The 72,089-nt window shown below is 37.0% G+C and overlaps 2 protein-coding genes and 1 pseudogene across 3 annotated transcripts; 2 read left to right on the top strand and 1 right to left on the bottom strand.

The window, feature by feature from the left end:
* The first annotated feature begins 30,873 nt into the window (after positions 1 to 30,873).
* LOC103035338 (protein FAM171B-like) lies at positions 30,874 to 51,532 on the top strand (annotated as a pseudogene).
* Positions 51,533 to 52,558: 1,026 nt separating this feature from the next.
* si:dkey-10c21.1 (uncharacterized) lies at positions 52,559 to 57,745 on the top strand. Of its 2 annotated transcripts, XR_002651338.2 has the most exons (6): positions 52,559 to 52,661; positions 54,512 to 54,814; positions 55,425 to 55,466; positions 55,696 to 55,835; positions 56,005 to 56,046; positions 56,243 to 57,745. XR_002651338.2 is itself a non-coding variant. In XM_022680168.2 (5 exons), exons 2-5 carry the CDS (start codon positions 54,517 to 54,519, stop codon positions 56,488 to 56,490), a joined length of 630 nt encoding a protein of 209 aa, XP_022535889.2. In that variant the 5' UTR covers positions 52,559 to 52,661; positions 54,512 to 54,516; the 3' UTR covers positions 56,491 to 57,745. The 2 variants fall into 2 exon arrangements, 1 of the variants encoding a protein (XP_022535889.2); XM_022680168.2 differs by lacking the exon at positions 55,696 to 55,835.
* A 3,205-nt stretch (positions 57,746 to 60,950) lies between these two features.
* On the bottom strand, positions 60,951 to 66,292 carry dap1b (death associated protein 1b). Its single transcript, XM_022680170.2, has 4 exons — positions 66,150 to 66,292; positions 62,968 to 63,055; positions 62,312 to 62,375; positions 60,951 to 61,433 (listed from the first exon to the last, which is right to left on the bottom strand). The coding sequence occupies exons 1-4, from the start codon at positions 66,214 to 66,216 to the stop codon at positions 61,317 to 61,319; spliced, it is 336 nt and encodes a 111-aa protein (XP_022535891.1). The 5' UTR covers positions 66,217 to 66,292; the 3' UTR covers positions 60,951 to 61,316.
* Positions 66,293 to 72,089: the final 5,797 nt, after the last annotated feature.

Below are 72,089 nucleotides of genomic sequence, written 5' to 3'. Positions count from 1 at the left end.
CATACTAGGCAGTGATTTGAGGCCTAGTTCAAACTGTATTTCCATAAATAGCCCTTTACCGTATCACATACCTTTTTTCCATGGTGCCAGCTTTGACCACATCTTTTCCAGTGTTTGAGGTTTGATGGTTCATGGTAGAAATATATTTATGTCAAAATTCTGTTTAATTTGGTATACTGCAAGGAAAAATTACTTATACTTACTTATGCTTCTCTTAAGAATATATGAGTAAAGCATGTATTAAACAAGTCTACACTACCCCATAATCCACCTGCTTGTTATGTCATGGTCACAAGTCCACCAATTACCAATGACAATGCATTTTGCTCCGTTCAGTTTCACTTGAGTTCTGATTAGTATCACCTTCAATAATTTCAGTCATACGCTTTATACAGTATATAACCCTTTTCAGTTTACTACTAAATTTGTAAAGTATTGTCAAGCTCCATTGACATACTCAGTGATACTGGTGTTTATATTATCATTGCATATTTGATCTTTGTGCATTTGTCAGTCCTGTCACTGTCTGTTTTCCTGTCTCGGACTCTAACGCTCCTGAAACAAACTCCATTCCCCATGATGCGCCTGCACACAACTATCCGGACATGCCGGATCACGTGACTCATTGGCCTTCAGGTTCGCCTTCCTACTGATTGCACACACCTGAACTGATTGCACGCACTAGGCCTGTCATGATAACAGTTTTTTGCGATCGATATAATGTCCCAGAAATTATTGCGATAAACGATATTGTTGACATTTTAAGACTAAAAGTGAATTAAATTATTGATGGAGGGCATTTTTCCTAATCCAGGTATGTTTTGAGGTTATTCACTTTGTGTGTCTGTGTCTCTCTGTGCTTCAGTGTAATCACAATATATGTGCATGATCTAAGTGCAAACACAATGGATGATATCACAATTATTAAAATGATTGAGGTCATGTCCATTAAATGAACAATAAGTCATTATTGTGACAGGCCTACTCAGCACTATGTATAGCACTCAGTTTCACTCACTCCTTGCCTGGTATTGAACCTATTTTTCATAGCTCTTCTGCCTGCCGTTTCTTTTGTGTTTTGACCTATTTGTTGCCTAACCTTTTGGCCTTTTGACTGCTCTTTAGCTTAACCTTTCTTGACCTTTTGTTTGTTCGCTTTGTTTGGTCTGTTTGATCTATTTTTTTTTTTTTGATCTATTTTTAAATATTGACCATCCCTTTTTCTTGCCCTATTACTCTGTGTTGGAATTCCTGTGTATGACCTCTTTGCCTGTGAACTCTAGAATGTTGTGTATTAACGCTGCCATTTTGTTTTTGATTCTGCCTGCCCCTGCCCATTCTTATCTGTCTTATCCATCATTTAATAAATTATCAATTTTGTATCCGCGCTGGTCTGTCCCGTGTTTGGGTTTGGCTCCTGTGACAGCTTTGCCCCTTGGTTTTGGTTGGTTGCTTGTTTACCTTATCTGGTTTTGACTTTTGGCTCAAGTTTTGGTTTACACGCTAGTTTAGCCCATTTGGTTTACAGGGGTTGGACAATGAAACTGAAACACCTGTCATTTTAGTGTGGGAGGTTTCATGGCTAAATTGGAGCAGCCTGGTGGCCGATCTTCATTAACTGCACATTACACCAGTAAGAGCAGAGTGTGAATGTTCAATTAGCAGGGTAAGAGCACAATTTTGCTCAAAATATTGCAATGCACACAACATTATGGGTGACATACCAGAGTTCAAAAGAGGACAAATTATTGGTGCACGTCTTGCTGGTGCATCTGTGACCAAGACAGCAAGTCTTTGTGATGCATCATGAGCCACGGTATCCAGGGTAATGTCAGCATACCACCAAGGAGGACCAACCACATCCAACAGGATTAACTGTGGACGCAAGAGGAAGCTGTCTGAAAAGGATGTTCGGGTGCTAACCCGGATTGTATCCAAAAAACATAAAATAACGTCAGAATTAAATGTGTTCAATGGCAGAAATCTCCTGTTTCCACCAGAACTGTCCGTCAGGAAAATAAATTATTGTGATCTAAAACCAGATGTTTCAGTTTCATTGTCCAAACCCTCTATATATAGGGCAGTTTAACTATTCACTTAGTCAACTTGGGTTAAACATGCTCCAACATTTTACATCCACAAGCATCTGTTTTTTTTTCTCAAATGTAACATCATATACAAATATATAAGGGACCGTGGCCTTGTGCAAGCTGTGTGTCCATCCCCAGCTGGGGGAGAGATGAAGGTCCTCCTTTACACACACTTATGCCCAGTGGCTTCATCACGTTGGAATGGGTCATGCTCCATGCTGAGAGGAATTAATCACAGTGATCTCAGTTTTCCATGCCCATGGGCAGAGAGAGGAAGAGAGCGAGCAGAGAGAGAGCGAGGTGTCTGCTGTAACTACAAGTGAGAGAAGGCACCCTGCGGCTAGTTGTCCCGTTAGCCGCTCTTACACATGCTAATGCCCTCACTAAAGCCTTGGCATCACTTCTGAGGAGTCAGAAGGAATAAGCAGGTGGGAGGAAAAAAGTCTCCGTTCCCGACTTTTTATAGTTCTCCCTTTTTAGTGCAGGTCTGCCACTGTGGTGTCCTTCAAACCACGAACGGTTATGACACAGTTGGAGCAGCCCAATGGCTATTTTACAGGTTGGGGAAAAGTGTTCCATTTTAGTCTTCCATTTAGAGCAGAATAAAATGTTTTAGCATTGTCTGATTGGAATTTGTGAGCATTATTAGGCTGGTGAAATGGCAAATGTCATGGGACACAGGACTAGTATTATGTCCCATGATTTTTACCATGTTTCATGGTACACAGCAAATTCTGTTTTTTGGAATAAACTCCCTGAGAGTCAACTAATTTTATGTGTATATTCGTGACCATTGAATACACTCTATGACAGTATGAGTTAAAGTAACTCTTTTCTGGGAGTTGGCCTTTTAACCCTTTTAGCTGTTGTGGGAGTTAAAATGACCAAGACAGCAAGTCTTTGTAATGTATTAAGACCCACGGTATCCAGGGTAATGTCAGCATACCACCAAGAAGGACGAACCACATCCAAAAGGATTAACTGTGGACACAAAAAGAAGCTGTCTGAAAGGGATGTTCGGGGGCTAACCCGGATTGTATGCAAAAAACATAAAACCACGGCTGCCCAAATCACGGCAGAATTTAATGTGCACCTCAACTCTCCTGTTTCCACCAGAACTGTCCGTCGGGACAATAAATTATTGTGGTCTAAATCCAGGTGTTTCAGTTTCATTGCCCAACCCCTGTACATATAGGACAGTTTAACTTCTTTTAACTCTTTTAACTGTTGTGGGAGTTAAAATACTTATCCTATCTAGAGTAAAATACAGCTCTCAGCTGGAGTTAATTTTACCATAAACTCAATACTTGCACAATACTGTATGACCTTGGAAAAAGAATGTTTTATCTATCTGGGACCCACATTCAGGCCTAACTCAAACTCATATAATAATTCACTCTGCCTTGCCATGAGCATGCTGGGCAGTGTTTAACTTGACTCACAAGGTAACACCTCATGATTTACACAAATAGGTTTTGTGTCTTGGTGTAAGCAGGCCAATCCATTTGAACTATTCACTATTACGTTAAAGCTACCATATGATCTGGCTTATCAGTTTAATACAGACACTATAAATTGTATATGATGTCTGTCTAAATATTGTATACTTCTATATTTAATAATAGACATGTGGTTTGGTCCTGAGGCCTGGTCCTGCTCCATTCACTGTCTCCATTAAGGCTTGACTACTTCCACCAGCTCTACCACCACTGTCAGGTTTGCTGACTGCACTGTTGGGGTGATGGGTTTGATCACTGACTATAACACAAAGGCCTACCTGGAGAAGATTAAAACCTGGAGAACTGGTGCCAAGATAACAACCTTGTCCTTAGACCTAGCAAGACAAGAAGCCGATAGTTCTTGACTATCGTGTCAAGAAGCAGGAGAGGAGCTACACCACCACTCCGTCAAGATCAACAGGGCTGCAGTAGAGAGAGCAGACGCTTTAAAGTACCTTGGATTTCACATTTCAGGACTTGCCGTGGTGCTGCCACATCAGCACTGTAGCGAAGAAAACCACCTCAGATCTCTAAGGGACTTCAAACTAGCCTTCAGCATTTTCAGAAACATACCTGCTTCAATAAAATCATCCCAGCTGGGACCCTAATTAAATGTTGCAATGTGGTTGAAATAATGTCAGTTGTAGTTTCAATGTTGAAAAAAACATTGAAACATTTTATGTTAAATTGCTTTGAAAAGTTTAACAAAATGTTCAAAAACAAATAGCTTTTTTATTTAATTTTATTGCATTTTATTATATTTTTATCATACCACCACTTGAAATGTCAAAATGTATGTAAAAAAAAAAAAAAAGAAAGAAAAGTTTTTGGAGTGTTGACGGTTCAACATAAAACCATTGTCTTTACCAAACCCTTCAAAGAACCATGCTTTTTAAGAGTGTGTGATGTAGAACAAAATGGAAATGAATGAATGAATTAATTAATTATTGAATTAATGCCTTTTATGGTCAATAAAGCAGGTACAATAAAAGTTCTAGAAATAATGTAAGCTATAGTTTATTTAATGTTAAAACATATGCCACTAAATTAAGGTTGCAGTATCAAAACTGATTCGTCTTTTACAATCAAAACATAATTCAGAATTGATTTAAGCTTAAAATGACATTGATTCAATCACAAATAAACATTCACACAACAAAAAACAAATAATTTTGAGGCTACGTCTGGCTACGGTTTAAACCTGTTTCTGGCCCAAATGCTTGACTCACATGTGCAAACAACCTGGTAGCCAAATATAATGCAGCAATCAGTCTGTGCTGCTTGTGCCAATACCCCGGTTCCTGGGTATAATATGGGATTTGGCCTGTTGCACTTTTGTCAACTCTCCGGTTTCAGAGTATAAACTACAATTGGCCCAATCCCACATGGTTGATGCTGAGTTTTAAGGAATGCTGCCATACATCAGCCAAGCTTAAGCCAATTTTTCATGCTATATGAGTAGAAATGTTGCCTGGGAAAAAACTATTATGGCTGAAAAAACATAATTAACCATTTCAGACCTGAATTATTGTTTCCAAGTAATGGTAAGAATTTTGTTTTCAGTAATTCACACAAAAAAGAATCAGTATTCGACTATAAAATATAATACAGTATAAATCTAAATGTTATCATATTTAATATTTTATATAATATTGGTAGAGTTTTTTTATGGCCATTGTATTGGAAACATTGCATTGTGTTTAACATTGTTACTTTTATAACTGATATTGACCTTTTTACTTCACAAACCATGATTAAAACATCAAATTAACTTTATAAAATAAAATATTCTAAATTAGATAAAATAAATAAAAACAAGCCATTGCATTTCCTTTTTAGTTAAGGTTACTGTTGGCAAGCTACACAGGAAATCTGGCAGTGTTAAATCAACACTGTTAGTGTTAAATTAACACTGAGAGTGTAAAGTTTAACACTAATAAGTGTTGATTTAACACTAACAGTGTTGATTTAACACCGCCAAATTTCCTGTGTACATTTTCACTGGCTGGTAAACTTTTTAATTGGCTTGAAAATGTCTAAGGGGTCTCAATCACATTACAAAAAAGAAGAACTAAACTAACGAGATGTCTATTGTAATGGATGCAAGGTCTGAAAGGGTTAAAATTTCTTCTAGAGTGGCAAAAAGACACAAAATGCTGCACCGTTTAGATTATATGTCTTAACTTCTGCCTTTTCCAATAGAAAAGGGTGTCCACCACTGCTGGGATCTTCACATAAAACATCACACCCTGGTTTGGAAACAGCACCAAGCTGGACAGACAAGCTCAACAGAGAGTCCAGCTGAGCCCGTCATCTGGACTGAGCTCCCTGACCTGCAGACTCTCAGCAGCATGTGGTGCTGGACAACGGCCAGGAAGACTCTGAAGGACCTCAGTCATCCTAACAATGGGCTTCCTCTCTATTCAGAGAAGTGCTTTCACTCCCTTAAGGCCATCGCAGAGAGAATGCAGAAGAGCCAGGCTATTTCCACAGGCCATTCAGGCCCTTAATCAGGACAACAGCTACGACTGTTTACACAAACATATACAGAACACACATGACAATACACTGGTCACTCTGCATTTATAAATATGTATTATCTCCTCACTAGCTCCAGCTCATTATACCACAGCATTGTGTTGCACACATTCTTTCGCACATATTTGCATGTTAAACCTGTCTTACATCTTGTACTCTTCTTCTGCATTCATTATACCACACTAATTACTACATCTGCTTTCCAGAATACAGTTTAATCTACTTATTATATATTGTATTTCCACATAATTAATCTTCTATCTGATATATATATATAACTTCTTTTGTTTTATCTCATATTTTATGTGATTTAATTTCAGCTTTATTTGTAAGATGAGTAGTAATAATGCTGAAGTAGTACTAGTGCATCTCAAAAATTTGAATATCATTAAAAAGTTACTTTATTTCAGTAATTCATATATTATATAGATGTATTTCACACAGAGTGATCTATTTGAAGTGCTTATTTATTTTATTGTTGCTAAAAAGTCAACAAAAGTCATTTTAATTTTTCCGCCCGTTCTTGGGCTCCCTATCTCCTTTTAAGGTAGTTTTTCCCGGCCATGTCTCAATTCACTGGCCGGGGCAGCAGTAGTGTATTGGACCGCGACCCTGACGACACGGGTTCGAGCTCGCATGAGGAGCGGTGTGTTTTTTCATTTATTTTGTCCTTTCTTCTTGGGTTTACCTGCTTTGAGATCAACTGTTCTGCAATTGGGTTCAACAACCCTCTGGGCTGGAGAGCTACTAGTCTGTAGACCTACATCCCAATTACACTTAATTTTCAAAAACATAATATTTTTTGTGGCCACGTAATGGCTTGGAATATATCTGGCCCACGGCCAAAATTAATTGCCAACAGCTGTTATATAAGACTAATTTGTACTTTTGGCAGTGTGGGCAGTGTGCCAAGTCCTGCTGGAAAATGAAATCTGCATCTCCATAAAATATTTTTTTGGAATGTGTTGCAGGCAGGAATGCCAAGCAGAAAACACAGACGAAACATATTGGATTTATAATGTCTGCAATAAAATAAGAATAAAGTAAATGCAATAAACAGCACTATTTTTTCCCCTTTTCCAGCTTCTCATGTACCAACTTTTTCTGATTTGGGTTATAACTGTACATATAGTTTTTTTTTTTTTTTAAAGCTTTTATGTTTAGATACATAGGAAAAATAAACAATTATCACAGCATGAAATAGAATAGAAATTCTTCAGTAATCTTCAGCTCTAGCTCTCCCCAGAGTTTAAATTAGGATAAAGTTCTAGTCTTAGTGGATCGTGTTTCTGTCTGACTGATCCTTTATTTGCTTCTACTGGGCTTTTCACTGAGATCATTATTGCCCTAGTTAGTAGGCTCTCCACATTTCATAAAGTCTCCATGGTTCCCGTTGTAACTTCAGCTGTCTGACAACTGGAGAGAGGAGAGGTATTGCATCATCGCCGGTGGCCACTTTCACTGCTTGCTGCGAAGACATGAACTCCAGTTTTCTTCTTATTTTGACCTTTGTGACTCAACTATTGACAACATACAGGACACGCTCTGCAGGGTAGCGGTCTAACGGATGTCCACTCTGTACCAGGTGTCGGAGCAGGGCTGAGATCTCATCTCAGGCTTAAGGAAAATTGGAGGTATTTTGTTTGTGCAACATTAATAATAATAATTATAACTGCATGAGTCTGGAACACATTATTTGGCAGCTTGCATTAGGCAACAGTGAGAGAGCTGTCGCAACAAAATATTGGAGCTCCAGCTAAACAAGGGAGTGTAAGGCAAGGTGCTGAGATTTATGTGGGTATTATTATGGAGTTATTCTTAAAAGAATTACAAGCATTTATTTTTTTTAACGTAGTGATATCAGATGATTTGGAGATTTTATATCAGCATGAGCCACACTAATTGTGTTCTCAAAACATCTGCAATTCCAGCAGTAATGCATCGGTATGATACTGTATGGCCTCATAAGCACTGGTACCACTTTACTTGGATGGTCCATTGTTGATGTCTTGTAGATAATCAACTGACATTTAACTAAATGTCAATTAAATGTAACTAAAAAGGGTAAATTGTTCTCAGTTAAATGTAACCTTACCTAAGTCTAACCCTATACAGACGCAGCTTCCTCAAACTCCTCAGACTCAGACTTAATGCATCTGCTTCTTCTTAACAGACTGAGACATTAAGGAAGATTTTATTTATTCCATATATTTTCCATACATTATATACACTATATTACCAAAAGTATCTGCTCGTCTGCATTGCTCTTGGTAATATAAGGCATGGATGGAGCTACTCGGCCATGGAAACCCATTCCATGAAGATCTACACTCTGTTCTTGAGCTAATCTCACAAGGTCACATGACGTTTGGAGGTCTGTAGTGATTGACACTGTAGAAGGTTGGAGACCTCTGTACACCTCTGTATGTTTCTCAGAGCGAGTTGCTGTGTCGTTCCCAGTCACTTTCACTGTGTTGTAAAATCACAGCCAGTTGGCTGAAGCGGTCTTTGAATGGGTGAGTGAATACTTCTGGCAATATAGTGAATGAAAGAATACATAAACGTCTAAAATTCAGAAAATAATTCAAAGTGATGAAAAATAAAAGAAAAGCTTTGCATTTTTTTCTACCGTCACACAGATCATTTGTACTGTAAGATTACTGTCAGTCCAGGAAATGTCGGAGTGAGCCCATGTGTGAAATGAGCAGGTAGTTTTCCAGGGAATTCACATGGGTGGGTCGTTGACATTTGTCATGCATTTGGCAAGAAACCAAGGTCATGCGCTATTTTCAGACAGTACGTTTTGTGTTGTGCCATGGCTCCTGCATGTGTTACACAGGTACTGCCCCACTGCCTAAAGAAAAAATGTGTCTGACAGGAAAAATCACCTGCCGTAACCTACATGTGTACAAGAGTGACTCTGGAAATTGTCTGGACCAGATTCTGAGTACATATATATATAAAAAAAACTTGTATTATTTTCCCTCACTCAATGATGTGAGCTAGTCTGGCTGTTTGATGGTTAATGGTCTCCTATATAACATGTTCTGTTGATATATCTGTTGAGATATTCTCATGAATAAAAAAAACGTATTTTCATCTGTTTTGTGTCTTTTAAAAATGTATTCTTGCCAGTTTGAAAACTTAAGTTGTTTTTGCTTTTCTACAAAAGTCTAAAAGGTCAATATATTTGGAACAAAATCTCTTCACATTAAAACGACATTACCTTGGCAACTCCAAAAAAGATTCGTAACAGTCTTGGCTCATTCTATTGACATCCATCAAAAATGTGCATACACCCAGTCCACTAGTGCAATCATTTTGAGGCAAATGTAAGAGCTAACAGTACTAAAGTTAGTACCGATGTAGTTATCCAGACCAAACGTAAGTATTTAGCCTTTATTTGTACGCTTCGGGAAAATGCTTAAAAATTTCCAAGCCAATAAGCTACAATCTCTTTATCTAGCTATTTGCACAACATACCTAGTGGACAACAGCAACCCTATCCAATAAGTCTAGGGAATGACCAGCATCTAGCATCACTGAATAGCCAACCCACTGAGAGGAAAGCGCCAGATCCCCAGCTGCATTTTTTTTTTCAGCTCTGATACTTGATGTAAACGTCTATTTTTATGTTGTTGTTGTTTTTTTTTTACTTTATATAAAGCTATGGCGTGATAAAGCAAAATACAGCAAAGTAACAAATCAAACTGTTGCACAAGTAGGAATGTTATAATCACACAGCTCTGGAACTGTGCAGTAAGCACTCCTCCACTTGTCTGCATTGTCACGCACTTGGCTTGCAGCGCTGTGTTTTGCATGTAGGCTATATGCATAAAATAAAAAAATTGTTCGTTTAGAAAATGTTTTATATTCTTAAACATTGTTAATTATATTAGAGTAGACGGGAAGACCAGTTATTAATAAACGCTTTTCCTAAATAACAGGTCTGTGCTTCTTCAGTGTTTCAATGTTAATTAACATAATTCTGAACAGATTTTGCTCATTTAAACAGCCTGGAAATGTTTTTAAAAAGCTCAGTTTTAACGCTCTACTTACTAAAAAAATGTGGGGTTTAAAACGGGCTCGGGCTCATAATGACAATTTATGAGGCAGGTCAGGCTCGGGCAGAACATGCACAGACTCGGGCCGTGTTGGGTTGAATTTTTTGGGCCCGATCAAAGCTCTAGCACACTATCTACCCACCCAGAGAGAGAACGGTCTGGACATTGTTGGCAATTACAGAACTGCATTTATAACAAAACATTTTTTTTCTTTTAGAAAACATTTTACAGTGCCTGAAGCTACATTGTTTTCTAAATCAAACTGCTAGTTCAATCTCGGTCTCAGTTGGCTTCATCACACTCCTGCCTCCCATGATCGTTCTGTCACACTCTAGTATATAAACAGAAACGTCTATCCACTGACCTGTCATAGCAGTTTATCCTTAATTCACCTGTTTCCCTTCTGCCACCCCCAATTTTTGTTCCAGCATGTCCAGTTGTTTCTGGCTCCTGTTTCCCTGCTGGTCTGCCCTCCAACACTCCATCTCTGCTCAACCAGAAAGACCTATCCTATTGGGAATCATCTCCTACATCCAGCAGGGCCCGGACCCAAATCAAGTTCCAATCCAGCCTTCTGCAAAATGTCAGGAAATAAATCTGTGCACCCTCATGCGCTTCTGTTGAAGTGCTTTTGACGTTATTTCATCCACAGAAAACCTGCAGCTTCTCTCAGAAATAAAACACATGGTCCTAAAGACAGTGCTCTTCAGTCCAGTCTCACTATTCCTGGCCTGTATGATTATTGCTGTCTAATTACATATGGCAACAATACATTTCCAGGTCTCAGCTGCTGAAGTATTACTGACAGTCCCTGTATTCCACTCTAGTCCTCTGCCATACACTCTAATAACATGATTAATGTAGACCATCCCGAGTGATTCACTCCCTGAAAAGCAGTACAAAAAACTAATTAGCGACCTCTTTGTATATCATGCTCATCAATTCCGCCCGTAATTAATTAACGACATTAATGGAAACAGTCTCCCTCTTCTTAGTCTGCGTAATTCTTTTTTATGTACTGAGGTACTGTCTCACAGAATGGGACTGTCATTAGAGGGGATAAATGTGGCCAAAAGGGAACAGATTTAATGAATTAATACAGCATTGCCCTTCTAGAGGACTCTGTTCCATGCTGTAGGTCCAGAAGCATGCAGACACCTTCTTTCTCCTGACATTAAAAACTATAATACTATTATACTGAGTATTGTTCAACTTTGCTGACTTACAGGTCTCTACTCTTTACAGCAAGGCTTTACACCGAATGCTGTATATGACCATACATTGCTGTAAGGATTTTACTGCATTGAGCCACAAGAACATGAAGGATAGGTTAGTTAGTTTCAGACGTATTAAACTTTTAAGCATCAAGGCCTGTGCATCTGTTTAATAATAAAAAAATAAAAAAATATTTTTCCATTATTTTTAAAAAATCTGGCCCATAAGTTATTTTATTACAAAATCATAATCACAAGACATATGGAACACCATATAAAACTTATTTCCAGTTATTTTTGCAGTATTTAAAAAAAGCACCTGCTACATTTTCTTTCATATGTTTTGGGAAGGTCCAAATAGCAGATATATGGATTTCTACAGTAGATACTGAATTTTATCTAAAATACTTGATCTAAGTATAACATTCTACCCATATTTATGCCTTCTTAATAATGAATAACTCCTCAAAAGCTCAATTATCTTAATTATATTAACGCAAAGGATTGCAGGTTTTACAGCTGCCAAGAAAACTATTTTACAACTTAGAATTTTGCAACCACCTCTTAATAGACACTTTAATTTAACTAGGCAAATGGTCTGCAGGTCTAGGTTCAGCAACAGTATGTGCTGAAAGAATGAGGTCAGCTGACTACCTGAATATACTGAATATAGACCAGGTTATTCTTCCATCAATGGATTTTTTCTTCCCTGATGATACGGACATATTATAAGTATAAAAATGCCAGGATTCATGGGGCTGGAATTGTGAAAGAGTGAAAATTCAGGGAGCATGAGATCATCATTTTCACACATGGATTGAGAGTTTACCACAGAGTCCAGATCTTAACCTCATTGAGAATCTTTGGGATGTGCTGGATGGAGAAGAGAGGCTTTGTGCAGTGGCAGACTCTACCATCATCAATGCTGCTGCAAGATCTTGGTGAAAAAATAATGCAACACTGGATTGAAATAAATCTTGTGACATTGCAGAAGCTTATAGAAACAACTCCACAGTAAGTTTTTGTCACAATTAAAACTAAAGGTGGTCCAACCAAATATTAGAATTTGTGACCTTCTGGTGGCCAGGCAATGTAGATATATGTGTGTGTATGTGTATGCTCTAAGTCTCATCAGTCTTTTTAGCAAGCTGTGTTAGAGAGAGAGATTGAGGGAGCAAGAGAGAAAAATAGAGAGAGAGAGAGAGAGAGAGAGAGAGAGAATATGTAATACTATAGCTACTGACAAACGTCTCATGCTTCATTTATGTTGAAGTACGTTTCGCCCTCAGGCTCACTGGGGATGAAATAAGAAATGGGGCATTTTAGAATTTCAGTTTTCAAAGACGTCCACCGTGTCTGTTTACTTTGTGTTCAAATCCCATCACATCAACATTTGAAAATAAATTGATTCATCACACATCGCTGTGGTGACTCTTTTTACTGCTGTGTGACCAAGTTTGAAAAAGTTCTGCTTCTTGATGCAGAAGCTGCAGACTGTGGCTTTAGTTCAAACCAGTCAGCCACTGACGACTGCAGGTAGGCTTTAACATGCGACTTCACTTGCAAATCTTTCTTTAATGTGGGGAAATATGCTTTAAATGAATTCTGTGTGAACCTGACTTTTGAAATCGCACTTCAATATAGTCGTGACAGTTTCTGTGGAGGTTTTTTTTTTTTATCATTCTTATTCATGGATGACTTGCTGGTTCATTGTTTTACTGAAGACAACATGTGCTTTGGATTTCACTAAACCATAGAAAGTGAGACAGTGATTCCTATTTAATGTTTTTCACTATTTATATATTAATTTGTTTAAATATGACTGCAGTGCTTTGTACTAAAAGCTGATGCTAATTCATATGTTGCTGAAGGTCATACATACAGTTTCTTTATGAAAATGTTTTGACTTCGTTAGAAAAGTAATGAAACAGTGAGTTATTATTAATTATTTATATTTATTGTTTATAACGTCTTGTTTGCACTTGCACTGAAGGACATCATGCAAAAGCCAGAATTACTATGAAACATTTCTTTATAATCTCTTTCTGGAGCCATAAGCAGTGAGTGATGGAAGCATAAATGTCATATTTTACTTTAGGAAAATGTTGTTTCTTTTAAAAGAGTTTTATCATATTCTGTATCAACTCAAACCTCCAAATTTTCTGTGCTGTGCTTGTGAGCCGTTTTTGAGAGTTTTGTTAAAGGAAACAGTTTGGGTTCTCTTTGGTTCTTAGTTCCCAGTTTTGGGCTTGTTTGAGGAAGAGGTTCATTATGACTGGTATGTTTTAACTAATCAGAAATCAATTTAAACTATGACCTGATTGCCATATTTCCAAAATAACTTTTTATTATTAATGTTTTAAAGCAGTTGCAAATAATTAACAGAAAATTCAAATCTTGATAAAACACTAAACTATTTAACTAAACATTATATTAAATAAATACAATTATAAAAAACAATAAATTAATGCCACTATGCTTATTAAATAAGATCTTTGCAATGCCTCATATAACAACGAGAAGAAGACGAGGAGAACTGAACTTTGTAACATTACAAAGTTTTTAAGTATAAACTAAATGTGACAGAAAACAGGCAGCGTTGCTACAAACATTACTTTCGAAGCTTGTTTAAATACTTCTGGGACCCCAGAAACACATGTACATGTGAGACTTAAAAGTGCCAAAGGAACTCATAACCTGACTGACATTACAACAGACAATCACGGACGAGTAACACTGGAACAAGTGAGGCTATAAACGCTATAAAAAGCTATAAACAAGAAACGGGAAACACCTGGGACCGGGTAACAAGGGGGCGGAGCCACAAATAAACAGGTAAGCACACAGAAGACAGGAGCAGAGACACAGGATAAACACAGGGCACGTGAGGAGGGTAAATAAACAAAGGGACACACCAGAGAAATGCAAAAACAGGACGAGACCGTGACACTGGACCTCAGGCGTTCTGGTTTGTTTAACACTGTTTTGTTCACTAAATAATTCCATAAGTTTTTTCTCATAGTTTGGAACTTAGTTTGACTTCTAGTCTTAATCTACAATGCAAAAAAATGTTTAAATATTAAAAAACACCAAATTCTGCAAAAAAAAAATGAATGATCCAACATGTCTTGATATTAATAATGCTTCTAATCTGTGCATCAATGACTGGAAAAACATAGATAAAGATAGATACCATCTGTAATCAGCTAGATATTGTCATGTAAAACACATCTCAATTTCTCACATCCTAAATTTGAATGTCCTTATAATGATACTGTGTAAATCTACTCAGTGGCCTGGTACAATTCTATTGATATGGTGTGTAATGTAGGAAGCCAAGCCAATGTGAATGGCATGTTAAATGCCTTGCAGCAAGAGCTAGACATTTCACTGAAATTGGGCAAGGTTGCCTTATTACATGTGTTTTTTGGGTTGTTAGGCAGCTGTGGGATGTTTTCTAATTCTACTGGCATTTTTCTGGTTTGCAGTATAAATATATGCATTATTTATTTTTAAAAGTTGCTTAGTTTTGTAATATTCGTACTGTCAGGTATGACATAATTTAATGTGTTTTCTTCTGCCAATAAACTGTTTTTAGTGCTAGAAATGGTAACAGGAAATAGAGGCAGAGACAGTTTATGAATGAGGAGACCAGTTACAGATTGAAATATGAATTCCTGTAACACTCAACATGGCGTCTGTTTACAGATATATCATATATCCCGCCCTCAAACAAAAACAGCCAATCAACCTGCAGGATTTTCAACAGTGAGTGAGGGTGGGGGGAGGGTGGAGGGAGGTTGAGAAAACACCCAGCCAGTGTGCAAGTTCAGTATGCAGAAATCAAAGCCGAAAAAAATCATGTTATTGTGCATTTGGGTGTAGGATATGGACAATAACGCTGGATATCCCAATATCACTGGCAGCTTGGTGAACTATTATGATTACACAACCCTTTTATCATAATAGTTGTGGTAACTGTTGTATGAAAATGAATAACTGATTTGAAACAGAATTGTGATTGGAGGTCAGTTGGCCTTCATGCAAATCCTGCAAATTCAATTCGCTTAATCTCAAGTGAATTTTCTTGAAATACATTTCTAAATCAGAACACATTGCCCAGAAGGACTTCACTCTGAAGTTAATAACTTTGGCTTAAAGAGGAAAATGCTAAAGGGACAAGTGTGTGTGTGTGTGTGTGTGTGTGTGTGTGTGTTTTAAGCCTTTACAGGCTATGCGGAAAATGGGAAAATTCCTAAAAACATGAAGCGCAGTGAAATTAACTACTTGCAAATCCTCCAATCTTGTGATCTGTACAGAGCATACTGTAATATACTGCTGCTTTTCATCACCCTCTGAGCCGGGCTTCCTCTCGGTCTCTCCTCTCGGCTTATCTATTCTGCTTTCTGCTCGTTTTGTTGCGCATGGGGTTCCTGAAATGGTTTTCTGGATTAGCCACCGCAAGAAGACAAACAAAGGAGAACAACTTTGCTTCCTTGACAGTGATAAATCTTATATACATTTAACAAAGGAGGAAAAGCAGTAACCCAGTGAGGCTGAATCCTTGACTGAGTGAATCCGTTTCAAACAGTGTTTATGCTACTGTTACTTCCTGTTACTGTATCTGTATACACTATGTACTCAGTGAAGGAGCCTCAACCTGTTCATAAAAAGCATCAGCCGCGTCGGCAAACAAGATCCGTATGTGATTCCATTTACTTGCAGTCCACTGAATTCATCATTCTGGCTCAAATACTCAGAAGTAGTTAGCAGATCCCTGGGAAAGCTACGCCCTGAGACTCACAGGGCTGTGAGAAAGTAGACGTTCAGTACCAAGAAATTGGCCTCTGTCACAGAGCCCTGAGATTTTGATTCACGCCTTATAAGTGCTCTGCACCGAGCTCGGCACAAGTCACCATTTATAAAACCAAAGCACTGCTTTGCACTCCACATTATTGGTTGTAAATTAGGGATTTCATAGTGGAGACAACTCATGCCATTAATTATACCTAGTGGCACCAGCATTTAGGCGCATTAGTTCTTATGCCTCAAATCTTCATATCTTGGAATAAGTAGGAGTTCCTGTGCAAACATTTAAATGTGTAAATGATTTAATATCTAAAAAACTCAGCAAACAGATAAATCAATTTCTCTTTTAAGTAGCTCCTTGGTAAAGTAAACTGTGTAACAGTAGGGTGAATTGCTTAACACAGGTGTCAGAGATGCAGCAGGGAGACGTGGAGGCAGACGCAAATGCAAGTTACTTATTAAACAAAATAAGAGAGAAAACAAAACAGAACATAGAAACTAGACAACACTGAAACAGAAAACAAATACTAGCAACCATGACTGGCGTGAAGACGTAAAAGAACCAACAACCATACACTGAAACAAAGGTGCTATATATACACAGAAGAAAAACAGGAAACACCTGGGGACAGGTAATGAGGGGTGGAGTTACAAACCTCATGGGAGCATTGAAGACAAGGGTGAAGACAAAGAGAATACAGAGGGCCATGTGCAAGAAAGCACATGGCTAGGAAAACAAGGAAAAAACAGAGACAGAACGGGACAGACACAAGACAGGACAAGAACGTGACAACAGAACAATACCAACAGTTGACAGTTGGAGAGAGACTTGAATGGTGTGTGAGGAGCAGAGGGCTAAATCTTTGGCCTCCAGATTGTATTTTAGACCAATTGGAACATGTCAAAAATGACAATTTCCCACATTGAACACACAGCACACATGCATTTGTTGACAAGCTAAGAGACACAGAACCAGCATCTGAAGTGAAAAACGCAAGTCTGTTTAACAGTAGAGCATTATTACAGGATTTACACAATTTTGACAGTTACACAGCATTATACAGTTCTGGTAAGAGGTCTTATGTAACCAAAGTTACAAAGGCTTCGTTCACATTACCAGGCTGAATTCACTCAAATCAGATTTTTTGCTCAATGTGGCTTAAATAAGATTTTTTCCTGGCTGTGTGAACAGGTCAAATCCGATTTTTTCAAACCAGATTTGAGTCACATTTACATGTGGTCCTAAATTGGATATGTATCTGATCCATGGTCATGCAACATGAATGTGAACAGTCAAATAGAAATAGCTTTAATGCATCTTTTTTGCTTTTACGCATGCGCTACGTGCTTCTCTCTCGGACCCACACTGCATCTCTTGGTGCAGCTGTGCAGCTATAGCTGCAGAAACAGCAAAAGCAAGCAGCCTGGCTTTTTTTTCACCTCCTCGACCTGAGCATGAACTTCAGACCAGCTGTTTGCTGTTTCTCCACTCAAGCAAAAGATGCTCCACATATAAGCTGCTAAAAAAACTCATCCATTTCCCTTTATAAAGCTACGAGTCGTGTCTCAAATATGACTTTTTTTTTTGGTGAAGAAGCCGACGTTTATACATGTATCAATGCGCGCAATGACAGATTCGTTCACATTACACACAGATACAGATCACTTACATTTGTAAATGTAAATCGTCAAGATAGCCAAATCCGATTTGAGCAAAAAATTGGATTTGAGCCCTGTGACTTGTAATGTGAACGTAGACATAGTGCAGTAGCAGCATTTCAGCCCATAGAAAATTTTAAAATTTACATTTCATGATAATTTTTCTACATCATGTTTCCTTAAAGTAGTTAAACCGAGCTGTTCTAGACAAAGTGATTGATCTTTTGAGTTTTTTTGACCAAGCGTGTCACAGACATTTTTTATAAGGGTCAGAGAGACCGGTGATATATGTGGTTCACATGAGGTATTTGCCTTTGGTGAAACATTCATTGAAAGGACGGTTCTTTGGGAAGCAAAACAATAGAATGTTTCTCCTCAGGCACCCCTTCAAAGAGTTCTGTGATATCTAAGTAAATTCTTCTTTTTTGTCCATTCATTTTTTTTGCTTCTACATTTTCCAAATTCCCACTGAAGAGGTGAAAACTCATATTATATTCGGCGAGACCACAGTGCTGGCAGAGTGCTGCTTCCTAAAACAGAACTATGCAGTCGCCGGCGGTGGCAGACGGATAAGGAATTCACAGGAAGACAAATAGCAGAGAATGAGCCCTGCTCCCAAAATGCACATGAAAATGGATCAGGCCACACATCCGCCGAGCATAGCAAGGCCTGAAGTCCCGTCACGTCTCAGGGGCCGCCTCATGCGGAGTGATAATGGGAAAGGTGCGCGGGGAGAGCTCGGTTTGTCAGGTGCGAAAGCGGTGGCTTGGCACTTTCATTACGGGCCGACGCTGTGCTTTCCGCGCCGTGCTACGGCTCAGCACTTAGCGCAGATTCTGCCCACAATTTTCATTGCGTCATCAGCAGACTGTGAAATTTAAGAGCAAAGAGGCTGATTTTCACCTGCTTTTATCTGTGCCTTTGGCAGCATACAGCTGTTGTATCATTTCAACCATGACTGAGATCATTTTTATCTGAAGAGATCACATCAGAAAGTGTCCTTGCATTATAATACATCGTCACAAATGCTTTATTCTTGTTTGAGTCCTATTTCTGACAATTTGATCAGGACTATTTGTATCATTATTTATATATTATTTAACTCTGAGCTTTTTTAACCAACTTGACAATTGAAAAAAAAAATCTATAATTTATTTTACACTGTAAAATGTTTTAATTATGTCCTAACAATTCTTACAAACTTAACAATACAAAATTAAAGGGGTCAACTCTGAGCTTAAACAGAATTAACAGAATTATGTTATATACGTCTGTAAATATTCTGTATTTTTTATTTTATATTATTTAGGTATTCTACTATATTTTATTTAGGTATTTCTGATTTTTTGTTCACACTTGTCTCATAAACATACTGACAGATGGTGAGACTAAAAAAAAACTGACATTACAATCATAGCTAGTTTTGTTTTGGTGATGGGGTGTTGCAGTATTTAATGACAATAATATAATATACATTAAATAGACTTAGAATAGAGAGGTAAAGTAAGGCAGAGATCCACAGTGAACACACACCAACTTACTTCTTATCCTGAGTGTAACTGTCAGAATGACATGTTAATTAGGATATTTATGTTTATTTATCATTATAAATTCATTGTTATTTTATTGCATATGGTTGATGAAAAGGTCTAAAAATGAGGGTAAAATGTGTTTGTAAATATATGTCTCTCAAATAATATTTGGTTAAAAAAGAGGACTTTAGTTTAGTGTTGCTTTACTGTGGAGCGTAATGAGTCACGTGAGTTAGAGTGAGTTAGAGAATTGTGGGTCAGAACTAACTAAGCAGCAGAGGGAGAACAACCACAATAGCTAACACGAGGTCTAAAGGCGCACACGGTAAATGTTTATCTGTTTAATGTTGTTTGTTAATGTTAATCTCATGTTCTGAGTTGTACTCAGTGTTGTTGTGCTAGCTAGCATTTGCTGAACGGTTGCTTTGTTTTATGTAGTTTTCACGGTGTCAGATGAAGGACCAGAGAGAGGGAGAGAGAAAAGGAGAAATAAACCTTCAAAAGACATCAGTATGACTCGTGGCCATTATTCCATTAGACTGGTGTAGCTACACTGAGAAAAATGTATGTATGTAATGCCGAAAAGCCTTAATAGAGCATAAACTTACTTATGATCTTAATTAATCTGAATATTTAACATAAATAAAACATAGCACATATTTTCCTATATTGTGCATCCTTATTTAATTTCTAAGCTATTTATTTATCAGCTAATTAAGTACTAAATTTCCACCATAAACGTTTTTCTAATTGAAGAACTATCTGTTTGCATGCTGATTCCACTGCACGCTTCTACTGCACATGTCACAGATCACAGCCTGATGTTGTTTGTTGCTCTCCGGACTGTAAATCTGATAGCCTATCTGGGTCAGAACAAGATTGATACAAGTCTGAAGCGGCGTGCACAGAACCCGGCCCAGAGCTCAAAACAGTCCCAGCGGCGTTGGGTATTTACAGAGAGAAATGAGCCATTACAGTATCTAATTTTCTGTGAGGGGGATCCATGAGACACACTCCATCATCCTTCCACAGACAGTGTGTCTGGACTCAAACTGACCATTCCTACTGCACATCGGGGAGGGATGGAGAAGCTGGCGGAAGGGGGGGGGGGCGGGGTGGGAGATTCACTGCTCCTCTGGGGCCTGTGCTGCTGGCACAAGGTGAAAAGACCAGCACAACAGTGCCTTGGCAGACGAATGTGTCGGCTGCTGTAGCTCAGGCTGACACTTCCTCATCATCTCCTTTCTGCCTTCAGCAAACTGCTGAACACCAGTAATTAAAATCCCACTGCTGAGTTACGGCACCAGATTTCAGCAAATGTGTCGCTCAGTGTCACTCTGAAATAATACCCCTGCTAAGAATGACAGTTTCCAGCCTTTATCCTTTGTCAAAAATGCAGCATTATGCTAATCAGACATTGCTTTCTGGTCCCAATTAACTTTCATGACATGAGTCCCATATTGCCATTGTCTTTTATGGGTAAAGCACTCCTTTAGTCTTAGAAAGTTGCAGTTATTTTTCATTTCTTAAAGAGGAAAACTTGTACCTGTTTTTACACAAGTTAGAATAAGTCTATGTGCTATACAAAACATGTTTATAACAAAAAATCTCTCTAAGATAAAGAGATCTCACCAGCTTTGGTCTTCCTTCAGTCCATTTTATATTGAGCCATTTAAGGGTTCTGTCACTTTTATGCAAATAAGCTGTTGCTAGCCACACCATGTTTACAGAAAGTGTTTACCACAGGGTTGTGTTAGCTTATGCTAAACACACTAGTTCATACTTAACTGAGATAGAAGCGTAAAATTCTTTATTGGAAAGTACTTACATCTCCTTGTCTGCTGACCTGACTTGCCACGAACCCACTCTGATTTGCCACAGATTCCTCCATCAAACAAAGTCTGCTGATTAATCCCAGATCTCACCAGCTCTGTTCTTGCTTCAGTCCATTTTATATGGAACCGTTTAAAGGCTCTGTCACTTTTATGCAAATAAGCAGGTTGCTAGCCACGCCATGTTTACAAAAAGTGTTTGCCACAGGGTAGTGTTAGCTTATGCTAAACAAGCTAGTTCATAAGTAACTGAGATAGAAGCACAAAACTCATTATCGGAAAGTACTTACATCTCCCTTGTCTGCTGGCCTGACTTGCCACGAACCCACTCTGATTTGCCACAGATTCCTCCATCAAACAAAGTCTGCTGATTAATCCTGCTGTGTACTGTCTGATATTTTTAACCAAAATTTCTAAAATGATAAACATTTTTTCAACTGATCTAGTGGGTGGGGCTCTGGTGGAGGGTGACAGGTGAGGGGTTGTGCCAAGGTGGTTCTCTGCAGGTTTATACTGTGACATAGGACTGCTCCCATGATGCTTTGCGGCGCCATTGCCTTTTATTATTTTAAAAACTAGAGGCTTTTAGCTGTAGTTTTGTTTTGCAGACTTTTTTCGTCTAAGTTTATGTTCTGAGAGACGCATTTGTGTAGCTCTTCCATGTTTTCAGAAGTTTTTAGAATTTTAGAGCACTCACCATAAAGAAGCAAAATAGACAAGATACCTTATATATTCCCCTGTTTCCTATTAGGTAGTGTGTAATCAGTAAAATGATAATTGAGTCCTGATGAAGCCTCTGATATCTGAAGCTTATACTGTCAAAAGAGCAGTCAAAGAATATGGGTCAACACCATGTAAGAGTGTTTAACAAATATTTTTCAACATGCTTTTGGCTAAGTTCTAGGTGCCAGTTATTAGAGTCAGCATTCAATCAATGAAAGATGACACTTAATGACCATTATTACTGGCAGTAGATTATCATTAAGCTATACGTTAGAGATTCATTGGAAGAACGAGGTTTTCATACCGTGACACAGGACTTCTTACATGTTTTGCGGTGCCATTGACTTTTATTAGTTTCAAAACTGGAGACTTTTGTCTGTAGTTTTGTTTTGCAGATTTTTGTTGTCTTAGTTTATGTTCTGAGAGACGCATTTGTGTAGCTCTTGCGTGATTTGAGGAGTTTTTAGAATTTTAGAGCACTCACCATAAAGAAGCAAAATAGACAAGATACGTAACTTATATATCCCCCGTTTCCCATTAGTTAGTGTGTGACCAGGTAAATTATAATTGGGTTCTGGTAAAGAGGTCTAAATAATCTATTGTCAAAATAAAGGTCAAAGAATATGGGTCAGCATCAATGGAAATTCTTAAGCTAAAAATGTACTGTTTGTGAAATTAGCTTTTTTTTTTTTTAGATTATTTTCCAAATACTTTTATACACCTTCGGCAAAGTGGCAGGTGCCAGTAATTAGTAAAAGAAGTCATTAGAAGCTATCTTTCAATCATTGGAAGAGGACACTTAATGACCATTGTAACTGGCAGTATCTAATCATCAAGTGACATACGTTACTGATTCATTTGGAGAGCGAGGCTTTCTTTTTAAACTTGACACTTAAGTTTGTGACAGTGTGAACTAAGACTGAAGACTAAACATTTTTTAGCTTGGTGCTGTAGCCTGTGCGGACTGGTTGTTTTTTTTGTTTGTTTCTTAATGAGTCAACACAAAGTGCAATTACTGACCAACACAGTGTTGTGCTTATACTGTGACACAGGACTGCTCCCATGATGCTTTGCAGTGCCATTAACTTTTATTAGTTTAAAAACTAGAGACTTTTAGATGCAGTTTTTGTTTTGCAGACGTTTGTTGTCTTAGTTTATGTTCTGAGAGACACATTTGTGTAACTACTGCAAGTTTTCAGAAGATTTTAGAATTATAGAGCACTCACCATGAAGATGTCAAATAGACAAGATACCGTGTAGCCCCCATTTCCCATTAGGTAGCATGTTATCAATAAAATGATAATTGGGACCTGGTGAAGGCTCTGATGTCTAAAACTTCTGCTGTCAAAAGAAAGGTCAAAGAATGTGGGTCAAGATGAAGAGAAAATATGAACTTGTACTGTATATGTGTTTAGTTATAAGATAATTTTACAACTGCTGTTATACACCTTTGGCTGAGAGGTAGGTGTCAGTTATCAAAGGCAGTATTCATTCATTGGAAGATATCACTTAATGACCATTGTTGCTGGCAGTAGATAATAGATCAGTAAGCTGAATACTTTAGAGATTCATTTAAAGAATGAGGTTTTCTTTTTGGTTTCTTAATGGGTGAACACCAAGCACAATCACTGACCAACACAGTGTTGTGCTTATACTGTGACACAGGACTGCTCCCATGATGCTTTGCGGTGCCATTGACTTTTATTAGTTTAAAAAGTAGAGACTGTTAGCTGAAGTTTTATTTTGCAGACCTTTTACGTCTTAGTTTATGTTCTGAGAGACGCATTTTTGTAACTTTTGCAAGTTTTCAGGAGTTTTTAAGAATTTTAGAGCACTCACCATGAAGAAGCAAAATAGACAAGATACCTTATATAGCCCCCGTTTCTAATTAGAGAGCATCTTGTTGGTAAAATGATAGTTGTGTCCTGGTAAAGGCCCTGATGTCTGAAACTTCTTCTGTCAAAAAAAAGTAGAGAAATATGGGACAACGTCAAGAGAAATTCTAAGCTTGAACTGCTCATGTTTTTTATTTTAAGATCATTTTGCTAATGCTTTTATGCACCTTTGGCTGAGGGGCAGCTGTCAGTTATTGGAAGATGACATTTAATGACCAACTCAGTGTTGTTCTTATACTGTGACATAGGACTGCTCCCATGATGCTTTGCGGTGCCATTGACTTTTATTAGTTTAAAAAGTAGAGACTGTTAGCTGAAGTTTTGTTTTGCAGACCTTTTTCGTCTTAGTTTATGTTCTAGGAGACGCATTTGTGTAGCTACTGCAAGTTTTCAGGACTTTTTAGAATTTTAGAGCACTCACCATGAAGAAGTCAAATAGACAAGATACCTTATATAGCCCACATTTCCCAATAGCTAGTATATTATCAATTAAATGATAATTGGGTTTTGGTAAAGGCTCTGATGTCTGAAACTTTTACTGTTGAAAAAGAAGTCAAAGAACTTGGGTAAACATCAAGAGAAATTCTGAAGTATTACAAATACTTTTACACACCTTTGACTAAGTGGCAGATGCCAGTTATTAGAGTTACTCAATTGTTGGAAGATAACACTTCTCCCATGATGCTTTGCGGTGCCACTGACTTTTATTAGTTAAAAAAATAGACTTTTAGCTGCAGTTGTGTTTTGCACACTTTTTTCGTTTTAGTTTATGTTCTAAGAGACGCATTTGTGCAGCTCTGGCGAGTTTTCAGGAGTTTTTAGAATTTTAGAGCACTCACCATAAAGAAGCAAAATAGACAAGGTACCTTATATAGCCCCCATTTCCCAGTATCAAGCATATTGTTAGTGAAATGATAAAGTAATGGTAGAGGATGCTTGTGCACCTTTCTGTTTGGGTCAGAGTTCCTGTAGTGCCCGTTTATTTAATGTATTAATTAATTTTGTTCAAGGTTAAGTAAAACAACCAACTCCTAACTCCCTCAACACTGCTTTGGGCAGTTGACTGCTCTGTATCTGATCACTCTTGCTATTAGCTATTTGTCTTACAGGTGTGTTACAGGGAAATAACCAGCCACTGCAGACAAATTAGAGTAATTCTGATATCATCCTAGCAGCAGCAGAATTGAATTTTTAACACCAACACAAGCATAAACAATACAAACTACAAGGGCGTGGGATCATTTACTCTACCAAAACTAGAGAAGCATAAGAAAAGCCATGATAGTAAAACTGCTATAGCTGAAACAGTAGTAAACCGTGTAAAAACAAAAAGATATTATAAGATACAGAGTTTCTGTAGCAACCAGAATCACTGTGCAGTTTTTATCACTCAGGTGTTTCATTCCCTGCGGGGTTGCCAGATTTGCCATTCTCCCATCAAACTGGGGTAATTTGAAAATGCAGTGGCGAGTGGAAATAAAGAATTTGTGGGTTGCATTATATTTAATGTTTAATGCTTTTTAAATGAACCGCGGAAGTAAAGGAACAGTGCTTTCTTCTCCCTTAACATTCACGGCTGAGGTGCCCTTGAGCAAAACAATAAGCCCAAAGTGCTGCAAGGGCACTAAAGTGGCTACCCACCACTCTCGGTGTGTGTGCTGGGATTGCTCAGTAGTATCCCTGGTGGAAAAAAACAGTATGGCCAGCTCAAGCTGGTGAAGCTGGTTAAGCTTCTTATGCTTTTTGACCAGTTTAGTTTTCAAACTGAATATACTGTATGTTTTTGTTTGATGATTTGATGATGATGTCAACCTGAACAAACAGCTAAACTGCCAGCTACACTGGTTGCCTGTCATGACCAAGTTGAATGACCAGCATGATCATACTCGCCACCCTCCAGAGGAAAAAATGATAAAAAATTCCCCTTTATATCTCTGTAGTTTCTTTTAAGCCCTATCTGGACGGGATTAGTTTCTCAGGGGGAAAATCAGTTTCACATCTGTAAAACAAAATAATTGTGATAAAACTCTACAACAGTAGGACCAGTGAGTTTTTTGGCTTTCTCAGTCACATGACATCACGTTCAGTAGCTCCTCCCTTTCCACTCGTTGTTGTGTTTACCTGAATCTCCATTTATTACTCCATTATCTACTTTAAGAACTTGTTTTCTTTGCATTATTTGAGGTCTGAAAGCTCTGCATATTTTTTTTGTTATTTAAGCCATTTCTCATTTTCTGCAAATAAATGCACTAAATGACAATGTTTTTATATTTTTGGAATTTGGGAAATGTGGTCTGTAGTTTATAGAATAAAACATCAATGTTTATTTTACTCAAACATATTTCATCAGTCCGGCTGGACAGGGGACACGAGAGCCTGAGGGTCAAACATTCATCAGTATTTGGTCGGACAGGTGGGCAGTCAGCAACTCGGAGGAAGGCAGGAAGATGCCAAGTTAGTTTTCTTAATTTATGTAAAACAGAAAATAAAAAACATTATCAGAGTGTGGCTAATGACTCCGGCAGATCTGAATAAAACAGCCTAACTAAAGGGAGAGAGCCAGAAGGTAACACAGACACAGAGGCACCCTGAAACACTGGCATCCACCCACTCCACCGTCCACAAACCTGTGTAATCTTGTGCAGTGGGCGAAAAACAGCACCAGCATCTCAATTTACCACAAATCCTTACGTGTATGAACCCCTGGATCTGCAGCTTTTTCTAAAGGGAAAAAACATTCATTACCAAAAGCTAAACTAAACAAGTTTCAGGCAAGTGATTGTAGTAACTGAAGTTTGAAGGCTATATATTCTTAAAAAGGAAAGTGAGGATCAGAAACATGTATACTGAGACATCAAAGATCAACATTTGAGCAATGTAATTTTTACATTAGTCAGCATGACTAAGCTGGGCAACCAGCAAAGCAAAGCTGGTTAACCAACATGACCAAGAGCAAGAGCAAGAACAAACAGATCAAACAATATGACGTGCATGACCCAAATCAAATGCAGCATACACTATGTTGATCAGGAGCAAGATTTTCAACCACTTTAACCATTAAAGACCAGCTTAGACCGTCTGAATCCACCAGCTACCAGCAAATGCTGTTCTTAAGCTGGATCTCTCAGCAGGGGTGTGTGTCTGTGTGTGTGTGTCATTGTCACGGATGGGATAAAAGTGGAGGAAAAATGTCACTGAAAATAAAGTGATAGTGTTTCAAAGCGAGAACTGGGATAGAGGTCTGGTCTGATTTTGATGTGTGGTGAACCAGTCACACACAGATACAGACCCAGGCACACTTCAGTTATCCCCATAGAATGTGGGACTTATAATGTTGTGTTCTGCTTGGATATGAAGCACAAAGTCGCTTGAAGAGCGGGGTAGATATGTATATATTTTATAGAGTTACATGTCATGGAACATTTGGCATGGAACAGGAATTAGCATTGTGTCCCGTGATTTTTGCCGTAAAAGCTAAAGAACCTGTGGACCTGTGGGATGTGTGTGAGGTCTCCTGCATTGAATGTGGATGTGAATTCTATCAGAGTCACTGTATCTTGTTTGTTTGCATGAACAATTTTATCCAAACCCCTTCAATCATGATCATTAGCACCCACTGCACTGGCCACTGTGGGTAGTAATGCCCAATAATTACATATTCCCAGTACACTTGTGTCACTGTGAACTGAGGAACATTAAATTCCTTCACAATTTCAGAAATGGAATGTCCCATCCATGTCGCACCCACTGCCAAGACTCACTCTAACTCCCATAATTCACGTCGCCTTGCTCTGAACACATGATTTGAGGATTACGTGATAAGGGCATGGGTGGTGCCCGCTTAGAGATTAGGAAATGTGGCTTAGGCAATTCCAGTAATTACTGTGAATCTGTGATCATTAAAATAATAATAAGTTTCTAAGTGTTTATTTGGATAAAATCATTAGCCAAATGAGAAAATGGAATTAATGTGGGCATTTAAATGCAAGCTAATGATGCCTGGCTGACTTCTAATGCTGACTGTTGAGGTCTGCTTAACAAGCCAGCCCTTGATAATGATTATTAGAGCATTAAAAATTATGCTAACCCTCTCATAATTTTACACAGTGTACTAATTTGCTGAATCTAGGAAAGTCATTTAACTCAAATAAAATTATCAGTTTAATCCTAAAGGACAAATGTACTAAAATATTAAAGCTGGGGTTGTGGATATTGTATTTAAAGGGCACAGCGTTTGTCTGCCATATTTCACAAAGCAGTTTGGGTTTCGGTCCCACTGAATTTGTCTCTTTACTGATACTGATACATATTTTTGTCACTGTGAAGTTTATGCATTAGCGAGTCTGAGCTATCATTTTCCGTAAGATTGGAGATAATTATCTGTAACACGCCTTTCATCTCTCTCCATTGATTTCTCAACTTTTTCCTTTTTTGGCTCATCTTGCTGATTTCCTGTCCTGCTTAGTGTGTTGTAAATCAGCCCAATTTCCTGCACGGTAATCTAGCATCTACTGCTAGGGGTGTGCTTTGGAGAAAAAGTCTGCAGAACAATTAAAAAATGACACGGATGGATTCAGGCTTATTAATGAGGCCTGTTCATTTCTATGGCATGTACTGTGTCTCCAAAGTGGAAGCTTTACAAGCACAGACCTTCATTAACACAGTCATTTTAAATTTAGCAGGCTTTGAACTTAAAGGTCACTGGTTTGATTCTCTGGACCGGAAGGAAATAGAAGTTGGGCCATTGAAGAAACAGTTAATGTTTTAGATGTAGTCAATGGCAGCAAGCATGTAAAACAGCTACCACAGTCCAGTTTCAAAAAACTGTTTGTAGAAAACACTTGTGACACATCTACTCCTCTAATGTGACTAACTGCAGTTTACTTTAGCATGTTGTAGCATGACAGTGTTATCCAGCACTAGTTTGGCTCACTTTACCTATCCCAAATACTTACTGCTGTGATAAATCAGCTGAATGTGGATTGCAGAGAATGAATGCTAGCAGTCATCTTGTAATAAAAATAAAAAAATGCTCATTCCTACAAGTAGCTGTGATTAATTTTCTAGCTACAGTTAGATAATTGCTTACCTGTTAATATCTAATAACGCATTCTGATCATTTAATGAGTTAGTACAGAAACTGAAAGTGTAGAAAATACCGTAACAAGATTTTTTTTATTTTTATTGTGACCAGTAGCATCTGGCAAGAACTGTCCATACATACAGATAAACAGCTCTCACAGAAATCACATCCACATTTAATTAAGGACGCCCCACATGCATATCCCACAGGTTTAGGGTCCACGGAACATGGCAAAAGTCATGGGACACAATACTAGTCTCTTATCCCACGACAGTTTTTGGCACGCCATTGTATGCTTATCCACACTGTAAGACCAGGTTAAGTCTGTAAGACACAGTACAGTCTCTTCCACTCTAAAAGAACAGCTACAAAAGAACAAATAAAGTAATTCTTTCTGTGGCTTTTAAACTTCTGAAATCCAACATTACTTTTATAGGGTCTGAGAAGATGGATTGCACACATTTCTGCAGGTGCAGCAAAGACAGGAAATACTTCAGGAACGTCACTGGCCTCTGTCCCCTTGAGCTAGAGCACTGTTTGCTTTTTCTGCTGGTTCATCTCTTTATAATGAAACAAAAAACACACCTGTACAGCTGAAATATGTGCTGCTGACGTAGCCACTGTACGGCCCATTTGTAATAAATCACCGAGTTCACCTCAATTTAGACACAGGTTTTGATGCAGATGGAAAATGTTACAATGCTGCTCTCTAGTGGTAGGACATTGTGACATGGGGGAGGCTTTTACAGCATAACAAATATCCTATACCTAAAGTGTTCAGTTAAACCTGCATATAAAGTTAAGATAAGCATGTTTGAGCAGGAAAGCCTCAGTCAGGTCAGTGATGTTGATGAAACTGATTTAACTACTATTCATTGATATTTTAAATTTTATTCCAGTTTGAGGAGTAGCTGAATGCACCTGCCATGACTGCACAATTACTACATATTTTGGTGACAGACACCCTTTCTAAATTATTTATCTACTTTAGCACCCACTCATTGCTGAAACTCATTGATGTCAGTTGTGCACATTCTTTTATTGCCAATTGAATGGGATGCTTTGGAAGTTGAACGTGCAACCTCTAGGCATCTGGAAATACTTTACATTTGATTTTGGAACATTGCTATGAAGATTTGAATGTATTCAGCCAACTGCAGACAATTAGCGGAGTTTGATAAAGATGTTGGATAATCAAATGTCACAAGAGCTCCATCACATCACTCATTTAAAAGAGGCTCTTTTCAGAGCAAATTACAAAGAGTAGCTGTTGCCTGGTATTGGGAATAATGTTCTTAATCTCTACTGCAGTGTAGTGTAGCAACCTCCACATTAAAGGTGCTGTATATGATTATGGACAACAACTGGGCAACTGATCAACAAAACAATGACAACGCTCTCTTCATTAATTCTTCAGAAGCTCTTTTCAACATGCCATGCAGATTGTGGATAGATGGATGGATGGAAGGAAGAGCCATGTTTGATCATTAAAGGCAGATTGAAATTTTATGTGACAGTTTTACATCTGAATGTACATTTTATGCCATTTAAAGACAATTTACTGCTCTAGCTTTAAATATTGCTGGAGACTGACCATCCAGGACTGGAATGTGCAGATCTGGTAGATCTGGTCCATAGGAATGATTAACCTGACCAAGCTAACCGGTGTTTAGAAAAAAAAATACCAGGCTAATTAACTAACATGACCCACAAGACCTGGCCATTTGACCAGTATGATCAAATTAGTATGATTTTTCCTACTAGACCACGCGCGCCGCAAAACCAGCAAGCTGATTGGCTGTTTCTCCTGAAAGGCGGAACTTTAACCTTGAACTGGCTCGGTTATTAGCCTTAACAGATTTTCTATTCACACACACTCAGTGGCCTGTCTCCTCATTAATAATAGAGCTGAGCTGAGCGAAACTATTTGGGGCTACTGGAAAATAATTCGGTGCTAAAACTGGCCTCTGTCTCTGTCTGGATCAATCTGAATTTCGACTTCATTTACGAGTCTAAATGAGAAAAATGTTAGCGTTTAGCTAATGCTACAGCCCAGCTGCACAGATCAGCAGGGGACGCTTTTCGGTGCAACACCAGCGAAACTCCGGCTGTAAGTTCACAGCATATTATACACAGCTGATCTAACTAATGAACTAACTGCCCTTACTAAGGAGGGCTGAGCGTTTTCTAGCAGGAAATCTCTAAAACAGAAGAGTGTTACTCCAGAACCAGCTTTAAACGCTGTAGCAGGTTTTACCAGTGTAGCTGAGACTAGTAGTGATAGAGCAGCGTGTAGAACAGCTGAACACGCCACTATCAGTATGAGCTCTAATTATACTGGTCCAACACTATTCTAATTATACTGATTATGACAGACCAGCTACACTTTTACTTTACTGCGGGTTATTAATCTGGTTTACAGTGCAGGAGTTAGTAATTTAATTAAGATTCTGATTAAGTTTTTTATGCAGTGAATTAAATTAGAGATGTTTGGATGTTTTAGTAATGGTTTTAGTGGAAAGAAAACCCACATTAAGCCTTTTTACATCAAGTGTTTTAGATTTGTTTTTGTGTTTCTAAAGTAACGTCAACTCTGTCTTGCTAGTTTTTCTGCTGCATCACACAGCAGGCCTCAGCGAGGCCAGATAATTAGTTGATTGGTTAGTTGATTATTTGGGTCAGGTGTGCTGTAATCAGTATTAACCAAAGGCCTTAATTAAATACTAAACCCTGCGGGGAATCGCTCCTCCTGAACTGAGAACCACTGAACTCTTAAAGCTCACTTTCTCTTATTATCTACCTTTTAAAGCTCTAACACAGACTTGCCACTGTGCTGTGAGACAGTAAAGCATTAGCTTAAAGCTAGCATTTTTCTAATTATTACCCTTTTCCTGACCTCCTTTAGGCCCTATCTGAAGATTTTTTTTACATTTAACTTCTATTACTGTTGTTCTTCACTATTGTAAGTAGCTTTGGACAACAGCGTCTGAAAAATGTAATGTAATGTAAAAAAAAAAAAAAACCTTAAACAATCTCGAAATTCAGATGATAAAGTGATTTGTTTGGAAGAAAATGTACATGAAATATAAAACTTTCTAAACATACTTATTTACCACAGAATGTGATAGAGGCCCCTTTATTATTTATCAGAATCTCAAATATGGGCAAAATAATGATGATAATTCATTATCATCATCAATATCGACTTCATCTTATAGTTCAATCAGGTGTAGTAGCAAGATTTACCCAGAAGGTGGCATCACACTAACCCATCGCCTAGTCTGAGATCTAGTCTGAGATTCTGCACATGGAGAATATATGAGGAGCTTCAGGGAGGGGCTGCAGTCTTCTTTAGCTTCAGTAGCTCTCTCAGTTATGTCAACTTCTCCCTGTTTTTCCTCGCCATGTTCCTGGTTCCTGTCTTCTTGCTCTTCCTAACTTTGTCCATCAGCAGTGAGGATGGGTTGAGAGGGGTCGAGGGAGACTTCCAGCATCAGCCACAGAGGGAGCGAGTGGTCTACACCAGAGCAGCTGTGCTGGGTATGTTCATGTATTGGGGTTACTGTGTGTGTGTACTCTTGTATACTGCTTTTATGGTTTAAATGGTTTACTTGATGTGAAGCAAGAAAATACACAATACTAACAAACTGTTCTATAGTAGGTGCTGTTGTAGGCTACAGTAGTGCTGTCACACTGGGATTAATGTTTTTTTTTTGTTGTTTGTTTACAAGTACAGCTACTAGGGGTGGGCAATATTATATCGTATACAATATATCGTGACACAGAAATAACGTGATATTAAAAATCCATATTGTGATAATAGAGATGTTCTGTCTTAAAAGTAGTCTATTATTTACTGTGAAACTGTAGGCTTATTTATTGTATAATTGTTTTAGTTTGCAGTTTATATGCATGCACTAAATATTCTGCAATATGTTTTGCTGCATTATTTTATTTTATGCTATATTATTTATTTTGCCACATTATGATTATGCTGTTATACTCTTATACTATATTCCTGAAATGAATTAATTATTTTTCTGTTTTCCTATATCCCCAAGTATATTGTTATCGCAAAAATACCCTGAAATATCGTGATATTATTTTAGAGCCATGTCGCCCACCCCTAAAAGCTACAGGCAAGATCTAGTATACAGAGGCCTATACAGCGAAAATCCCACAAATGCCCATTAGTGCCAACAAATTAGCTGTAAAGTCAAGACTAACTTAAGACCAGCTTCAGCTGCAAGCTGGTTTCAGATGGACTCTCCACAGTATTAATCAGTGAATCTGTGTTTTCTGAAATGATGGTGCTCCATCGGATAATTTTGGTAGGAGTTGGAGATTAGTTTAGCGGGATACACTCTTTTTTTATTACCCTATATTTCATAAGAATGAGTGAATGAGCACATGTTCCAATATGATACAGAGTATCGATAATGTGTATCGCAGTGAGGAAGAAGGTATGATGAGGTATTGCTTATTGATAATCTGATAATGCATGGCTCTACAGTTGGTCGTTCCCTCCACTAGTTTCCTGTTTTGGCCCGCAACAGATTAAAAACCCTGAAGATGGCCTACAAAGCCAAAAAAAAAACATCCCAATTCTCTGTTGTAGGAGCAAAGTGGTGAACTTCCACTTGGTGTCAGAACAACCATCTTCAAAAGCCAACTTTTAGACTCATCTTTTCAAGGAGTTCCTAAACTAATCTTAAAAAATTAAAAACCTAGGGTTCTAAACATTATCTCTACAAACTAGGTATGGATACTTCGAAGTAAACACTGAAGCAATTATGTAAGTTGCTCTGGATGAGGACATCTGCTAAATTACCTAAATGTAAATTAAATGTGCTAAAGGTATGAAACTTTAAGTGTTTCTTAAGTCCGTTTGAGTAATTAACTAAATGATTCACTACATTATTTAAGTAATAAACAAATACATGCTGTATTTATGCCTTTAACTGGTTTAAGCCCATTGCTTGTTTTGATTTTGAAAATAAAGACAGCATGAATAGTATGTTGCATATTATATAACTGCGACAGTAATTCTCTCTGTCTCTAGATTGAATTTGTCACAGTGCTTCCTCAGGCTGAATGTTCCCTCATACAGGAAGCAGCTCAGTGCATTGCTGTGCTCCAGCACTGCATGTGGACCTGTTAAACGGCTCCCTCCTGCTTCGCTCTCCATCTGCTGTTTTTCACTTGGCTGAGCAGCAAAGCTCCCAGAATGCCCCAAAGTCCTTTACAGAAATCCTTTATGACCCAAGTCCTAAAGAATCCCTATCCTCAAGCAAATCCTCGGTTTTGCTCTGGTATAGGTACCAACATACCTGGATCAGGAAACCTGTGTCTGGATAGGTTGAGCAGTGTTCAGCTAAAAGAGTGTAGGCCTGTTACTGATGTGTTCAGCCACATCATTTTCCATTTTCAAGTATCGAAGAGAATTGTCTGTCTTATTTTTATTAGTATTTCTAATGACAGCTTTGTACATTGATGGTAGTTAATTGCATGTATACAGGAGTTCATATAGAACTAATTAGACTGTTTCAATTGTGAAATGTTTTTTCAGATCAAGAGAACTTGCTGTAGATTCTGAAAACAGCTACATAGAATAATCTGTAATTAATACATCTTGGAAAACAGTTAGCATCCAAGCTAACATTCTAAAATCCTTACTTCTGATTTCAGCTGTTAGCTAGCATTGAGCCACTAGCTGCAATGGGGTGTTTCTTTAAAAACTGTTCAATATCTAAAGACTGGAGTGAAATATAGCCATAATTCACATATCATATCAAACCCCAGAATTTACTAATCTAAGCAGCACAGTATTATATTTGAGTTGCCTAGAATCTCCAAAAATTAGCTATGGCTTGTGTGAGCATCTTCTATACCGTATTTTTCCCATTTGATATCCTTTTATTTTCCCAAAAATCATTAGTGCTGTGCAGTATTAGCATTAGATGCTAACTGCACTAAGCACAAGCTCTTTAGCCGTTCAGAGGTGAGTATTATCAGCCTGTAGCCTGCTCCTAACCCCGGCTAGCACTGCTTGAGCCGCATTAGCATAACCCGGTAACCGCGCTAAGCGCTAGTTAGCTCTTTTGCCATTCAGAGGCAAGTACATTGGACTGTAGCTTGCTGCTAACCCCAGCTAGCACTGCTGGATCAGCATTAGCATTACCTTCTAACCACACAGGGACGAACCGCTAGCTAATTTCCCTGGGTTACCGGAACACTCAGGGTTCCTTAGTGTAGCGCTAGAAATCTAAACTTACTGTAAATAAATAGAAGTGCTTTACTCACCCAAATGAACATTTTTCAGGAGAGAAATCTGTGTAGATTAACATCCAGCACTTGTTAGACTTTAAAAATGATGTGCTTTATAATCCGGTGCGCCTTATTTATGAAAATAGACCAGAATATAGACGTTTATTGATGATGTGCCTTATAGTGCGAAAAATACAGTAATTGTTTTGTATTTTTAGGTGAATAAATATTTATTTATATAAATTGGTCTAGGGTTACATAAGATATCCAGTATTTACAGTATATATTACTAATTAAATTCATTACAAGGAGTTTTTAAGTCTATTCCAGTTATCCATTCATTCATTTGTTCCCCAGCTAAAGTTCTATTAAACTTTAAAGATTAAAAAACTTGGTTGATGAATGTGATTAATTTCTGCCTTTAATTTAGATTAATTAATCACATGGCATGTAATTAATTTGATTATTTTTTAAATCAACTTACAGCACTATACAAAACCTAAAAATACGAAATATGATTTTTTTTTTAAGTTTTCATACATAAACAATATATTCACAATACCTAAGAAACGCACATGGACGCATCCAGTCATGTTCCAGCTGCTATTATACTATAAAAGTGCCCCTATTAAAGTATGAACTTTGATTTCACTAACATCTACATGCCCTCCCTATATTAGTGTAAGATGTGATTCATGATTGTGGTGTAATTTTGATTCCATCTGGTTGATGGTAATGATTATTAATGCCATGTGGGAGTGTGTTCTTGTGTACAACAGCAGGGAAAGCTTTCTGTTTGTGAGAATGTTGAAATGAGGAAAATAATCCTTATAATAAAATGCAGTTCTAATCTACATAGCTACATTAATTTGCAACTAATGCTGACACATATGTGCAAATGCACATGCACCACTTATCTAGTCTCTGCAGAGAAGCATTGCCAATAGAATAGGACTCTGGAGCAGATAAACATGAAACTATTGGCAGCATGCTCAGTGTCAGGCAATGGCTAGAAGGGTATAAAGCCACTAGCATTGAGCTGTGGAGCAGTGGAACTCCTTTTCCAGTACTTTTGGGAGTTGTAGAGTTGTAGATGAGTTGGGGTGGTGATCATCCAGCATTTGATTTATGTGCCTGCTCTCTAAGAATATGGATTCTCACCAGAGAGGTCTCTAAGTCCCCCAAGACACCATAATTTAGACTGAATCTTACATTTAGAGGGTTTAGAAGCCAAGGATACCCACCCATCATATACCAGTATCCCTATTAGCCTCAAGGTACAACATTCCCAAGACAAAGCATCATCTATTAAATTTGGGCAGTGATGAAAGACGATAAGCACATTGATGGGTTGTCTCGAGCAAGGGCTACTGGCATTTCATTGTTTCTTCATATTTTCCACTGCAGCTCCTCTGCTGGAATACCTTATAGTGGATTCCCACTGTAATGTTATTTGAGCATTACTTTATAAGGTCATTTTTCACTGTTCTCCACACTGTTTTCTCTGGCGTAGCATGAAAACAGCAGGCAAATTCAATGATAAACCAATAAGAGGAGATATCCCTCCCACTGATAAGTCCTCGGGCCATTGCCCAGGCAGATAAGCATTACATTGCAATTAAATTAAATGCAAATGTAAGCACCGCTGTGCCACACCAAGGTCAGAAGAGGATAGTAATTGAAACACACCATCACCATCTAGTGCAGCAACTGTAAACAGTGGCTGGGGTTCAGCTGCATCAGCAGATACCCCTCTCAGGCCACGCTGTGAAGCTGACACCACCGATTTGCTTTAGTAGACAATTTTAAGAAACAGATTTGAACAGACAAATAAAGAAACAGGTTAAAGGAGGCAAGGATGAAGACAATCACCCGTAAATACCACCAGGGTGGGGTGAGAAACTTTAACCCAGTTTCAAGGAGAAGCATTCACTGCAATAAGTAGACTGTCTAAACACTTTTACTTCTTGAGCCTAAGACTGGACCAAGACTGTTAAAAAGCTGGTTGTCCAGACAAAAACATCCCTTGTACTGGTAAGATAGATATTGACTAACACAGTGTGTCATTTTGGTCATGCTGGTCAACCACCATGGTCAGGCTCGTCAACCAGCTTAGCCATACTGGTTGACAAGCTTGGCCAACAACTGGTCAAAAATTGGTTAGATTGGTCATGCTGGTTGGTGAGCAGATACATTGTTAAACCAAATTCTACTCTCATAGTCTATGCTGGATGAAAGCTAAGCTGGTCAACCACCGTGGTCATATTTGTCATGCTTGGTCATGCTGGTTGTACTCGTTGACTAGCTAGGTTACATTAGTCATTTGGCTGCCATGTGTACTTCAGCCGTATGTACCAGTACTACTCTTGAATCAGCAGTGATTAGTTTATACCCAGCTAACAGTTTTGGTTAGTATGATGTTTTCTGAACATTACAGTTCTGTCAACTTTTCTGGATGATTTTAAATGTTCTGTTAACTTCACGGCAACATTATTTGTGTCAGAGTTATATGTTAATTTTCAGGTTTTAGAGTGCTACTTTTATAGTTTCTATAATGTAAGTATTTTTCTAACTGGAAATACTATGTGAGAAACATCCTAAAACATTGGGATGCAAACCATTATTATTATATCATAAGTTTTCAGAACATTCCTGGAACAAAATTTTTGTATAATATGTCTGTAATGCTACAGGCTAACCTTCCTCACACCTTTTTAAAACATTCCTAAACCTTCTTGTAATGTTCTCTGTTAACTGGGTAATTTGTATGATTAAATACATTCAAATTTTTATTGTTCTTTTAATGGTGTAAAAAGCCTATAGTAAAAAAAGAGTATACTGTATTTTTAACACTATGAGGCACACTTGAAATACTTTAATCTTCCCAAAAATCATCAGTGCGCCTTATAATCTAGGTACAACATTATACAGGAGTTTCAGTTTAATTCTCTAACAGTATTAGCATTACCCGCTAAGTGCTAGCTTTTTGTCCGTTCAGAGGTGAGTATTATTGGCCTGTAGTCTGCGTCTAACCAAGGCTAGCACTGCTGAAGCAGCAGTAGCATTAGCCGCTAACTGTGCTAGCCATTTAGCCGTTCAGGTGTGTATTATTTTCCAGTAGAAATCTGGAAATCTAAGCTTACTGTAAATAAATGGAAGTGTTTTACTCACTCAAATAAACAGTTTTCAGGAGAGAAATCTTTATAGATTAATATCCAGCACTAGTTTGACTTGTCTGACTCATCTGAAAATGTTTTTTTAGGAATTGCAGTGTTATTTACTTATATTAGCTTTAGCTGAATTAGAAAGAAAACATGGCGACACCCCTGTTCCTAAAAAGTGTTGTTTAAAATGCGCCTTATAATCCGGTGCGCCTTATGTATGAAAATAGACAATAAAATAGTCTGTTTATTGATAGTGTGCCTTATATTTCGGTGTGCCTTATAATCCGGTGTGCCTTTTAGCGCAAAAAATATGGTAGAAATTCTAAGACACACTAAAGAACTCCCACATTTAGTATTTTTGTCTTAATAATAGACTGTTTGAGAATCTGAAAGGCTTTGTATTTTACTTTATTCTGTATTTTATGGTTTGTCCATTGTTAAACTGATCACTTGATTAATTCACACAATAATTAATCAATTACTCAACTACTATTAGAATTGAGGGTGACAGCTTTAGTCACGACCCTCATATGTGTACCACATTGTAATCTCATCATGCAGATTTAGCAGTCATGTCCATACAGAGGCTCAGAAGCTTCACCCCACACATGGCGAACCTTTTCTACCAGAGGGTCTCAGGAAATAAATCTCCATACAAGGGGATTATAGTAATCTGTCATCGTTCAACCATGGACAGATTTATCAGGCCTGTCAAACTGACTGCCTCCCTATTCTGCCTCTCTATACTGAGCAAGCAAGACGAGTCAAGCAACATATGCTTTGACCCTTTACTGTCTTAATAATGACAGTATCTCCACAGTGTATGTTTTGAGATAGGATGAAAACAACCAAAATACAGGTGGATTGACAAATGGTAATTTAACTCACTGATAAAGTCTGCATAATTAACAGCTGTATCAGATTCTGTAAATACTACTGAACATCAGTAACAGAGCATTGTTTACCAGTAATCAAATTCAGTAGTGGTTTAACCTGGAGATTTTCCAGAGGTCTTTTGGCAGGAAACTGCAAGACCAAGCATATGGCCACAGACTCACACATACAGCCAGTCCCTGTATGATATATGCTTCTTTTTAACTGTTAGAAGTTGAGTAATTTGCCATATTGAAATGTTAATATGTGCCAAAAAATGCATTTATTGACTATTATAAGGTGTTTTTTGATCTATAAATACTATATGACTTTGCTTGGTGTTAAAAACAATTAGATGTTACATAAGCATATTTACAACCCTTTTATTTTGCCTCAGATTTATACACACCTTTTCTTTTTAGAGAGCACTTTTTTGCCTGTTTTTTTATACTAGTGATGAATCGCAAAACATAGATCATAGTACGTACCTGCATGTACTTTGCCTCTGTCTTGACCAAAGAAATGGAAAAGCTGAATAATGTACAGTTTGTCATCAAACTGTTCTATCAGAAAAGGGCTGCATTAGCAGAAAAGGAGTGCAAGTCAGGCTGATTTGAGTATTTTTAGAGCTACTGATCTCCTGGGACTCTCAGCACAACAGTCTGTAGAATTCTCTCAGAATGGTGCATAAACACAAAACAGCTAGTGAGTGACAGTTCTGCAAACAAAAGCACATTGTTCAGACAGTCTCAAACTGACAGAATGGCTACAATAATGTTGGTACAGTTGTGGGGAAATGCAGAAAAGCATATTAGAATGCACAACACAACGAGATTTGCAGAAGACCACAATAGGTTCCACCTGTGTCAGCCAAGAATAGAAAGCTGAGGCTGCAGTGGGCACAGACTCATTAAAACTGGACAGTTTAAGATTGACGAACAAGAAAGTTAACATAGTGGCATAAGCCTTATCCGGACAGGATTAGTTTCTCAGGGGGACGTCTGTGAAAAATATTTCACACTTCTACGCCGTGATAAAACATTTGCATCCGGACTGCAATTGAAAAAACAGGAGAACAGGAGTTTTTTGGCTTTCTCAGTCACATGAGATCGCGTTCAGTAGCTCCTCCACTTCCACTCGCTGTTGTGTTTACATGGATCTCCGTAGAAATGTGCACCCAAAGTGTAATTACGGTGCGTGGCAGTGGACAAATAGTTCTTTTTTTAAACGTGAGGTGACGAAAATCAGAGATGTGCGTCTGGACAGGACTAAAATTACCAGAGGACTACGAAGTTCAGCAAAAAACAGACTAGTTTTTGGTGGTATAGTTGAGTGAGGCAGGCAGCACAAGTGTAAACGTATTATTGGCACAAGCCAGTTGCACACTATACAGCTTAGACTCTGCATTGGTTTGAAACAGAAGCCTTAAGAACTCTAGTATCTGCAAGCTGCAAATAAATTATGCTTATTTTTACCAACTGTAGGTGACTAAAATTACTGGAAGGCCTTCATAGCAAATATACTGATGCTCATAAGAGGGGAATTGCCGATATTTAAACAGTCTTTAAATTAGTTTCAGTTAGGTATAACCTCTGCTTCTATGGAATAGGCCTTAGTTAATTATCTCTTAATACTGCAATCTCCCCGGCAAACCACTAACTCTAGTTCATCCACTCCATATGGAAATTGATTCTGCATCTCTTAATAGTCCGGTGGGGATAATTAAATCTTCTTTAGGCCCGAAAGTCGAAGAGTCAGAGTCACTATATTAACATTCCTTCTCTATATATTGACCTTCATCGAGCTCCTCAGTGGAGCAGGAATTATGCTATTATGAAAATAAGATGAGCTTGCAAAAAGTGTGCGTTGCATGTAGAGTCAAAGTGCAGCTTAAAGCGTATCTTTTTCCGGAACGACGTTCTCTGACTATATAGACTCCGTTGTACCTTGTAATGGTGTAAATTAATCATTCCTTTTATTTCTGCCTCTCTGAAGTCCTATGGGGACTGTCCTCTGAACATCTGTGAATAATTGCTTACAACGTAGGTTCATTATGAAAGTGATATAGTGTACGTTATCAACATAAATCAATAATAATATGCCCAGTTCAGTTATTTCCATCATATTCACAGACCATAATTAACCAGAAATGATTTGCCCTGCCTCTTTGCATTGATCTCACACATTGATGTCAGGGTCCAACTCTGTGCAAGCTTTTTTCTTAAAATATTCTGCAACTATTGACTACTTCCTTTAAACCTTTCTTTGGTGCTGTTTACTAGTTAAAATAATGTAAATTCCCCTAAATCATTACAGCGCTGTTTAAAGGAGGGTGACCTTGCTGTTACTGGTTCCTTAAGTAGCTGTTATCTGTCTCTGAGGTGTCTTTGTCTACTCTGTGATTTCTATCTGGCAAGTCAGCTTTTCTGCCCTGCTGTCACTCTGTGTTTCAGATTTCTGAAAAGTGGAAGGCGTCAGCTCGTCTGTGTGCTGTGCGTTATGTTTATTTTTGATATTCAGAGCAGGGGTGTGCTATATCATATCGTACACGATAGGGGTGGGCAATATTATATCGTATACAATATATCGTGACACAGAAATATCATGATATTAAAAATCCATATCGTGATAATAGAGATGTTCTGTCTTAAAAGTAGTCTATTATTTACTGTGAAGCTTTAGGTGTATTTATTGTCTAATTGTTTTAGTTTACAGTTTATATGCATGCACTAAATATTCTGCAATATTATTTGCTGCATTATATTATTTTATGCTATATTATTTATTTTGCCACATTATGCTTATACTGTTATACTATTATACTATATTCCTGAAATTAATGAATTATTTTAGTTTTCCTATACCGCCAAGTATATCGTTATCGCAAAAATACCCTGAAATATCGTGATATTATTTTAGTGCCATATCGCACACCCCTAGTTCACGATAATATCACCAAACTTTTTGAATATCGTGAACGATATTATACCCTGAAATATCGTGCAGCATAACCCACCCCTAACCATCACATCAGGGTATTACTTTTTTTTTTTTTTTTTTTACTGTTTTTAGCAAAAGAAAAATTCACACTGTTCTCATTTCCCATTATATATCTACTAGATACAGATTATATCTGTCCAGTATCATTCATTTTACTTTAATCCTGGATATATGGAGATATTTGGAGTGCTTTATTATTATTAGTAGTAGTAGTAGTAGTAGTATCATGACATTCTGGATCATTGACTTCTGTTACAAATCTGATAAAATTATTGTATTTTTTATATCTCAGTTAGGGGTGTGTCATATCATATCATCGTATGCAATAATGAAATTTTAATTTTATTTTGTTGCAGTAGTGTATTCATGATTTTTTTTTTTTATTTAGTGTTTCGTCGTATCACCAAGAGTATCGTTATCGCGAAAATACCATTAAATATCGTGATATTATTTTAGGGCCATATCACCCACCACTAATTCAGAGCATGGTGCTTTAAATAAGACAGAAGGTTAATTGCTATAGATTTTTTATAATGTGTGGCAGATTCTATAGGTGTGCCATATTGTATAATACGCAATAATATCAACATTATTACATTTGTTTTTTTTTTTTGCTGTTTGTCGCAAAAGGAAAATTCACAATGTTCTCATTTTTTATTAGATATTTACTAGAGACAGAATATATCTGTCCAGTATGTTTAAACTTTCTTTAGTCCTGTTGGATCATTGACTTCTGTTACAATCTGGTGAAAATCTCAATTAAGGGTGTGCAATAATTTTATCAAATAAATATCACCGATAATATCACCAAATATTTTTTTACTCAATGTTTTGTCATATCATAAAGTATATTATTATCGCAAAAATATTAATACTGCAATATTTTTTGTACTATTTTTTGTAATAACTTTTTTTACCTTTAAATTTAATATCTTAAGTGTATTTTGTCTTTCACAGAGTAATAGAGTCACTGGGCACTGTAAAAGCCTCTAGAAGACCAGCCAAGGCAGAGATGTCTTTTTTTCTATAGGCACAAAGCTTAGTTTCAGCCCTCCTGCAGGTTTAATTATCCTCCCCACAAAAAGCACTGTGTAAAGAGCACTCCTGCTAACATGGCTAACCTGCAGTCTCAGGGGAGCAGGATCATGCGGTGTGCAGTAAAACAGAGGAGCACTGAACAACAGAACTGCACATAAAAAATTACATAAAAAAGGGATAAAAAAAACCGGAGGGCAGAAATAAGGTGATCAGGACTAAAAAAATAAAAAAGGGAATAAATGACATTGTGTTTGATATCAGGGTGGTTGACAATGTCTTTGCTCCCCTCTGTTGTCTAGTTAGCATTGTAGTGTTTATTAAAAATGCATGATGAATTCACATTGAATGCCTTGTGAAGTGGAAATGATGCTGCTGTTGACAGTACTGGAGCAGCACTGTTGGTTTTTAGATCAAATGAATTTATTTTAGACAGTAGGCTATGATTTAAAACCATCAAACTTTTTAGTTGCTTATTACAAAGACTAAATCACAATGTTCTATATTTACATGAAAATATGTACCAAAGTATTGTTTATATCTACCTTATACCATTTATCTTACCCCAATCATTGATGCCCAGGTTGCATAATTAATATTATGTCATTGCAGACAGATTAGAAAGGACTTAAATAAAGATTTTGAGACAAAACTAAAACTGAACTAAATGAAGCAACAGATTTATTTCTTTTATTCATTTTTGTCAATATTAATTAGTTCAAATGTAATTTTGTCTTTCATACAAAAAGAAATATGAAACCACAATTTTATCATATTTATTTGAACATTTAAAAAATTTGACTGCTTCATCATGAATCTAATCTTCTGTTAAATTATTTAGTATTTTCACTTTTAAGGCTGAACACCAAAGTGTTCCTTTTGACTTTTTGCCATTTTCATAATTCCGTTTGCAGAATATTTGGGTATTAATACTTGATTTTTCTTTAAAGTTTTTTTTTTTCTACTGTCCAGGTACACTTTCTATTAGATTAGTGTTGTTAGGATTTGATTGCATTTAGAGAGAAGAGTATTAGTGAAATCAGAATGTTTCAGAGATGAATGAATCCGATTCTAGGTTATGTTCAGTCAAAGACTGAGAGAGAGAGTTTGCACTCAGTCAGAAACTACACTTTAACTACATACTTTGGTTTTACTATGACTAAATGAGCTAGTGAGCTCTGAGTTTCCCCTTCTGAAGTCTCCATTGCTCCACCAGCCACTTGCGTTCCGTAAAACTGAGCCGGATCCTCTTTTAAAGGCTATACGTGTGACGTAAGTATGTAAAGTATGGCGTGGCCAAAAGAACTCCCGCAAAAAGTGACCCGACACCCCAGTTTTTAGAATGAATATATTATATCGTTTCAGCAAACTGATACCACTAAACACAATATTTTGTCCCTTAATCTCCACTCAGAAATGCTTCTGCTTTCAGTTTAGAAACAAAATAATATGGACTTCCACTTTAATTCTGATTCTGTTGCTCGTCCAGATACCACGTTCACACTCAGGGTTCAGGTGAAGGATGCAGTGAGCCACCAGCCCCTGAGTCAGGCCTCTGTGGATGTGTTTGTAAACTACACCCTCATCAGCTCCACACAGACCAGCAGTGATGGATCCAGTGCTCTCAGTATCCCCTACACACAGGGAAGGACCCTCACTCTAGTGGCCAGCAGACATGGATACATCCCTACAGCACTGCCATGGAAAACCACCAAGAAGCCCAGTGAGTAGAGTCATTACATAAGAGGCATATGTCCAACTATTTTAGTGTTTCAGCAGGAGAGAGGAACGTTGCTATGACGAAGCGTGAGCAGGTTGAAGAAACCAGCATTGTGAGTTTTGTGTGGTAAATGGTCTCCCCCTAGCTGTAGGGAACTGTAGCTGCATGATATGTTGGACATTTTCAATGTTTGGTATTCTAAGACATTTTATTTTAGATTACTAAGACAATAGTAGGTTAATTTTGCTAAATTAAACAATGGAAAATATTGATTAGATTATGTGTATATTGTACAATAAGCTAAAAATATAGTTATTACGACAGGCCTAGGTACTGTAAAGTGTTAAATGGGGCAACAGCTGTAGTAACATTGTAACATTGTTTTTTTATGTTTCTATCTATGTTTGTTTTTAGTATTTTCATCTGTGACCTTGTCAGTTTTCTCCCAAAACCAAGGGAACATATGGCTTTTTGAAGATTCAGTTGTCCTAACAGGCAAGATCTCAGGTATGATGATCATATTGTTTCTGTACATGGGTTCTTAAAAAGTCTTAAAATGACTTAAATTTAGTTTTACATATTCAAGGTCTAAAAACGTCTTAAAATATCTGCCATTTTAGGAGGGGAGGCATTAAATTATATATGTCCGTTTAAAATTACTATGAAATAAAAACAAGATTGAATGCAAAACACTAAAATATAGTCACAGGCTGTTTTTATACTTCTTATTCATAACTACTACTTTTAATTCATTTGAATCTATATACAGTGTACATGGGCATGTAAATGGTTTATTAATCTAACAATTTTATCATGTTTTTGTTTGCTTATTATTTTTATATTGCATTGATTATTAACATATTCTAAAAATGCAAATAGAGATCTAGGGAACATGCCAATTATTCCACCAGTGCCTTTGGGAAAGTAGTGAGTAATTAAAAGGCTGTTTTGACGAGTTCCCTTAACAGCACATTTTAGGTTTATTTGATAGTTATTTTAAATAATTTTTGCTTATAGGAAATCAATAATATTCTCTAAGCTGGACTGAATTTCTTATTTCAATTGAGTAAAACATTTTCTATATTATCACCTAGTTTTAAATTTTTTTTGCCACAGTAATAGTAATATTTTTTTCCTATGAGAGGTATTAAAAAGTAATATCTTAAAAGTATTTAGATTTGAATTTAAAAATGTGCAGATACCCTGTATACAGTTAAGGCACATATTTCTTCTTAATTTTTTTTTTCTTCATTTTAATTTTGTTCATACTATGGTGAACTATAATTGTATCGTGGGTTATTGCAGGGATAGGCAGCTTCAATTCTGTAGTGCTTGTTTCCTGCTTTGTGCTTTTAATGATGCTCAAGCACACCTAGTTTAACTTGCCTGTTCATTTACAGAATTAGTTGGTCTGTTTGAACATGGAAATCTGCACACTGTACAGAACTGCCAATCCCTGGCTTATTGATTTTAATAAGCTTTTTATCTGACCTTTTCTTTTTTTAGATGTCATGCCCCAACCAAACGTGCAGTTCTCAAAGAGCCTGCTCTCTTTACCAGACAACAACATATCCTCCTTAACAGCCTATCTGACTGGGCCTCAACTTCCTGCTCAGAGGCACTACATCCCCCACACCACGGGCATTATCAGCAGCAAGTCGGGTGAGATACCACTGGTCTGTGTATGTACTCATACAAACACTCCTTAACAAAAAAATAAATAAAACACCAAGAATGTGTTGTTGAAATGAAATTAATCTTTGTATATAATGTATATAAAGCTCTGGAAAAAATTAAGAGATCACTTCAGTTTCTGAATCAGTTTCTTTGATTTTGCTATTTATAGGTAAAATAAGTCAAATTAACGTAGTTGTTTTATTCTGTAAACTATGGACAAAATGTTTACCAAATTCTAAATAAAAATAGTGTCATTTAAAGCATTTATTTGCAGAAAATGAGAAATGGCTGAAATAACAAAAAAAGATGCAGAGCTTTCAGACCTCAAATAATGCAAAGAAAACAAGCTAATTTTCATACATTTTTATGAGTTCAGAAATCAATATTTGGTGGAATAACCCTGATTTTTAATCACAGTTGTCATGCATCTTGGCATGTTCTCCTCCACCAGTCTTACACAAATTGAATCCTGGTTCCTCACAAAAGATGATTTAGTTCCAGTCCATATTAATTCAGGTTACTCTTTAATGAAGGACAGTTTGTTAAAATGGTCATTCTGATGTCTGATGTCTTTGAATGTGTTGTAGAGGCATGTCTAGCAGTAAATGATTTCTCCCAAAGACTCAAACTATCTTAAAGTTACTTCTGAGAGCCTTTTTGTAGCAAAACCTACTTTCTAATCAGACTACACCAGTAATTATTTACAGCATAGCATGAAACATAAATGCATGCTGAAATTTGGCTGCATAATATTTTTTGTCAATGAGTGTACATAACAAAACAAGCAGTTGGCAGTTAAAGAACTGCAGTTAATCCATTACCGAGGATTAGCCTTGCCCCTGAACCTAGTATATACTGGTATAGTGGGGTGATTTTTCTGTGAACTAAACCTCAGTCCACCATGTGCTGATCAGCAGTGTTACACACTATACTATAGCAACCATTCACAAGCTATCACATGCATTTTGTGGCTTTAAGATGTGTTTTATTTCATACTTGCAGGTTACCGGAGTATTGAGCTAAACCCAGTTGCAGCAGTAAGCGTCCAGCTTGTAAGCAATGAAGAAGACATCCCGGTGACGGGACCAATCCAGATCACTCTGCCTCTTCCAGAAAGAAGCCAATCCAAGCTTTCTGACACTATCCCAGCCTGGTCCTTCAACATGAATACTGGTAGGCTTAAACATTGTAGAATAACATCATAAATCACAGCTTACACATTACTTACAGTTTATTTAAGACATTCAACACAATGGTTACTTTCTTTATAAGCAATTATTAAATAATTGATGATCTTTTCCTTATTTTAATCGTAACTGATTAGATACATTTGATTCAGGTGCATGGGTGAACCGAGGTCAAGGAATAGTTAAGATGGAGGACACCCGTTTGGTCTGGGTATTTGTTGCTCCTGATCTTGGATTCTGGATAGCTGCCCCTTTCCCCTCATCCACAGGTAGAGATCTAGCATCTTCTACATCACCATTCTCTGAACAATACATGGTAATATTTATATTATATGCTCTTAAAAGGTCCGTGCCTTTATTTATTATGTTCTCATGGAAAAGGCAATTTATTTCAATGAGCAGATTTCTGTTTCTGATGATCCAGGGCATGAAAGAACTCTGGACTTCTTCTCCTACCATACATCTGTTCTGATGGCAATACTAGGTGGAATCGTGGTGATTGCTGTTGGGTTGTTTTGTGTGGTGGCATGCTGCTATAGGTAAGACAATGCTATGGATACAGTAAAATCTTCTGTTTCTTTTGTCTAAATATTATTAGATAAATATGTATTTTCTTATGTTATTCTAATGTTAAAGGTCATTTCGGTTTTTTTTATCATTTTAACCTTAATAATAATTTGTTGTGGTTTTGTGTTCATATTAATCGTGTTTGTACTTGTTATTCATGATCGCCTTATTATCTAGGGATTGCACAAACAAAATAGATAATGCAGTAAGTTATTGTATGATGATACATTTTATTATCATTATACAGAATATCATTTTTTGCACATATCATGAATATTTAAAGTAATAAAACATACAAGTGCTTCTTAAAATCTTTATAAACATTTTCTAGCCTTTAAAAACGCTTTTATGCTTTAATTGTGGTATTTTTTGCCTCTACAGTGCCCCCTCGGGTTTAACTTTGCTATAGGCTTGAATGATAGCAGCTCAGCCAATCAGATCTCCCTCCTGCCCCGCCTCTAAACCCATACATCACCCAGTGCCCCTCTCGAACTACCCCTCATATTTTTTTGTCTTTTTCAAATTTGAGTCAGCAAAAATCAGCAAGTTTTAGGGGTTTAGTGCCTCTTTAAAGAACACTAAGCAACTTCATTTTAAAGAGTTTAACTATTTATTTTGCTCATACTTTCTCTGTATAGTATAACTGATTATACTTTTATATTTTTCTGTCTTTCAGACCTTTTCTGTGTAAGACTCGGAGCAACAGAGTCCACAACACAACAAAATCTGTTCAGAAAAAAAATCAGACCACCTCCACCAATAATGAATGTCAGGATTTCCATGAAGACAATCTTTACTCAGCTGCATCACAAACTACAAGTCAAAGGAAACGGCCTTTTATCCGTCAGATCAATGGGAGTTTCAATACCTGTGTGGAGGAATGTGAGCATTCAGCACATCGAATCTATGAGAACATTGATGGGATGACCCCCGACCCAACAAAGCCCTCACATCATCCTCCCCTGCACCTAAACAGCAGTGAAAAGATGGCTCTTGCCGAGAGGTTAGTCCTCTACAACCACCCTGTGGCTATACTTCAGATGCAGAACCACTTCAGGTCATCAGGGAAAGCATCTGGCAGCAGGTCTGCACCTCTACCTAGGAAGCTTGTCCGATATAAGAACTTCAGAAAGTCAGTTAACAAAGACATATTCACACAGACGTTGCCAAAATCACCTCTGCTTTCACACAATTCCAAACAGCTCCAAGACGAATCAGCAAGTACAGTGTCTCCTTATGGAGATCCTGGATCATCTAGCAACCCAGGAGACTGGAGCTGCTTTACTGGCCTGCTGGAGTCTGTGTCTGTTCCAGAAACCCTCAACAAAGCTGTGGAGATGCACACCTTCTGTGGCAATCGTCAGAGAATCTCAGAGCAGACTCTGCTAGAGCTGTCCAGAAGCAAACCCTTCCCTCACCCAAGGGCCTGGTTCGTCTCCTTGGAGGGCAAACCTGCTGTTCAGGTGCGCCACTCCATCGTAGACCTTCGAAGAAGTCACCTCCTCACTGACAGCAACGACACCAGCCAGGACTCTGGGGTAGACCTGAATGAGCAGCAGCAGTCAGGTCAGCAGCGTCTGAGGAGCATGGCTCATTAGGTGTCTTCTCTGCTTAGAAGAAGTGGATCTGAGCAGCAGGGAGACTGGAACCACTACAGCCCACAGCCAAGAGGATTCTGCCCTCAAGATGTTGTCCACAGCTGCAGTGGAAACATCTCCAACATCCCAGAGGATAGACAGCATGCAGACGCAGACATGTGCAGCACAAACGAGGGCAGCGAGCATACTGTACGTCCAGAGCTGCGGTCAAAATCACCATCAAACATCCATAATGCATCGCAAAATATAATGCACAGACATTGTACATTAGAATTTGCAGTGTGTACCACTGTGCTGTAGTTAGATGTTCTCAGATCAGCACAAAAAACAAAGATACAAATGCTACATAGTGAATAGTGAAGAAGTTAATGAGTGAACTATTCTGAACATAGCTTCAGTATAGTAAGAAATACACAAGCTCTGGAAGGCAGTGAAGGCTGACAGAGTGGAGAACCTGTTCAAACTGAACATAGAAAATTTGCTCTTTTCAACCAATCACAGATCAGCTAACATACTGTCTACAAATACTCAGTACACATATACAGACACTGCGCAGTGCATACTGTGAAAAGTGTTGAAAGCAGTTTGGAAGGACATGAATTGCATTCTTCTGTGTTCTGTGGGATCACAGTTTAAGGGAGGAGAAGCCACTTATTAAGCTCAAGTAAAGATTTGAACAGTTGTAAATTATTTTGACACATATTATGCTGTTGTTTGCATGAGGCTGTTGCACAGTGGATAGCATAGCCTTACAATGAAGCTCTGAAGTGAGAGTGCCATAATGGGCAATACAAGACATAGAGTCTATAATATTTTATAGTTAATATTCAAGTTCAATTCATTGATCAGCTTATTCCCTCATTTATTATCCATTCTCTTAGTTTTATTTTAAGGTAATAAGGAAAAATCAAGTGTGGTGTGTTGTGGTTCTCTAAACAATTCTACAACACAGCATGTTACTGTGCATTCCTCCACTAAAAACAATGGTTTTGAATTTATGGGCGCTGCATGGAACATGTAGTGTAAATCAGTCCATATTAAATTAAGCACCAGTCCCGTCCAAATAACCCTACCAAATATCAGGTTTATTTTTAAATTGCATAAATGTAATAATTTGTCAGATATTGTTGCAATCTTGACTACTTATATTCCTGTATTTGTGCTAAAAGGTTAACTCACTCCAGCATTGAGCTGTGTTTTCTGAATGCAATCAAATTCTTACAGCAATGCTATAAAATCTAGTAGAATTCAGCTTTTCATGGATTTTTTTTTCCTGGCAGTTACTCCAACAAAAGCAATATGAGCTCAATAAATGAGAGAGTGTCCCAATACTTTTGTCCATATAGTGTATGTTTATATTATTTCTTGCTTGTGTTAATGATTGATGATGTATTTTCACAATTTATGTTCGGTCATTGTGCAATATTGACAATATGTGCATATTTGTTATCTTTAAAAAATGTTTTCTGATTAACTATTGTCAATAAAGCTTAAATAAAAACTCTTACATAATACTGTGCATACATTCCAAACCAATTCTCAAAGTGCTTTATGCCTGTTTGTGTCAATTCCCTGCTGTGTAAAACTCACTAATTGAATGCAGTCATCAGTTTAGTATATGCCAGTGTTTAATCTGAACCAGGCCTATAACTGAACCTGCCTCTTAAACTGGTACTGCTGAGCTGTGGCCTAGATTTCAGACCACACAGAACACTTACAGTACATTTTCTAAAATGAGTTTATTTATTATATATTGTTTCAACACTGTACAGAATATAATTTATAAAAAAAAGTAGTCTAAAGTAGAAAGCATATTCTGTATGGGGTTGTGTGGGTTTGTATAGGTTTGTATGGGGCTGTGTGGGTTTGTATGGATAGTTACAGGTGGTTGTATGGAGTTGTGTGGGTTTGTATAGGTTTGTATGGGGTGTGGGTTTGTATAGGTGGTTGTATGGAGTTGTGTGGGTTTGTATAGGTTTGTATGGGGTGTGGGTTTGTATAGGTGGTTGTATGGAGTTGTGTGGGTTTGTATAGGTTTGTATGGGGTGTGGGTTTGTATAGGTGGTTGTATGGAGTTGTGTGGGTTTGTATAGGTTTGTATGGGGTGTGGGTTTGTATAGGTGGTTGTATGGAGTTGTGTGGGTTTGTGTAGAGTTGTATGGGGTGTGGGTTTGTATAGGTGGTTGTATGGAGTTGTGTGGGTTTGTATAGGTTTGTATGGGGTGTGGGTTTGTATAGGTGGTTGTATGGAGTTGTGTTGGTTTGTATAGGTTTGTATGGAGTTGTGTGGGTTTGTATAGGTGGTTGTATGGAGTTGTGTGGGTTTGTATAGGTTTGTATGGAGTTGTGTGGGTTTGTATAGGTTTGTATGGGGTGTGGGTTTGTACAGGTGTTCGTATGGGGTTGTGTGGGTTTGTACAGGTGGTTGTATGGAGTTGTGTGGGTTTGTACAGGTGGTTGTATGGAGTTTAGAGCTGTGTGTTTTTGTATAGATTTGTGTGGGTTGTAGTGTTGGTGGTGGCAGGTAGGGGGCGCTGTTTTCTGCAGGTTTCATGTCGAAAGCGAAAGCAGCTGTGGTTCGGAGCAGCTGGAGGACAGAGGAGAAAGCGGGCGAGATCATCAGCGAATATAAAAGGTAATGTTTCTAAATTCAGCCTCATTAAATACTTTAATTAACTGCTGTAACCCACTGAGAGATTATCTACAGCTTTAATTTCAGTCAGTAAGTGAGCTACACTCACAGAGCGCTTTATCAGGAAGTCTGTAAATTACATCATGCTTTCTTAACTCGGGTTGTGCTGAATGCACATTTTAGTTACTAAACTTTAGTGTGTTTCTGCTGTAACCCTTCCCCTGAACTCCGAAAGAGCTGGTTATGAGTTAATAAGTTAAATCAGGTGTTCTGAAAGCATTAAAACACATTAATCTGAGACCCGGGGATCATCCAGCTACAGTAAACCTGCTAACTAAAAACTTTTTTAATAAATATTCATTTAGCAAAAAAAAAAAAAAATCCAAAATACATGTTGCATCTGTTACATTCACTTCAATTCAAATATTTTGTATTAAAAATCATTCTGGAAATGTAGTAAGCTATAAACAGTTCCAGTCAAAAGTTTGGACACACCTCTTCTTCTCATTTAGTGTGTTTTCTTCTTTTAATGATTTTTTTTTATTGTTAATTTAATATTGAAGACATTGAAGCTATACAGAATGAAGATACTGAAGATATTTAATAATAAAAAAAAATAAAATATCAATATTCTTCAAATGCATGAGCGATTCTCAATTACTATTTCATTTTATTAGTTCTTACTAGTGTTGGGCAGTATGGCCAAAATGTACATCACAGTATGTTTCAAGATTCTGATGGTTTTATGGTATATTACAGTATTTTTATTGTTGTTATTATTTTATTTTATTTATTTTTTTTGCACAACTGAGCTTTTATAAAGGTATGTGACTTTTACATACAATATAAACACCTAAGGCCTTAAATTAAGGCTTTGATTACTATTGAGTTTACTTTGTCCCACAAAATTACACAATATATAAAGAAATGAGGCTCCATTAGCAGAAAAAAGAGCTGAAGAAAGCTGGCAGTTCCCACTATCAGTTCAGGCACATCGCTTTCCATGAGGACGCAAGCACGCCAGTTTCCAACATCACTCATAAGATAAACACCTCACAACATACATACATTTGTGAGCATTTCCAAGACACTTCATAAACAGTTAGCACACTGCTGTTCCATGACTTTTGGAATGCTTATGTAAATTTAATAACATCCTACTAAGCTTATTTTCGAAAATCTTTTCATTTACTAAATTTATATTGTTAATACTTTATTTCTAAAGTGTAATAAACTCAATGATCACTTCACTTACTTCATGGTCTCAAGCCATAGTTGAATTAATAGTAAAATAAAATGTATTAAACTAAATAATTATTAAATATCATGACCATAAACTAACTTGGAGTCAAACCAAAAAACACAGTTTGAGTTACTGCAGCCTCTCTGACAGCTCAGACAAGTCTGGCAATTTCTGTTCCCTTTTCTCATCACACGTTTCTCCATATTCAGGAATATTGCTGCATGGTTTATTTCACAATAGTGAATATTATTCTAAACTCACAGGAGACCAGGACTTGAACTAGCCTTTCTGACACCAACAAAAACATTCAGTCACTGGGATCATATTTTGTCCCTATCTTTACTGTAGATGGGCTGTTGGCCCATGTCTGCATGGTTTTATACATTTGCACTGCTGCCAAATGATTGGCTGATTAGATAATTACATGAATGATCAGGTGTACAGGTCTTCCTAATGAAGTGCTTGGTGGTGTACAACGGTTTTGTCTTAGCACACATGATACCTCACATATTCAGTAGGGGATGAGGTTGCTTACGTCAGCTTTTCTCTATCATACTATCTGGGATTAAATGTATAATAATGGTGATATTCCTGTATTTTTTCTTTTCAGAATAAATGGATTTCAAAGCCATTGTCAAGCGTAACAAACCAGATCTGATCAAATGGCTGCACGGGAATGATATAGTTCTACAATATGTAGATTCACAGGAAATTATATCATCCACTGAATATAAAAACCTGAAGATAATTGACAATTATGATAAAAAGAATACAATGCTCCTGGATATGATCTGGGATAAAGGACAGGACTCTTGCCGGAATTTTTTAAATGTACTGAAGAAGGGTGGTGTGAACGAGTCAAGCCCAGATCTCCAGAGATGGATATCCACTGTGGACACCTCTGATACCTCAGGTAGCCCACAAGCACACTCAACTGCCACTACTTGCACTTCAGTGAAAACAGCAGTATGTCAGAATATTGTTCGTTAATTGAAATGGATTTGTTTCTAAGAATGAGAAAATTTAGACCTACTAATAGATCCTGAAATTCCTAACTTTCTCGGGAGTCAAACAAACAAAAAAAAATTTATTTATAGTTTATCTTGAAAAATGTATTTATTGAATAAAAAAAAAAACATTGACTTTATTTTCTTAAATGTTAAAGTAATTAAGCTACTCCTTATTGTGATATTGTGAAGAATTCTGACATGTCAAAATCTGGAAAAAAAAATCTATAAGCTGACAATCCAAACATTGGTTAAAGTAATTATGAGATTTTGAAAAAAATCTACGTAGGTTGTATACCTACTGCTGCCTTTAATAAAAAGGCAAACGGACGTGTTAACTGGTTGTAACTGATTAATAGATTAAACAAGTCAAATTGTTCTAGAAACACAGTTTAAATATGAGTGTTTTATATGGACATAATGTTTGTTTGTATATCATTTATTAAATTTAGCCACCCACCTCTGATTCATTAAAGCTCATGCTGTCTGTGTGTTTTTTTTGGGTTTTTTTTACAGCAACAAGTGTCCAGACTCCAGTGGCCGGTGTCTCAACCTCAGGTGTGTATGATCCTAAAGTGCTGTTTGGATCCTGTTCTTTGTTAATGTCAGGCTTCATATTTTTAGTTCAGTTAGACAGTCACCAAAGTATGATGAACCCATTACCCAGATATGTCATGTAGCCTCATGCAGCAGCCTGGTGAGGTGCAAAGTTCCATTTAGTTGAACATGCCTATTAGTGATCATAGTTATTGACTGTAAATCATGATTTGACTTTTTGTGTCAACAGGTAGGGTTGTGAATATTCAAGCCGATGGTGCCAGTCATGTTGTTGCCCCCCTAATATTTAACTCAAATACGGGTGGCATCAATATAACTGTGAATAAACCAAACAAATAAGGATTGATGAAAAACGTCACATAATCAATGGTAAATTCTGTTTTTTGATTAGGTGGCTATATGACATGATATCTGTGTGTCAATAATTGTAACTAGTTAGCAAAATGGTCAATTCAATTATTTTGTGAACTTTTTAACCATGAGGTTTGAGAAGATCTTCTAAATCCATTCATGTATTTTGTTTTTGTCTGTTTTACAGCAAACAGCTCCACCTCTCCTGCTGGGAATCAGACAATTGCAGGTGTCTACTGATCTAGTATTACTTGGAGCTATCAAATAAAAAAATAAATCCAACATCATTAAACTGAACATATCAGTATACTGTATGTGCTAGTGTTATTTAGTTCCCATTTTTGTCTACATTTGTTTAATGGTGATTTTATTATTTTTTTTCCTTCTCTCCCATTCTCTCGTTCTTCCTCTACTTACTCTCGCAGATAAAAAGGAGTTCCTGAAGACAAAACGAAGTAAATTAATAAATAAAGTAAAAAATGTGGATGCAATTGCAGATGACCTCAACCTGACAAATGAAATGAGATCTATTGTGGAAGCTCAACTAACTGACCATGCCAAAATGAGGAAAGTGCTGGAATTTACAAACAGCACCAAAGCAACTGAGCTTCTGATCGATGCCTTGTGGAAGCATGCAGGTGACATCATGGAGGACCTGACCAGTGAAGCCTAATGTGGCGTATAAACAGCAGGTCCTGTGAGTTATGAAATGACCAAATAAGGCATTATGTTAGATTTTTTTAGTTTGATTACATGATTTTTTACATTCCTTTTATTAACATGGATGAGGGGAGCATTATTAAGATATTCTGTAGATTGATAGCATGCATTGATTATGTTGTGGGACTAATTTTTACACCAAAATTTGTTGTTTTACCCACTTGTTCAGGGACATTCACAGATGCTGAATTTAGATTTTATACTTCCCTTAATACTGCCTGACTTCAGAGCACTTGAGCCTTATTTATTGCTGTAGTTGAAGGTTTTATATGAATGGTCAGTTCTTTTTAATGAAAATGTCATTTTTATAACAAACATTTACTTGTAATTACCTGTTATCAGACATTAACTTTGGGGAGTGTTAGGGATGTATTTAGAATGATAAATACATGAAACAAAACCTCAAATACTATACAAATCAACACAATACTATATTATAGAATGAATCATGGCTAAATTGAGACTGTTACAGTAGTTTTGTGGATTGCCTCATTGTTTCTATACCACCTACATTAGATTTTGATTTATTTCCAGTGAACTCCTAGACACATTTGAGATTTTTGACTCCTAGGAGTTACATGTAATAGTAATAAAAAAATCAAAGTAGAACAAGAATATATGCTTATCTCAGGCCTAATTACATAATGTAAAATGGCATGTGGGATGCTTACAACATACATAAAATGGACAGCCTGACCAGTGAAGCTTAGTGTGGCATTTAAAACCTCTGTTACTTCAGGGATAGCAGGTCCTGTAAATTATGAAATGATCAAATTAGAATCATGTGAGATTATTTTTCTCTGACTCTAATGTTATTTTGGTGTGTTTTATACATTATTTTTATATTACCTACATTCCACAGACATTGTTTTTTATATATTTTTTAAATTAACTACTTATGGATCAGGAGAACATTACCAAGGCAGCTTCTATTTAAATAGATAGCATAGAAGCATCTGTTAAAATGTGCAGAACTTAATTTTTATACAAAGCTTGTTCAGGGGTATTGTTTTTTTGTTTTTGTTTTTTTTACCTCTGTATGCCTATGTCTTACATTGACTTTGGAATGTATTTTTATCATACTTTTTACAATAAGCCTGTGGCAATTACCTGTGTTATTAACAAACGTTAATTGTGATTGGCGGGAATGTGGGAGAGCCATGGAAAAACAAGCTTTATTGAATGGTAAATAAATTTATCAAAACTGAGCACAAATGCATGTGTGAATTATTCAGAAATGTTTACTCTGTGGCGGTAGCTATATTTTGGGGGCTCAAACACCCGTACACACCCGTACTTCGAAAAAATAAAACAAAGTTGGGTTTTTGTTGTTTGTTTTTTTTAAACAGAAGGTTGTCACTAATAATCTAAAAATATTCAAATCTAATCAGCAGATAATGAAACAAAGGTACATAAAGTAAAATATAGCAATCTGTGTGTTTATATTAAAGGTGAAGTTCTAGACTAGTAATGTCTGTATGCGTATCAGTCAATTCAAGTTACAGAATAGTAGAAGATATGAGACAGGTGAACATTCCTGATATATCCTATGTGTGTATGGCTAGCCAGTCAGCCATTGATATTGGGTTGTTTTGCAAAGTAAAGAGCAGGTTCAGGTTCAGGTGAGTGAATAAAGTGAAAATAATTTATGAGATGTAATTGCCCAGAGTAGTGTGAGCAGGTGGCCTGAAAAATATTTCACTTTCTGCCTTCAGCTATTTAAATTTGCCCAGATTAAGAAGAATGCAGATGTGGGAGGAATGTTTGATAAAAAAAAAAGGTAAAAATGTGCTCCGAGCAGTTTTGTCTGCTTATCTGCTGATTTTTTTTTTTAATGAAAGTAACACGCCTCTCCCCTGTGCATAATACTTTGTAGCTACAGTCTAATCTGAAGGCAGCTGCCTAGATATTCACTGCCATCAATGGCAGCTCTCTCATTCGGCAGCATTTTATTCGATAAGGGGTCTTATAAAATTCACCATATCCACTAGCTCAGACATGATACTACAATAAGCAGAGTAACAATAAAAAGACATAAAGTTAAGAGAGAAAATTTTATTAAATTTCTTTATAAAAGGAGCTAACGCTGCCTTTCATTTTTCGTTTTGCACCCGTTTTCATTTTCCGCCCGTTTCGGTTTCGCACCCGTTTTTGTTTTCCACCCGTTTTCTGTGGAGGGGAAAAGTGAACCTGACTATCCAGGACCAGAGTAGAGAGAGGGGGTCATGAAAAATCCTCATCTCTCACGTTCCTTGTGTACTGGCATGGATAGGGGCCCACGGACATTGAGAGTGTACAGGGCCCAGAACTTGCTGCTACGCCCCGGAGCGCGTTCATATTGCGGATGAGTATTTTGGGCTACTTTTAAAATATTATCGCGGCCGCAAAAGAATAATTAAATAAACACAAAACAGAAAAAAGTGGCTTGTTGCCTTGCATGTTACATGAACATTGAGGGCAAAGGCGTACAAGTCCACAGTAAAATCAATCTACTTTGATTACAACACTAAGAAAAGGGAGGATTGCATCGAGAGAGAGAGAGAAAGAAAGAAAAACAAATCACAATGTTACAAGAAATCACAAAAGAATAAAAAATGTTAAAGTGCAGAAAATAGATTTCAGATATATATATATATATATATATATATATATATATATATATATATATATATATATATATATATATATATATATATATATATATATATATATATATATATATATTTTTTTTTTTTTTTTTTTTTTTTTTTTTTTTTTTGCAAATTATGGTTACTATTACTGGTAAATGTTCTTGACTTTTATAAAACTGTTATAAAAGAACTTATAAAACACTTATGTTACAATATTAATAATGACTTTAAGATAGATAGCAATACTGATAAATCCCTAATATACAAAATACCCTAAATTTCCTTCGGGATAAATAAAGTATCTATCTATCTATCTATCTATTAAAATACTAAGTCATACACTTATAGTTGTTTTGACATTTCCTTTAAACCTGTGACAGGCATATATTTGGCTAATTTAAGCTTCTGTATGGCGGGTTTTAGACTGACTTCGGGCTTCATTCAAGATCTCAAACATCCAAGCGGTGATAATTGTGTGTTTCATGACACAAACACAAGATGGCAGCATTGCATTTAGAGTAAAAATCAGTCATCTTAAATATATTAACAGTGTAAAGGATCAGCCTGCACCATTAGTTACCAGCAGAGGGAGACAACGGCGAGACACTGTTCCTCAGGTGGACTCCAGAGAGTTTCCTGGAGTTACTAGTGATAACAAGCCTCACCTGCTCGTTCCTGTATTTAGAGAAGGGTAATGCTGCAGGCCGGAGCCCCAGTGGGCATTCGCTGAGGGAGTTGACCCTGACCCCGCCCCCAACCTGTCAAAACTTTTCAAAACTGGAGCGCAAAAGCCGCAGGTAATTCGCACAGCGCGCGAGAAGAACTGTGAATTCGAGGGGAAAGAAAAAAAAAACATTATATATAGAGATATTATGTTCAGCGCGCACATAATTCCCCTTTTTTGCTCGTGAGCTTCACATTTGCACTCACGAGAGTTAATTTACATACGCAAAATGTTAAACCACGCTGGTTATTATTTTTTTTCACGTGGTATTTTAGCGCCCCCATCTTTTGACATAGTCCACTGCTTAAAAAAAAAATACCCATGTGAAAAGTTCATTTCAGCCAGTGTGGGAGCCATGTCTCTTTGCCAGTCTACATTATATTCCAGGCCCACCACCATTTTTTTAACTAGCACCTCTGCCACACATTATGAACTATATAAAAATCTCCTTCTTTAAGCAGCTGGAGAAGTTAGCGCTTTAGTTATTTTTAGGCCTACTCATTAAAGAGTGGACAGTCCTCTCTATAGAAAAACAGGTGCACTGATGAGTAAATCAATTATCATTGCTGTGCCAGACTGCATACAGATGCCGTTTTTAGTATTTCTGTGATGTAGGCCATCATGTTCATTTGTTTGTTATATTAAGAAGCAGTAGTCTCAGCCTCAGCTGGCCTTAAGATGTAGAAATGTAATGTGTGACATGCGGTGTGGATTGTGTGTATGGTATCATCCCTCTTTTGCCTTGTGGTAATTGTATTGAAATATATATATTACATGTGCAAACAGCAAGTGTGTTAACTGTTTTTTTTGGGGTTTTGTTTTGTATTTTATGGCAGACTGATACATCTTCAGCTCTATAGAACAAACCCATTTTAGAGAGCAAGGTAAATAAATGTCTAAACACAAACACTTTACTTGTGGGTATTTATTTTAAGCGCACTGGGGAAAAAAAGTAAAAAAAAAAAAAAAAAAAGTCAAGTTTTTGGCCTAAATAGAAAATTTTAAAAGGAAGACCCATAAACAAATAAATACAAAAATGAATCTACTCACCAAAGCAGATTACATAATGCCACATCTTTTTATTTAAGCAGTACAAAACACCAGTTGACAGGCATTTAAATTCTGCATGTTACAAAGCAACACCTCTCATTCTGCGTTATTAAATGGCTCATACATGCACTGAAACCAAGCAGAGAGATGAGCACAGAGATAAGCACTGAATCTGTGCAGAAGAGTCCTGCTACAAGACTGCAAGAAGTTAACATAGAAGAAAACATATCTACAAGCTTAGAAAAATATCAAGTGACAAGGTCAGATATTAGATATTGATAAAGGTCAGGTCCTTAATGCGCATCGTTCACCTCAAAACACACTTCCTGTTACACACATACAGCTACCCACATCCTCAGTGGTGGCCGTTTTGGCTCAAAACTTGCGGGGTTGCTGGATGAAGAAGTTGCGCTGAATGTGAGGCTTCTCTGCACTGGGCCTGACCTTGCTGTGTCGCACTGATACTGGTGTCTCAGGGAAATCGTGGCCCAACTGTATGAACAAAGACACGATGGTAAAATTACACAAGGTAAATGTTTACTATTTTGGCACATATATAATAAAATTAGAATAAAACCTTTTAAATTATGTATGTACTAAAAAGATTGAGAAGCTCAGTTCTAAATCCTGGCTCTGGGGTACTACAAGCCATGCATGTTTTAGTGTTTTCTTGCTGTAAGACTCAAACACTGTTTAAGCAAGGCCTTCTCTGTTAATTAGTAGAAACTCTGAAACTGCTGTTATTCCTGGATCAGAATTGAGAAACACTTCTAGTTGGACAAATAAATGAATAATTTAGTCCTAATAATTTAAGAATGTCTGCAAGAAATGCTCCTCAGATCTTTTACAAAAAGTTTCCAGACATTTTGTTCTCTTAAAACCATATAAGGTAAAGGTCTTGCTTGTGTTCAAATATGCGGATTTGTTTAGTTGCCTATTTTTTTCTCTATTTGATGCAAACGCTACAGAGAAGGCAAATGAAAAGCATATTACTTGAATGACCTCACTGTGCAAATCAATTACATGCTGCTTAATTTTAAGCACCCCTAATTCAAAACACCTTCCTTTGTGCCGGCCAACAACATTTTACTAGTTTTGTCCATTCCACAAATAAAGATGCCATACGAAGTTACTCAGAGCTTTCTGGTCAATAAATACACAGTATATGGTACCAGATGTGCTAATGATGCTACTCTTCACTTTTACTTAAAAAGGAGGGGAGGAAAAAAAAAAAAAAGAAAAGAGCTGAATTATAAGGATGCAATTTGTCTTTGGTTACATCAGAACATTGAGAAATGTAGCACAATATCCAACACCTGCTGTAACTTTCTATTCATGTTCAGCAGTTAGAGACACACACACACACACACCTTCTCCAGTGGGCCCGCCATCAGAATACCAATTTGCTGCATCCGTGAGTAGACTGTCAGAGACCTGTAACATACACCAGAACAGTGCATAATCAATAAAACACCTGGTATGCACACACAGTTGTTAATACATTCATGCATAGCTAATAATGCATGCACTGACAACATGCAAATTATTCATCAGAAGTGTACAGTTTCGCTTCTTCCAATCTTTGTATAAAACAATACTGCATAAAAGGTTGGATGCAAACAGTAGAACTTCTCTCATCTACAGGAGTGTTTCTCAAGCTTGGTTCTGAAGGTTAGGATGTGCTGTATCTTAGACACAATATCATATTGTGTAATATTGTAATTAAAAATGTGATAATAGAAGTACTCCCTCTTTGAATTATCATCTATTATTTTTTGTGTATTCTTGTTTTCAGTTTATATAAATACACTTTAGTAGATTTATTTGCTGCATTACATTATTTTTTTTAATGATTTTAAAACCGGAAAACCACTTGCCTCCACTGCAAAACCAGGGCTGAGAACCACAAATTATAATGTAAATACTGAAAGCATGGTTGCAAAAATTCTAATGTTCCAGATAGCTGTAGGAATGTTCACAAGACAATGCAGAAAAAAATAAGATCAATTTAAAAAAAGGTACAGACCTGGGTTTTTCTGCTCTTTTGCCTTCTTTATCCGGAGTTCCACTCTCCTCACTACATTTCTTAACCACTCGTTTCCCTCCTGCCTTCACTGCAGAGGAACAGGAGAAGAGAATGTATAAATAATAATTACATGAAAAACCCTTTCCCATAAACACTCTTCAGCCCACGGCTGGAATCTGAAATAACCAGTGTTTATCCAAGTTGGGGGTGTCTGGAAGTTCTACTTTCCAGATATACCCCTTAGGTTGTGGTAGCCCTGCTCATAGCAGATTAGCCAGATAAAGCCCATAATTTAAAGGAGAACTTGTGTAAAATGGTCTTTTGGTGTAATAAAACATAAGTGCTTACCTTTGATCAATTGCACACCTCCGCCCTCCCACAGTGTTCTGATAACCAGAAATTTTAACAGTTTGTCAAAACACCATTTAGACTGGGTGACATGGGGCATCATTTTCCCAGAATTAAAAAAAAAAAAACGTTTTTTTCCACCATTATCCAGGCTCAAAGTAGTTCCACGCCTCCTTGCTAGAATCCATCCCGTAAGGCTGACAGAGCTGAAACTCATGTTATAGGATGTAAACAGAGGTTTGAAGGTCGTTTGGACAAAACATTTCTGGATCTCCGAACGCTGTGGGAGGGCGGTAGTGTGCTATTCATCACAAGTAAGTACTTTTTAGCATGTTTTACTACACCAAAAGTCCATTTTACATCAGAGTTCTCCTTTAAGATTGTCTAATAGAAAGGTTCTTCTACTACAGTGTTGCAAATCTATTTCTTACTAAATGTGTATTCACTATTAAAACCATCTACATACCCCAGGAAAGTAAAGCATGCTTAATTGCTTTAGACGTTTCAAACCATGCATCAATTCTTTAATAAATTCAATCTGCATGGGTAAAATCATCTGTGGTATGCCCTTCCCCATCAGGCTAGTGTACACAGTAGATGGAGCAACTGGAACTAGTTGGGTGACAGCCTAAAAACCCTAGGGCAAAGAGTACTAGGATTGGCACCACAGTAACACCCAAAAACTCCTGTCAGTTTCAGTTTGGATGAACAGCTCAAGAAAAACAGAGGAGTCCGTCACAAATAAACAGCCCTTTTAAATCCCAGATCCTCAACACTTCCACATGAACATTGTGCTGAAGCAACACCACTCCAGAGGAAGAAGGCCTCAGCAACTGCTCTGCATTTGCACCCAATGGCACTGGGCTTTACCCATTTGCTCCGGTTTGTTCAGAGTAAGTAACAATTATGCAATCATTATGCAACAAGCATCTTGTGACCCTCAATACACAAAACTCTAATTATCCAATTATCCACTTGTCTGGTCTCATTCAGTTAGCCACTATTGTTTAAATTCAAATGCTTTAACAAAACAACCATAAACAGCAGGCCCATATCAGTGTTTCTCAAATCCTGGTCCTTTGATGGCATTTTAAGACAAGAATATTAGTGAGTTGAAGGTGTTGGATGATCACCACCCCACATCATCCCAAAAACCCTATCTGCTCTCAAACATTCTGAGATGCTAATACCCTCTAGCCCACAGACATGGTGCCAGCAGCTTCATGTTGACATGCTACAGAGTGTCCTATTCTACTGGCCTCTCAAATAAATCTCTACACAATTAAAAAAAAAAAAAAAAAAAAAAGGTTACAAAAAATAAATTGCAGCTACCCCATTTCCAAATTTCTGCTGACTAAACTTAAAACTTGTTGCTCATACTTTCATCAAGGCTTTTTGCAGTGTATCCATGTCAGCAATAACATACAGATCACAATACAATGCACTTGTTTAAAATATTTTTTTAAGTAAATGTACATAGTATAAATAAAAATGTAGACAGTCATTTATAAACTCTGAATAAATTAAACGGATCTAACAAGAGAGCACAACACTGCTGTAGTGGTCTTGGTTTACAAAAGTATTAACCACTGACACCAATCTAACGCAGTACATTATAGCAACATTTATTGCAAATGACTGCAATAAAAGAAACAGTAGATCAGATTAAAAATGGATTGCATTGACTTATTTTCTTTTGTTGTGACCCGTACCTGATAGCAAAGAACATTGAATAAACGTTGTTTTGTTGTTGCATTATGTCTTAGAAAAAAAAAAAAAACTTTACATAATCTTTATTTAACATCACATATAGGCACTGGAAAGTATTGATCTTTTGATATTGACATTGAGTCAACGTTTATTGTCGGGCTGACCCAGATTTCCAAAGAATGCGTTGAAACAACGTTGATCTCTGACGTCTGAATTGATTTATTTGTGCAAATCGATTTTACATTAAATTCGTAAAACGTTACGGTTTTTATTAAACTTTACTTAAATTATATACAAGTTTTTATTGTGGTCTTGCAGAGTAGAAAAAGACATTATAATAATTATTACCAATATTATTTATTTGGGGAAGCACCTTTCTGAGTGTATTTCTGAGTGTATTATGAGTGTAGAAGAGTGTAACCTAACCCTTCAAAACATTTTTAATGAACGTTGATTGAAAGTCAAAATTTCAACATCATTACTGTTAGCGGATGTTAAATAAAGATTAATTTAAAGTAGTTTATCAACAAACTAAAAAAACAAAAAAGATTTAATGCAAAAAAACAACGTTTATTCAAATGCTTGCATCAGGGTATGCTGGGTAGGAATATGAAATAACATTTTCTACAAAGTAAAAAGTCAGTATATAAATAGAAAACATGCAAGATACACGTATTTAATGTGCGTAAATTTAATACAAGTGTTACATAATAACGTTGGATCAATGTTGAATCAACGTAAAATCTATGTGCACAAAAGTCAACGCTGACGTCAGAAATCAACGTTACAAGTGGAAACTTTGATTGAAAACATTGATTCAACGTCTGAGCACTATATCTGATCTATCTGATGAAGTTCACACGTTCCTCAAAAACACAAAACGTCCAAAAGACGCACTCAAACATCCCCAAATCAGAGCTCACGAGGTTCTCCACTTCAGACAGCGTGGTCTACTGCTGAAACAAACAAGCAGAGCCTTCCTTCCTCAGCAGAGCTCAAAAACAAAGCTCCGAGTCCTCCTGCTCCACCACACCACTAACCACCAGCAACTACAGAAAACCAACTAAAACAACCTGCAAACTGCTCCTGCACAAAAAACACAACCTGATAAAGTATAATCTGACCTGCAGGAGGATGTCCAGCCTTCAGGGTTAGAGTATCTCTCATCCCAGCTTTAGATAACTGCACCATTTCTGCTCAGCGTTACTTTACTCCTCCAGCTGTAGTTCAAACAAACCAACACCCGCTGCTGCTGCTCCTCCCCCAGCTCCCCTTTATACTCTCTCTCTCTCTCTCTCTCTCTCTCTCTCTCTCTCTCTCTCTTACACACACACACACACACACAGGGGCGCAGGAGCGGAAGTTGTCTATAGTAAACTTTGTTATTATTCAGGCTTGGCCTGAACCATGGACTGCAAATAGACTCAAATAACCCAAAGCACATTCAAAAACCTATGGAGTAAATTTTGTGCCAAAATTTTAACGCAAAAAACATGCAAGATACACGTATTTAATGTGCGTACATTTGATACAAGTGTTGCATAATATGGTTGGATCAATGTTGAAAAGTGTATGTTGCAAAGTGCAGTTATTTGAAAAATTATTAAAGTTTGGACTTTGCCCGCCTTTGCTTGTGTTTTTGTAGATTTTCTGTGGATTTTAATGCTAAAGAATTTTGCAGAAGCAATTTACAGAAGATTACAGAAGCAAAAGCCTTTAAATCCACAAAAACCCAAAAATGAAAGCAAAGACTCACAAAATCCAAATTGACATAATTTTTGAATAACTGCAAAGAATAATACACTAACCAATTATATTTATATATATATATATTTAGATTTCAGATATTATTTTTTGTGTAAAACCTTTGGCACAAAATTAACTCCATAAAAACTTGGCTAAAACACTTCATTTACTCACCTCTAACATCTCTCTTTCTCTTATAGATGAGGTTAAAAATGAGCAGCAGAAACACTAAACTAAATACTGCAGTTCTGCAGTTCTACACATGCTGTGCCTGTGATTGATTTGCAGTTCAGCAGTGATGCTGTGGGATATAGGTGGTGGTTGCAAAGGTTTGTTGAACCACAACTCAAAACACAACTTAGCAGTCTGCTGATGAGTAGTAGGCTAAAATACTTGAGGACAGGTTAATAAGTTTCCTGTTTGCAGTAATTGTCTTAAAAGATTGTGCAACTTGAATGGTACCATCACTTTTGTCCGGGCCATTTTCATTAGTTAGTCACGTGTTGGCAAGGGACAAAAAAAGTAGGTGATTTTGTTGCTGAGGTTTTGAGTTTACTCCATTCTCGTACTGTAGACGTCAAAAGCAGCTGCTGCAACAGCCTACATCAAAAGTGCCACAATAAGCTCAGCCCACAGTGCAGATTATGTGCAGCTATACTTTCCTGTGGTTTTCGTGATGCTGCTGTTTTGCTTTCACTTGTTTGTGAGAACATGCAGCACTTCAGCCTGTTTTTGTGTCACTGCGGTGATCTACACAATAAAAAAAACTGATATAGCACACTGTACATTGTTCTCACTGTTTGTGTACATGGGTCAAATGTGGGTGCTTGTTTAAATTTCATACAAACACAATATGTAACAATACATTTCTCAAAATTGATTCTGAATTGACATATTATTACAAATATAGAAGAATGTTAATCTTCACTTAAAATAACCTTTTGTATGTTTTGTACAGTTTTCTTTGATGTGAATGATGGCTTTTTGCCATGTTTGCAGTGCTGCCTGTATAAGTTGGCACATTTGTTCAAAGTATATTTTTGTCTTTGTTGTAAGTTCTAAAGATGTTTCAACTATCCCTGTTTAAATTTCAAGGATCTGATGGCGCTTGCTGTATGATCAGCAATCAATAATATTAATTACATCTAATTTGTAGAATTGTCTACATAATTAGCTGAGGTAAATTTAAGACTGTCCACTTTGTCATGGTAAAATATCATGGTAGTTACAATAATGTTAGGAGATTAAAATGTATATTTGAAACAGAACAAGGTCATCATGAACAATTCTAAATGTCTGCAACTTTTTTTTATCTCAACATGCATGTAAGTGAAAATAAAAAAAATATAAAAAAAATATATAAATATAAAGGTGATTAAGTTGGGTAAATATAGTTTCTGTGTATTGAAGTCTTATAAATATGATTAGTCCTTTTCTTTGGATTTTTTTTTAAAGGGCCAAAAGGCACTCTGTTCTAAAAGTTTGTGTGTGTTTGTTTTTCTTGTTCTTACTCCAGAACATAACCTGTTAGTCTGTAGATAAGATACAGATCTTCTAGACACAAAGAGAAGTTGTTTCTTACTGGAGGGACAAGTCCGGGCAAAGCTACTATGAGCCAGATCTGAACCACCTGTCTCTGTTCAGCCATCTGCAGCTGCACACTGTGTTTTTTAAGGCATTTTCAAATCAGTCATGCTCATTTATTAAATATATTAGTGTAAAGATCTGTAAATGATGTGTTTTTAGTGTTTTAATAATTCTGATTTCTAAGGAGGTGAATCTGTGAACAGGGAGTTCAGCCTTCTAGATAAAAAGTAGTAGTTTTCTACCCTCAAACAGCTCTAACATGTTGAAGGTGCACTTTGATGTTGAAGGTGTGGTCCAAACACACAAACACTGAACCGCAAGAGACTGAAGTGAAGCTGAAGTGGATTCAACCTTTAAGCAGATTTTGACAGAGCTTTGACTGACTAACATTGAGACTCATCCTTAGATTTTTCTCATGATTAGATTAGATAGAAGCAACAAGTATTTTTGCTAAAATTTATTTATTTTATTTTACCTTTATTTAACCAGATTGATCCTATTAAGATCACATACCTCTTTTACAAGGGAGAACTGGCCATAACATAGAAACATCACTCTGACCCAACAAAGAATTCACACAAAAAACATATGCAAACAATTACATTTACACAAAATACATTCAAACAATTACATAAGAAATGCTGCATAATATATTACACAAAGAAAACAATCACATTGAAAAAACAAATACGGGCATTTTCATGCTTCACAAGCCAAAGGCCTCAATATTCCTAACTGCTGTTGAATCTAAAAAAAAAACTGAATTTGTCACTAAAGATGCTACAGTTTCAGTCCTTATCATTGTTCAGTTTTTTCGTTCGTGACATGACTGCAAATAAAGGGGGTGATAGTTGGCTGATATGTTACAGTATGTCACACATCTCTGCACCTTATCCCCACTATACACTTTATTATACCGTATCGGTACTGCACTGTCCTGTCTTTAAATTGTCTCGTCTTTTGTATTTATTGTATTTATTGTTATTTAGTGTTATAATTGTATAATTTTATGTTGCACTGTCGTCACTCCTGCACTTTATGTTGTCTATTGCTTGTTGTTCTATGTTGCACCATGGTTCCGGAGGAACGTAATTTCATCACACTGTGTACCTGTACTCAGATGTAATGACAATAAAAGCCTCTTGACTTGACTTGACTTGACTTGATGGAAGGCCTAGATGATGGGCAAATTATTGAAATTAACATCCAACCTTTATTCTGCTTCTCTGAGTACATTGATGCGACCCCCCTATAAGAGTGTCTTTTGGACAAATTGTCCTCTCGGGAGGGCAAAAGCAGACAGCAATCTCTCACCAAGAGTAAAAGTAGAGAGCCTTTTTAAGAATAGCAGGGAAGCTCTTAAATGCCTTCTTGTGGCAAGACCCCGTGTTTAATCAGATCACATTTTAAGTTTTGCAGCAATCTGGGGTGTGCTATTTTCTGTCAGTCAGTGTATAAAACATACTGACTTGCACAGCATGTGACTAGGGAAGACCAGTTATTTTTTAATACAACGCATAATGAGTAAGAGGACCACAATTCATAATGAACCTCAAAGGCCTATGATAAACACTGTCATAAGACACTAAGACATTGAGAAAAGCCATTTCAGTACAGCACACGAACATAAACAGTGGAAGACTCCACACACACACACACACACACACACACACACAAAAAAAACATCAGGTTTAACAGTATTATTTAAGAGCTATATATTTATGTACTACCACAGCTCAACCTACTTTTTGGCACATTGCAATGACCTGATTATTGAGTGCATGTACAGTAAATGGACTCAGTGTTTCTGTACTGGGCTAGAAGATCACATGATCCGTCCACTGCTCCTCCTTGTTGAGTCTGGGGGCTGATATTTTCTTTGGCTGCTTTTCACATTGACAGAGACGGGCATGTGGAATGTCCCAGCAGGCCGTCTCCATACAGACACTCTCAACACGTCCACTCAACTTTTTACTGGACTCTCAGTGTTTACGCCTCTGTATTTTATAGTTTTGTAATGTTGTGTAATTGGCATTTGAAGAGCAAAGCAATCGTTTTCTGGTATGCTGTTGGTTTGGCAGATATGACACAACTTTATGAATAAACTGCAGGCTTTTGGAATGTGATCTTTTAGACATTTGTTTTTTTCTACTTTTTAAAGTTTATAAATTTAAAAGTGTGTGTAAAATGTTACATAACTGTGAAATGGAATGTATTATTATTACAAGAAATGAGGCTCCCTGCAGTTTAACACAAGTTGTGAAAATAGTTTGCTTTGGGGGGTAAAATCTAAAGTTACTCTATTATTGTAGGTTATAGTATTCAAAATCTTAACAAGCCTCTTTTTCCCGTTAGGCCCACTTATGGTTTTATGTGGGTTTATATTATATTAAAACCTTATCCATTAGCATTTGAGAAATTAATTTGACATCACAACAGTAGCAAACTTGCATTTGGGTGGATAACACTCCCTGGTGTGTTCCACATACATAAAAAATGCATAACCACATGACCAAAAAAAAAAACACTTTTACAGCAGCAACACATTTGAAAAAATGTTGGGACAGAGTAATATAAAATAAGTGGCACTAATAAAAAAACAGCCGCAAGAGTAGCAATTTACAACTTACTCACATGACTAGATATTAAAATAGCGTTTTAGAGATGCAGGTCAGAAGCAAAGTAAGGATTGAGATGAAACTGACTGCAGAAACCTGTGTGCATAAAACTGTGAAGTCTTAAGATATCCCACCATTAACACCAAATAATATCTAATTAAATCATAAATCATAATAGAAACTGAAGAAGTCCAAGGGTCAACATTGGATGCTGGTGATCTTCGGGCCCTCAGGTGGCACGGCATTAAAAACAGGCGTGATTCTGTAGTGGAAATCACTGCATGGGCTTAGGACCACAGAAGATATTATTTACATTTTGCTAAGCGTAATTTGCAATGTGTGGTGAATCATTTAAACAAACAAACAAAAAAAAACTACAAAAAACTAATGCAATAAAATAAGCAGAGCACACCAAACTTGTTCAATGGTCTTTAGTTGCTCTTATGAAAGCTGGGGTATTATTCTGCAGCAGAAATTGAGGGTGTGTGATTGTGTATAGTTGAGAAAGCTCTCCCTCTGCTTCTGATTCTCTCCCACATTCCTGCCTTATTTCCTGTCCACTTTATTTCTTTCATTTCCTCTTTCCTTTAAATTCTTGTTTACATTCATATGTACTCCTCCATGTCCAGTTCCACTTTCTGCTCTATTTGTCTGCTCACCCTTTCCTGCCCAGCCTTTCATTTATCTGCTGTTCTTTCCTCTCCTTTTCTCTTATCAACTACAGTAGGTCTTAACTGCAAACTCAGACAGAACGAGATGAATGCACATCATGTCATATTCAGTGAAAGTTTGGGTCTGCTTTTGTGGTAACTTTAACATAATGTTTTAAGGTAACTTTAAACAACCCATATGCTTTATATTCAATTCTACATATGTCTTAAAGACAAGTCTTGTCTTAAATTCCACCATATTGTTTGCTTCGCTTTATGCACTATTTTCTTTTTTCTTTTTTCTTTTTTTAGAATTTATGCAATGGGACCAAACTTTAAAAATAAATTACAAAATGCCAAAAACATACATATTGCAGACTTTTTATTATTAATTAAAGAGTTACTGCTGTTAAGGGGTGTAAACAATATGCAAACAAAAGTTTATTTTACATTTGTTTGTTTT

This window comes from Astyanax mexicanus, chromosome 11 (assembly GCF_023375975.1).
Source record: "Astyanax mexicanus isolate ESR-SI-001 chromosome 11, AstMex3_surface, whole genome shotgun sequence".
Classification (NCBI taxonomy): Eukaryota; Metazoa; Chordata; class Actinopteri; order Characiformes; family Acestrorhamphidae; genus Astyanax; species Astyanax mexicanus.
Note: the sequence above shows the minus strand (reverse complement) of the source record. Positions and strands in the feature narration are given on the sequence as shown.

What these genes read in the sequence shown, in the direction of transcription:
- dap1b (XM_022680170.2), bottom strand. Translation starts at nt 66,216, where the DNA reads ATGGTGCAGTTATCTAAAGCTGGGATGAGAGATACTCTAACCCTGAAG. An exon ending in GGCTGGACATCCTCCTGCAG is followed by an intron (nt 63,056 to 66,149) that starts GTCAGATTATAC and finishes GTTCCTCTGCAG; the next exon opens with TGAAGGCAGGAGGGAAACGA. An exon ending in AAAAGAGCAGAAAAACCCAG is followed by an intron (nt 62,376 to 62,967) that starts GTCTGTACCTTT and finishes TGTATGTTACAG; the next exon opens with GTCTCTGACAGTCTACTCAC.
- si:dkey-10c21.1 (XM_022680168.2), top strand. Translation starts at nt 54,517, where the DNA reads ATGGATTTCAAAGCCATTGTCAAGCGTAACAAACCAGATCTGATCAAA. An exon ending in GGACACCTCTGATACCTCAG is followed by an intron (nt 54,815 to 55,424) that starts GTAGCCCACAAG and finishes TTTTTTTTACAG; the next exon opens with CAACAAGTGTCCAGACTCCA. An exon ending in GGCCGGTGTCTCAACCTCAG is followed by an intron (nt 55,467 to 56,004) that starts GTGTGTATGATC and finishes TCTGTTTTACAG; the next exon opens with CAAACAGCTCCACCTCTCCT.